The 52,650-nt window shown below is 33.8% G+C and overlaps 5 protein-coding genes across 10 annotated transcripts; 2 read left to right on the top strand and 3 right to left on the bottom strand.

Moving 5' to 3' along the window:
• The first annotated feature begins 5,475 nt into the window (after positions 1-5,475).
• LOC104894920 (uncharacterized) lies at positions 5,476-12,253 on the top strand. Of its 2 annotated transcripts, XM_057395450.1 has the most exons (9): positions 5,477-5,915; positions 6,017-6,161; positions 7,631-7,799; positions 8,073-8,328; positions 9,477-9,565; positions 9,872-10,054; positions 10,169-10,254; positions 10,853-10,937; positions 11,685-12,253. In XM_057395450.1, exons 1-9 carry the CDS (start codon positions 5,708-5,710, stop codon positions 11,817-11,819), a joined length of 1,356 nt encoding a protein of 451 aa, XP_057251433.1. In that variant the 5' UTR covers positions 5,477-5,707; the 3' UTR covers positions 11,820-12,253. The 2 variants fall into 2 exon arrangements, with proteins under 2 accessions (XP_057251434.1, XP_057251433.1); XM_057395451.1 differs by lacking the exons at positions 10,853-10,937; positions 11,685-12,253 and adding an exon at positions 10,637-10,846 and having other exon boundaries at positions 5,476-5,915.
• Positions 12,254-12,340: 87 nt separating this feature from the next.
• Positions 12,341-20,942, bottom strand: LOC104894919 (probable prolyl 4-hydroxylase 9). 4 transcript variants are annotated; one of them, XM_057395452.1, is made up of 9 exons: positions 20,454-20,937; positions 17,286-20,365; positions 17,073-17,198; positions 15,354-15,511; positions 15,030-15,132; positions 14,066-14,161; positions 13,649-13,714; positions 13,446-13,562; positions 12,341-12,570 (listed from the first exon to the last, which is right to left on the bottom strand). In XM_057395452.1, the coding sequence occupies exons 2-9, from the start codon at positions 17,403-17,405 to the stop codon at positions 12,484-12,486; spliced, it is 873 nt and encodes a 290-aa protein (XP_057251435.1). In that variant the 5' UTR covers positions 17,406-20,365; positions 20,454-20,937; the 3' UTR covers positions 12,341-12,483. The 4 variants fall into 4 exon arrangements, with proteins under 4 accessions (XP_057251435.1, XP_048502203.1, XP_010679584.1 ...); XM_048646246.2 differs by having other exon boundaries at positions 15,030-15,114; positions 17,286-20,940; XM_010681282.4 differs by having other exon boundaries at positions 17,286-20,937.
• A 4,392-nt stretch (positions 20,943-25,334) lies between these two features.
• Positions 25,335-28,427, top strand: LOC104894917 (hypothetical protein). Its single transcript, XM_010681279.4, has 7 exons — positions 25,335-25,763; positions 26,160-26,312; positions 27,179-27,256; positions 27,423-27,518; positions 27,614-27,649; positions 27,844-28,025; positions 28,121-28,427. The coding sequence occupies exons 1-7, from the start codon at positions 25,539-25,541 to the stop codon at positions 28,278-28,280; spliced, it is 930 nt and encodes a 309-aa protein (XP_010679581.2). The 5' UTR covers positions 25,335-25,538; the 3' UTR covers positions 28,281-28,427.
• On the bottom strand, positions 28,223-34,825 carry LOC104894918 (hypothetical protein). Of its 2 annotated transcripts, none has more exons than XM_048646250.2 (7): positions 33,618-34,825; positions 31,134-32,036; positions 30,566-30,651; positions 29,660-29,800; positions 29,114-29,514; positions 28,872-29,002; positions 28,223-28,753 (listed from the first exon to the last, which is right to left on the bottom strand). In XM_048646250.2, the coding sequence occupies exons 1-5, from the start codon at positions 33,945-33,947 to the stop codon at positions 29,370-29,372; spliced, it is 1,605 nt and encodes a 534-aa protein (XP_048502207.1). In that variant the 5' UTR covers positions 33,948-34,825; the 3' UTR covers positions 28,223-28,753; positions 28,872-29,002; positions 29,114-29,369. The 2 variants fall into 2 exon arrangements, with proteins under 2 accessions (XP_048502207.1, XP_019105584.2); XM_019250039.3 differs by having other exon boundaries at positions 28,872-28,996.
• A 1,822-nt stretch (positions 34,826-36,647) lies between these two features.
• Positions 36,648-37,494, bottom strand: LOC104895003 (translocator protein homolog). Its single transcript, XM_010681398.4, has one exon. The coding sequence runs from the start codon at positions 37,315-37,317 to the stop codon at positions 36,712-36,714; it is 606 nt and encodes a 201-aa protein (XP_010679700.2). The 5' UTR covers positions 37,318-37,494; the 3' UTR covers positions 36,648-36,711.
• Positions 37,495-52,650: the final 15,156 nt, after the last annotated feature.

Raw genomic sequence — 52,650 nt, 5'->3', positions numbered from 1 at the left:
TCTCTCTCATCCTCTCTTCTCTCTCATCCTCTCTTCTCTCTCAAAAACTCCCATAAACATTTGCGACAAAAACCTTGAAATGATTTGCACTAAACATGGCGACGGAGTCCGATTGCCTATTGTGATACCTTTTCGGAAGCGGAACGGGCCAACGAGTCAAACACATCGCTACGCCGTGACGTTTAGGCTTTTTAAGCCATCCGAGTTCGTTTAAGCCTCCAAATAGCCATTTTAAGTTTTTCCGAAATTTTTTTTTCCCTTAAATTATGTATTAGGGTTTTATTTTATGTATTTAAACATTATTAGGTTAATGTTTGGAGGTAGTTCTTGTATTTTCAGATCTATAATGTTCTTGTATACTTCTCTTTGTTTTGATTAATGTTCTTGTATACTTCTCTTTGTTTATTTTGATTAATGTTCTTGTATACTTCTCTTTGTTTATTTTGATTAATGTTCTTGTATACTTCTCTTTGTATATAATTTCTTGTTTTTTCATCTTTGTTTTGATTAATGTTCTTGTATACTTCTCTTTGTATATTAGTTTTTGTTCCTTTTTTTCATTTTCGTTTCGTTCTTTTTATTGTTTTGGGTTTAGTATTTTCGTTTCGTTTCTCTTCTCTTCTGTTTAATTTCAGAAAATGTGAGATTATGAGTAAAAAAATGTCAAAAAAAATTTTTTTTTTTTTTTGGTAGGAAGGGCTGCGCTAGTTAGGAAAAAGCGCAGCACTTCTGAGCTAGAAGGGCTGCGCTTTTTCCTAACTAGCGCAGCCCTTCTGGGCTAGAAGGGCTGCGCTTTTTCCTAACTAGCGCAGCCCTTCTAGCTTAAGGGTTGCGCTTTTCTAGCGCAGCCCTACTTAAAAAGTGAAGGGCTGCTACTGAAAGGGCTGCTGTCAAAAAGCGCAGCTCTACATGCCTTTTTTAGCGCAACCCTTCTTCATTTTTCCACTAGTGACCCTAATCAATAAAGTAGTATATTAAAATTAAAAACTTAATTCGTGAATTGTGATAATTAACTTATAATCAGGTGATATGTGAAGTTTTACATACTATTTCCTTCGTCCCAACAAATGTTCTTCTTGTTTCTATTTTGCAATGGTATTTTATTCTATAATGTCATCATCAAATAATTTTAATTCCTATTTTAACCTCACTCCACATGGAATTTTGTAGCCACATAACCCACTTTTAATATATATCCTTACTTTTTACATGGAAAGTAGTAACCATATTTTATATTTGTACTTTATAATGTAAATTTTTATCTTTCCAATGCAAATACTACATATAACTAAAACAAATAATAGTTTTCTTAATTCTTGTGCAAAATGAAAAACAAGCACTATAAATTTGGGACGAATGCATTATATACTATCTTTCATAATATATACTATTCTTGTTGGTAACATACCACCAAAAATTAATAAGAAGGATTATATTGTGATTGAAACATTTCCGTCTCATTATCTCTAAGTTCCTAATCCAAACACCACATAACCCTAGATCTTTCATTTCCCATTTCTTTTCCAAAACTTAATTAGGAACATATCATAATTACTTCAAGAGAATTTTGTTAAAAACAACCTTTTATCGGTAATTTTTTGTCATAAACAATTTTTTTAATTTTTTTTTGTCATGATAAATCTACACCTAAAACAATTTGTCAAAATAAACCTGATGACGTCATTCTAGCATTGACTTAGTTAAAGTTCGTCGAAAACAACCTTTTATAATGACTTTTTTTGCCAAAAACAATCTTTTATATATATTTCTTTTTACAAGTTAAAATCTTGTACTAAATTTATTTTGTGAGATGAAACCTAGCTGAACTATTTATGGTGTTCACTTAGCCATTTTCAATGTTGACTTGCGCATGTATTTGACATAACCTCCATAAATAAAAAAGTTGCTTCTCGCAAATTTTTTGGGTCATCAATTGAGTCGATGCCATCACGTTTATTCCGACAAAATACTTTAAATTTAAGGTTTTTCTTGATAAAAGAAATTAAAAGGTTATTTCTAGCAAAAAATTGTTTATAAAAGGTTGTTTTCGACAAATTTCTCTTACTTCAAACAAGAAGAAGGTACATATTATAATCATTCATGCATGTAAACGTTCTTAAAAAATTATTTATATTTAGATACTATATATATATGTTAGGTCAAACTTATAAATCTTTGATCATAATTATAAATATCAAATCATTATTTCATTCATTTTTTCTTAGTTGCAAAGCTTTAACTTTAACTTTCATGTATGCGTGTTTTAATTTTTGATATGGAGTATAAAAAAAGATGTACATGATAAAATAAATGCATATTACATGTAAAAAAATATGCAAATATATCTTTATCTTTATATGAATATTTTGTGAGTATATAGTTTGAAATTTAAAGTATTGGAATTAATAAAAAAAATGAAGTATATGAGCTCGTACTCTTTCATCTCAATGTACAAGTTCTTTTGGTAGAAAAACAAGATATCAACAAAAAAAAGTGCATTGAAAACTTTCCCTCAAAAAAAAAAAAAAATTTGCATTGAACAATACATGCTAATATTTGGACGAATGAAAAATGTTCTCTTCCCCTCTCAAAAGTCTTCTAATAACATTAAGTTCTATGAATAATTTGTCAAAAAAGATCTTTAATATATAACTTTTAGCGAGAAACGTTTTTGTATTTTTGTAGGCAATTTAATACTTTAAAATTTTATTTATTTTACAAGAGAGTGTAAAGACACGACAACGTGCACATCACATGGAGAATTTATATAGGTCAACACTGAAAACTAGTAGGTCAATTTCAAAAAATAGGATAATGATTATTTCTCTAAAAAATGGTATATAAAAAAATATTTTAACTATTATGGTTTGATTTAAAACTAGTTTTTAGATTTAGGATATCTACAGAGTAGTTGGACGGACATCAATATATTACCTTATGTTTTTATGAGTAAAATAAAAATTGAAAAGATTTAGATAGATGATTGAGTCCTTTGTTTAATTATTTCAGCTCTGAATATTTTGTTTTGATAAAAGAAATACTTACATTAGTGGTTAGTTAGCACATTGACGGTCAATACTTGATATATCCGTTTAAACACTTATCATTATCCTATTGTACCATATTGTACCGCCTTCGTGGTTCATATGGATAAAAATAAATAAATTATCTTTATCATATTTGTTTAATTTGATTAGATTTATCTCAATATTATCCTTTTAATAAGAAGAAAAAAAAGTCCTACTTATGTTCTCCATCACATCAAAGCAATACTTAAAAAGAAAATAAAGGTTCGCATATACTTTGCTGCTCCTCTGCTCTTCTCTTAATTCCCCTTTTCTTTAATCTATTTTTTTTGTTAACTCTTCAAAAGAAATCTGCATAAACTTTTAATAGTTGAGTTTTCTCTACTCCATATCTAACCTATGGAACTTTTTCTCGACTTACTTCTCACAGTTTCTCTCTCCTTAATATTCACCTCTCTTATAATCAAACTTATGTCATCCATGCAACCATTCATCGACATAGATAGATTGACAAAAGAATCACTTAATATTCATAAATTCCAACAATTACCCCTCAAAGAAGAGGTGATCAGGGTTGAAGAATGCGCAAGTGAAGGTAAATCTTCGGTAAAATTCTATAATGTAGTAGGGGTAAAAAAGGAAGATCAGTTTCAAGATGATGTTGATGATATGAAGGATGATGATCATGATGATGATCATGATGGTCATGTTGATGATTGTCATGGTGATGATGATGGCTACGAATCAGAGAAAGGAAATGGAGGAGAGAGAAAGTTTAGTGACATTGAGATTGAGGGTGTGGAAGAAAAAGAAGAAGTTGATGATGTGATAATGGATGATTGGGAAGAAATAGAAAGAAAGGATTTTGAGGAGATTCTTGGGAATTAACTACAACTCTACAAGGCAGGGTTATGTTAGGTTGGTATTTAATGTTGATTGTGAAAAATGAGAGCAAAAATGGATGGAAGTGATTAAGTGGGTGTGTTGCAATATTGTGGACTTCTATTTTTTATTTTTTATTTAAAGAAGATTTGGTATAGAATTAAATTTGATGAATAATGATTATGTGATTCTTTTTATTTGATTTGTTGGAGCTTTCTCTATTGTGAGTAGTATAGTCTCATCTTATTAGTACATACATTTGTTATTGGCTATGCGTGAAATAAATGTGTTAATTTTTTTGGGTTTTAATGATAATATGACATGTGAGTTACTACTAATACATGAAAACAATTTGTGAGTTTTTGTAAAGTAATGAATATAAAGTGATAATATAGTCCCGTTGTTATTTTACGTTGATAACAAGTTAAGTTAAATTGTACGAACAATATCTCGCATATGAGCTTGAGACCAATTAGAACTTGTTAAGCATAAGGATCCTATTCAAGCTAAGTCAAGCTCTATAACTAAAACTCGAATATAAAGTTGTAGTTAAAAGAATAATACTTCAACAACTTACATGTTCTTTTATAGCTTTTGAAATTTTAATACCTTTAAAAAATTACTAAAAGCATAAAGTCTCTTTTTCTTATGTTTGATGTATAACAATTTGACTAAATTTGAGCGTACCATACATGTATTCAGTCGAGTATTCTTCTAATAATTTTTAATGTTTATCATTATCTTAATTTTCAGATTATATGTATGATTTCCGTTCTATTCGAATTACAATTTCATATAGCAATTGTAGGGGTTTTTCCAACATTTCGTGTGTGTAGAGAGAGCTACAAGGACAAATGATGTACATAAAAGATCCCAAATACCACTTCCTAAAATTTTAACCAACTAAACTAGTTAAAAATATTAGGTCATCAAACTTTCCTTCATAATTGGGATGTTACTTTATAATTGGAGTATCACCAAAAGTGATCTTACATTCACTAAAGGGAAATATTTGTAATCATGTTTTAGATAATCTTTTGGTTAGCGGGCACAAACTATTGTATATAATCAATACATATTGAATTTCAAATGAGTACAAGTTATAATTCTTAGCTCAATTGTGTACGGTGCAATTTATTTCTGTTCGCCTCAATCAAGCAAAATTTAATGGTAAAACATAACTAGAGGTCTGTTCTCTCCAACTTATTTTCATTTCAGTTCAATTCAAATCAATTCAGTTCAATTCAATCAATTCAGTTCAGCTTTGGACAATACTTTTACTCTCACATATCAATATTCATTTCAGTTCAGTTCAATTCAATTCAATTCCGTTCAATTTAGTTCAGTTCAGTTCAATTCCGTTCAATTCAGTTAAATTTCGTTCAATTCAGTTAAATTTCGTTCAATTCAACTGTTTTATGCCGAATAGAGCAAACCCTTAATACTCAAACGAAAAAATAAGTCCAAAAGAACTTAACGTCGCCCAACAGGCCAACACCGACGGATCATTGGTTTTATAGTTTTTGGTTTTAAACTACTCCTAGTTAGGTCTGTGATTCTTGCTCAGTTGCTCACTATACCAAATTACCAATACGGAAATTATAACTCCACTACAAAAGGCGCTTGATCAATTTAGTTTTTGTTCTCCACTCTAGATCTCATCTTCAAAAATAAATTACACCAAACTGAAAATTTCCATTTCCTTCTCCATATTTCAACATCAATGGCGGACGAATAAACTCAATCTAAGCTCAAACTTTCTACTATTTATTCTGCAACTTCTTGAGAAATAGTCGAAAATGGGAGTAGTAATCGATAGCGAAGTATGGAAGCTAAATCCGTCAGTTTTTATCTTCATAATCGTCGCTTCATTCTTATCGATTTTCGTCTTACCTCACTTCTCTAATCGAACGACGTCGTCAATTTCCGACGTAAATGCGGTTTCATCTTCTTTCTCCTTCATCAGTTTCCAACGAAAATTCCTCTTCTTCTATTCTCTCTCCTCAGGTATATTGCTCTTAATTTTCTCATTGAGAGGTTTAATTTATCAATTTATTAGTTTCTAATCAAAATCACAGTGCTTAATTGTTGATAATTTTCGTGATCAGTGTTGGAAGGTTTATCATTGGTGTATGGAGAGTTTGAAATGGTAGATATTGGACTCACAAAGCAGCAGATGATAGTTTTGCTATCTGCTGGATGTTTAGCTTCGCTTATTTTTGGTACTTTCTTAGGCATGATTTCTGATGCTATGTAAGTTTTTTACTGTTTTTATGATTATTATCTTTTGAGGTTTATAATTGTATTCAGTTTTCATTTCTTGTGTTATGTTCTGTTTTTCTGCCTACATTCGCTTAGCTTGTGTTCAAGTAGGGAGAATTTTTTTTTGAAAATGAACATTATTCGGCGAATGTATGAAAACTATATGTTGTGTCTTGTGTGTTTTATCTGTTGTTATGTGGTGATTAGAGGTCCATTATTTGGTGATCAAAGTGCAGTGAATTTTATCACAAAATGTACTAGAATTTGGATTGGGCAAAGAAGAGAGAAAAACGAAAGATAGAAGAGGACTGACTTATTATTAGCTTGATCAAGGAGTTGCGGAAAGCAATGCCTCTTTTAACATTTATCTGTTGTTATGTCGTGATTAGAGGTCCATCATTTGGTGATCAGAGTGCACTGTGTTTCATCACAAAATGTACTAGAATTAGAGAATTGTGATCATCAAATTTTTCTGAGTGCTTAGATTTGGCAAAAAAGAGAGAAAAAGGAAAGAAAGAAGAGGAGTGACTTATAATTAGCTTGATCAAGGAGGTGCAGAAAGCAATGCCTCCTTTGCGGAGGACATTTATTCTGAAATGTGGACATGAAGTTAATTGGCTGATCAATAGAAAGTTACTCAGAGATCAAAATAGTAGTAATCACAATTTAGGTTCAGGAGTCAGGACCTGGATAATCCTATGAACGAACTTTTTTTTAGGAAAGTTGAACCGAATTAATTGGGAAGTCATGTCATATAAGGTTATTTAATGTTGGAAACAGGCTGGGTGAATGGTTCATCCCTCCCCCAATCTTCGTTTTACTTTTTTCGAAGCATGCTATACTGGACTAGTTTTATCTTTTCTCATGTTTATTCAAAATCTCTGGCTGTGGTCTGTGAAAGGGTTTCTACATCAAGTTGACCTTAGATTTAGTTTCCTTGCAGATCTTACTTCCTGGAAATGTACCTAAGTAACCCATCACCAAGAGCATCTATATCTAATAGTTGGAAAGGAAAAAGCTAATGTTTAAAGGTGATTTTCAAATTAATTGTGTGAAATCCGATTCTAGGTTAGAATGCCTGATTTGGATTAAAGATAAATTGCTGTTCAATTTTATAGCTAGGTTGAACCAGCTTTAATTGGTATTTTACTTTTACAAAGAACCTCGTGGTTTGAGTTATATGAAATACCTATGCTGCTGCTTCCAATCATACTAAACTCTGCAAGTTGATATGCCAAACTCCTTGTGCATAACCCTGTGCTATACATGTTATTGTGCCTAGTGCTTTAACCAACTTTTTTTTAAAGAATGTGCACAGTGTCAAGTAGTCTTTTTCTTACTAAATGCGGAATTTAGAATGATACCATGCTATAGGAAAATCTTGAAAATTGAGATTTCAGCTCTTGAATATCAATTTAAGTGCTTCTTTTTGAAAAATGTGATGCTTGTATGAGTTGCAGAGGCCACAAGAAATTTTGTCTTCTATTTTCCATCCTACATTTGATCATGGGTGTGTGGAAAACACTTGCAGCTCATCCTACTGTATGGATAGCCAACATCTGCTTGTCTCTTGCCAGCTCCATATTTTCGTTCAGTTTTGAAACTTGGATGGTGCTTGAACATGACAAGGTGTGTGCAGCTGTAATTCATTAGTGTATTCATGTTTGAACACTTGATTTATCTTGCTGCTTAGTGTTAATCGTGAATTCACGTGTCTTAATTTATGGAGCAGTCAATCATTCTCCATTTCCCTGGATTCTTTGTTAAATCATTGGTTTTCTTATGTTATATGCTTTGTAGTAAAACTTTACTTAATTCATCTACTTCTTTCTATCTTTCTCCTTTATCTTTCCTATTTTCTAAATAAATTTATCTAATAATCCTTTTACATCTTTGATGCAGCAAGGGTACAGGCAAGATGCATTGAATGATACATTTTGGTTAATGATTTTTTCTGAGTCAGCATCTTTAATTGCAAGCCAAGTTCTTGGAAATTGGGCACTTGGCTATGGTTCAAAGAGTTTAATTTCTCCGTCAGTCATAACAATGCTCTTGGCAACTATCAATCTTGCTTTGACCGCCAGAGGATGGTCAGAATCTCCAGCAAGGAGAAGACTTAAGGAGCACAGAGCAGAGTTTTTTGCATATATATTTGGTGGTAAGATTAATCATTCTTGATGATTGTGCGGCAAAACATGGCTGCTTCAAGTATTAGATGATTTAAAATTAATTAAGTTGTGAAAATCTATATAATGTTCTGATGTCTTGCTGTCTTGGCTTAAAAAAAGAGAGAGTAATCTAGGAGCATGGATTGAATGAAATTGTAGACTTTGTACTTTGTATGGAACAACTTATAAGGGCCAAAATCTGTGCATGCATTTGTTGATTTTGTGTTTGCAATGCTTAGTTTTTGGTAAACAGCAAAGATTTGCAATTAAATAGATGTTAGAGGCACTATGATGAAGAGAATTGAAAATATAAACAGTATGACTGAGACAAAATTGAAATTCTGCCCTATTCCAGGAGTAGCATATATATAAGAAATGGTAGTAGTATTTCTGACTAGTGACGATTCTAGTTGAGATTGGATCAACTATATGGTTTTATGCACTGTTGCTGTAGTATTGAACAAGGAAAGGTCCAGCTAGTTCTTTTGTGTCCCTCCTTAGTCCTTACCCTTTCTTATCTTCATCTCTCCGATTTGCTTTTCTGGTCATTTTGCAACTTTGGCTTTATCTAAGCTGTTTGAACATGGAGATCTTTTATTAAAAAGAAATGATGCAAATTAGACAGTGTGTCAGACTTGAATTGGAGACAGCATGCAATGGCTTCCTGTCTATTAGTTGTTTAGATAGTAATAGGATGCTGTGACATCATACTTATGTGACCGAAAAGTCGAGCATTATAGCTAGTGCTTTAGCGCCACTTGTGATCCAGTGTTGCTACCTCCGAGCCTTGTTTTGAAAGTTTAACATTCAAAAATCATCATGAAAATTAGGTGAAACAATCAACCAGGGGACGCATATATCACCATATATATTAACAGCTGCGTTATGGACTGGTGATCATGATATCTTCTGGCATTTAAAATAGACTTGCGTATGATATCTATCATATTTAAGGTAAGAGATTTGGCGTTTGAAAATAGATGGGCCTATCATGCTGATCTTTATGGCTGGGACATATTGGTCACTTAGTGATCTTATCATTATCTAGAGGGTCGCTGTTGTTGTACTTGAATTCATTTTCTAAATATATACTTTTAAGGGTATTTCTCATGGTTAATTCACTATAATTGATCTACAGATAAACGGATATGGCTTTTGGGATGTGCCCAAGCTTGTCTTCACTTCTCTGTTGCTGTATTCTGGATATTGTGGGCACCAACTATAGTGGTACATTTTTGCTGATTCTGTTTATGATATCTACTAGAGAATAGTGAATTATGTACCTGTTACTTCTCTTGTAAGGCTATATCAAATAAATGATTCATATGGCTAGAAAATATGTTCTATGAATGGGAAACTTTCCTTTGAGGGTTTGGGGCCAGCGTAGTACTGCTGGACCTGTTCAGCCTGGCTTTCCAGGGTTTAGTTACTCTTCCTCCCACCTCATGCAATATATATGTATCCCTTTTCTTTCTTTTGGGTCAATTTATTCGACTCTATGACATTAGCTTACTTACCTTTTTGTTTTTTTAGGCTGATGGGCGTGAAGTACAATTAGGGTTGATAATTCCATGTTTGCTGGGTGCAAGGATGCTAGGGAGCACAGTCCTTCCTTGGACCTTAAGTGGATTACTATCACTTCGCATTGAAGATTACCTGTTGTATGAATTCATCAGTGCTGGGATTCTCCTGTCTATTGTAGCTTATGATTACCAGGTATAGATTAATTTCTGCTACAAGAGGAATTAGAGGATAATTATGGATCTAGCTTTTGTGCTTTCTGATTCTAAAAAAGATGCTAAGACAACTTGCAATGTGTTTATTTTACAGGAAATAGGAGTTTTGGTTGCGCTTTTTTGCTTATTCCAGGCTGTTGCTGGCCTAATATTGCCATCACTTTCAAGGCTAAGGACCATGTATATCTCTTCCTCCCTTTCTCTCCTCAAACACATGGCATACTCTAGACTAGTACTTCATGTCACTTATATTTTGAATTTCTCTTAGGAACATCTCTATGTTTGGGAGATTTTGAAGTTGGTATATCTGCCTTTTTCGTTATGATGTCTTGTACTCTTAGTTTCTCAAAATTTCAATTTAGTGCCCCTATCCCAAACGTGTATTGGTTTTTGGCAACATAATATATCATGCTTTATGTTTTGAGATAATTTCGCCTTGCTTGTAACATGCTGACAAAATCATTAAAAAAAACAAATGAAGAAGGGAAAATTATGCTTCTCACGCACACATAGAACAAGCACAACCAAGACTCTGAGCTTATTCATTTAATGTTTTATGCAGATATAATATCAAACTAGTAGCAAATATCCTCTTTTGGAAGTCTTGACATTTGGTACTACTAGTTTTTATTTTACTTAAAAGACCATAGAGCAATCTAGGCGAGCAGTCTGAATTCTTGCGAAAATTAGTATTAGTCTCTAAGTGTGCTCATTTTCCTCCCAAATTATGATATTTGTCTATACTGGACGAGTTATCACAATGGTTTGAATGCCGCAGGTATGTTCCAAATGAGTTCCGAGCTGGGATGATAAGCTTGTCTCTGGCTCCAGCAAATGCTGCTATCCTGTGTGTTCTAATCCAGGTAAATGTTTTTAATAGTACTGAAAGCTGTTTCTGTCTTTCTGACATCAAGTCTCTTATACTTTTGCAAATTGAATATGTGGTGCTATGTTTTAATTTGTGATTTTCGGTCTTTGACATACTCAGTTCACATGCAGTGACATTGACAGTACAATTTAACATTCGTTAGCAGATGTTTAGTTGATTATTCATTTCATAAGTCGGGAACCCTACTTTTTTCATATTGGTTACACCTTTTTGAGTTGGGTGTGCTTAGCATGGAATTCACAAATAAGTATTTTCTTAAACTTAGAGGTTTTCCGATTTGTTGAACCCATTCAGTTGGCTCATTGTCGATGCAACTTGCCGTTAGGGATGTATGACACTATGAGTACCGAGTCCTATGGTAACAACTTTGTTTCTGTTAGAATTTCCAAGTTTCAGGGTCCTAAGTGGCTCTGCACATTGAAACCTTGTGCTCCGGATTGTACGAAGCTCTGTTTCCTAGATAATAACTATCTACTCATTTCCTATTTTCTTTTGTATTGGTAAACATGTAAAGTAAATAATGAGCTAGGAGTTCCATTTCATTAGATTTTTTTATTCTCTCTTTCTCTTTTCTGACGGGTGCAGCAGGACAAAGTATTCCTGTGGGTTTTCTTTATAAATTATGAAAACAAAGGTGTGCATTTAACATGATGTGCAAGCCAAGGCCAAGAGCAAGGCATGTTTAAGATTTCTTTGAAACTTATGCTTTGTTGTTATGCAGGGTGGTTATTACAAGAACATCTATAATTCTAGTATTGCAGCCTTTGCTGCTCTGGGCCTGTTCTTGGCAGCGGGTTGCATGCACCTGTTGAAGAATTTAGGCAAACAGCCTCACCAGAGTTGGCACAAACAATGATCCTAGCCTCGCCATTGAAGGTTGGTAATTGCACCGGAAAGACAATCTGGTTTTATGAAAACTTGATGCTGATTATAATGTAAAAATAGCCGAACATCCTGCAATTCTAGTACTCTCATCAAGTTCAGAAGTTAAAACATCATGAGGTGATGGAAATTCTAATTGAATTTTGCAGTTTGCACCCTGGAACAGGCATTCTGCTGGTTTAGCCAAAGTATGTGGCAACGAACTGGAACTACCAGCTCGTCAGGGGTTTACCAATTCTTTACAAAAGATAGGTGTTTACTGCTTATAGATAGTACTACGTAGGATGACCTTTTGTTTCTCCTTTTATTAACTTATATGAAGTATATATCTCCATTTTTGCTGTAGCTGGTGCACAACAATCATAATTTTAATCGAGATTATATGTACTAGTTGTTGATGTTTTGACATTTCGCCAATGGTTATCAGGAAGCTAAATGAAATTATCTGAAAGATACAGTTGTTTGCAGAATAAGAACGAAAAACTTTGTTGCAAATTACAGAAAATAAGTACATTCTTGTATAAATTGATCCAAGTATCCATTTGTATGAGTTCGTAAGTACAAAATTGAGTGTTGAATAAATACCTGTATGGGACAAATATCCCTCTACCTTCCTAACTACAAGTCTACAACATACTCTATTCTTGTTGTTCTTGATCTCTGATCCACTTCGTTGCCACCCATTTTTCGCCTTTGATGACCGGGCAACTTCCATGTAATGAAGTCTGTAAACCAACAACGACCATGTTAAAAGACGCCTAGCCAGAAACTGCAAGTTGGCAACTCATGCAGATTGAGGGGCACATGAAAATCAACGCTCCCACCATAACAAATTACTTGTTACATTAGCTTCATTGACATAAATTGGAAGAAAAAAAGTAAAACTAGAGAGACAAAAAGTGAGTGCATCGTGCATTGGTGAGGGGTCTCAACTTTAGAGAAAAATTAGAGAGAAAAACACTTGCCAAATATTCTATCTAACAAGTAAATTGAGATGGCGAAAAAGGAAGTAGCAACTAAATTGAGATCAAGTATATAATTGTTGCACTTACTCTTCTATTTGGCTGGATAGAAAATAATTTCATGAAAAAATATTAATAAATTTGGCATTGCACCATTGGGAGAACTATTTCCTACCTTCTAAAAAAAACCAATGTTTTTTACCATCTACCATTTTTTGAATTTTTGATAACAACCATAATTATCTCAACCCCCCCCCCCCCCCCACCCCCTATTCAGGGTGTTAACAAAATGTCCAAAAAAGCACTCTCATAGATGAACAAAGTGCCACGTGGCGAATAACTGTTCTCCATTGCATCTATCATATCCCTCATCTAGCAAATAATTTTTCATGCTAACAACAAAACCATGGTCACGGCAGGGGAAGTAAATGTCGCATCTTAATTCGCTGCACAATAAAGTTGATTGATGATCCGTCCTAAGGTGTATATAAACAAGGGCACTTTCAAGGTTTAGATCTACTTAAAGCTCATATGATTAGTTAAATGTCAATTAGGTATCTAAAATGCTAACTTCACATGCTTGTCGGTAATCTGGTGGTCAATTTCTCATAACAGTTATCATGTGAAAATAAACTTACAGGATCAATACTTCCATTTACGAACAATGAGTAAAACAGAAGTCCATCTCCTCTGCGTGGCTTCACTTTCAAACCAATGCACTCTTTAAAATCATAATTGAAATCTAAGTCGTCATTCTGCAGAAAATAAAAATGTAAGAAAAGCTAAAACTACAAGTCAGCAGAAAGCAAGAATGGAATAATATAGTACTTCCTCGTCCTACCTCGTAAGGAAACATAGTTTCTCCACCTTCTTCAACATCGGATAGATAAAGCAAGAAAGAAGCAACCTGCAGCAAGGCTAATAAATAAGTTAACTCCCAAGTACTCGCAAAAAAATAAGATGCAGTTGAAAACAAGGAAAATCAATGGGAATAGCATGATCACCACCCTTCCCTTGGATGCTTGGAGCTTCAAACAAGTCAACATGGCGATTTATGCAAGACTTGTCCTCTTGCTTTTAGCAATCAATCGATAAGGCAATAACTTGATTTCGCCTTTCTTGTTGAAGTAAAAGGGAAATCATATAGAATTCTACTAAAAAAATCTAGGCATGCTTGAGTTTACGTGGAGACACTGGTATAAAAAAATGCTAGTTAAGTTGTTGCTTGAGATGATCTACTCGATTGTCTTTGCCATACCCTTTGACTTCTCTGTGGACCATATTCAGAAGGATTGAATGCATCATAATGAGAATTATACTTTTGTCCAACCTCGTAATGTAGGACATTGTATGCCTGAAACATGGTGATATGGTTGGATTAGACAATAGCAGAGTTTACCTGAAACGAAAGATTAACTACCGTAATTATAAAAACAGCAATCAATTGCATACAACGACTATGTAGAAGCTGAAGGAGAGAAATGTTGACGGACTTTATCAACCGCAAATTATGGCAACGGACTACATGAGCAGGCAACAGTATCATAACTGAACAAGGCCACCTCTCACTCTAGCCCTTGTTTATATGGAGTAGATGATTTGATCGTCATAGGTCAATCAATATGTATTAAACAACATCATGTTCATTGGGCAATCATACTAGGTCTACAAGATATTCAACTCCGAAGGTAACCACTTATAGCATGAATGAAACACCAAGCTATGGTCCAGACATTGGAATAATTCAACAAATTAGACAGGTGTTTAGTTCACACCCTAAGCTACAGAACTCATAACCACTATCAAGTCAACCTGGCAATTACAAGTCATTTTGTGCAAAACTCTACATGTAAGGACTGCAAACATCAAAGCATTTAATATGATATTAAGACACAGCTTTCTCACATAGAAGGTGATGCAACAAAAACTTAAAAGCTTGCATCTTGTCTCTAACTGCTGGCTTTACTCCATTGGAGTTTGGGGCATTGGATTTTTTTTTCTATCCAATCAACTGATGCAGTTAAGATAGGCAGTCCTTTTCAATTTTCATTTCATATGCATTTGCTTTCTATAGTGTGCTTTGGAAGAGGTTATCTCAACCGCAGGAACAGGCAAAGCTAGGAGACATAATATTGAATAGCAATGAAAGGGAGCTACCAGGCTTAACTCAAGCAATATATTAATTTAGCCAGTAGAACTAAAGGATTGAATGCAAGGAATACCTCCCCATTTGCCCTGGGAATCATGGTGGCCCTTGCAATTTTCTCATCAATAAAATCCAAAATCCCAGTTTTGTCTTCATCCGCACTAATAAACATGCCAGAACTGGTAAGAAACATAGTACAGCACAAACTTGAGTATACATACAGTAAATTTAAATCCATTTACAAATACAAGCACTGCAGACACAAGCCATAGTATATTTGATCGATATACATGCAATCATAACTCAATGTAAAATTGCTTCCATTTTTGTTAAACAGAAAGCAAAGTATTGTGATCATAAACAACTATCCCAGATCACATATATGCATCTAGCATCAAACCTTGTTCTGACTCCCTGAGTACTCTCCATCGTTTCTCCCTTTCTTAAAGCCAACCTCGATGGTCGGAGTTGTGCCTTTGCTATATTAATAATACTTTCACATTGCTCTGCAGTAGCGAAGTTAGAAAAGTATAGTGCACGTGGCCTCCAACTCAAGACCTGCACAAGAAAGACGAATTACATAAACACACAGGTAAAGGGGTCCCAATTTGATTTCACCATACACAAACTTTTGTGTTGTGGTTTCTGTTGATAAAAAGGTCAGAGATCTAACAGGGTGCAGGGTAAAGCACTTTGATCACATAACATTAAGAAACAGGAGGCACAAGGACAGAGGATCAACGAAATTACTGGAGTATCTGATGTATCGTTGGAAAAAAAGAAGATATGGCATCAGAACTCAATCTATTACTATGATAATCTATGAGCCTCTTCCCAATAATGTATACTCCCTCTATCCACAAGCAACAACTTGCTACTATCTAAGAATTCCTCAAATTGTAAACTTAGCGCAGTGATCTTTCTTGTAGACCCTTCATATATTTCATAATTAAAACATCTTATTTCCATTCACTCATTCAAAATTTAGGAAAGACCATATTTAAATATTTTATACATATTCATTGCCAAAGAGAGAAACAAAAATCCTACACATACTCTCTCCTCCAAAACAAATTTTTAATTTCTTAGCAAAGAAATTGAGGGAGTATTTACTAATAAAAAGCACCACCTAAATTATTCATGCATTCAACATAATGGATCTTGACCTTTAATTCTAGATTCTAATCTTCTTTCCGTCTCCTGCATGGCTACATTCTAGTTCGTTGGATCACCTACAGAAGTTCCACTTTATTCAAGCATCTTAAACAACTAACAAATAGATTTGTTGACCCAATTTAACATCCAAGTTTCAACAAGTACATCAGGTTCCTCGCCGCTGAATCTTTGAAACAGAACTACTGAAACAAAAAACTACTGTAACACACAAAGCCTTGTGTCATGGAGTAAAGGCAAACTTGAATACGGATATAATCACAAGTTAATCCCTGGCATACATCAATTTGATCCAATACAGCTAGTTAAGCAAAACTATCGTATTACACCAACTTTGTGGATTCAATGAGTTAAAACTAAACTACTCACCCCTTCGCGAACTAATTAAGCAAAATTTTAATGATAATAGTTTCTCCAAATATCCTTATCATCTATCAAATCATCGATTAGTTAATTCACTGACTAAAGAATTCTTCAATTTAGATAGCTCGCATTAAAAAGCAAATCTCATATTAGAAAAAAAATCAAATATTTCAACATTCAGGTATCTTCAACGAGTCTCTCTTACTTCCAAAGACTGCTCGATGCTTCCGAATTCATAAATACATACATGCAGCACAGTATTCAACAAAAAATCAGGTTAAATTTAACATTAGAATTGTCTGTCAATTCGGAAGCTGAATCTTATTGTGCGTTTTCCTAATCACTTAAGAGCATCACAGAAACGAAAATTTCAGTAAAAGCAAATTAATTCCATTCATTTTTGCAATCTGACCTAGTTTTCCATTTCCTGTTCATCAAATAGAAAATAAAAAACTATAGTTTATCATTACATTATCTAACTCAACCTACAAAAAAATTATCATATATTTCCCGCCGTCTTCAATTCCACAATGATATTTGATCTAATTAGTGATAGATTGAAGATGAGAGAGAAAAAAAAAACCTGAAAAGGAATGGAAGTTATAGAATCGTCGCCGGACTCTCCAGAAGGCACAAGATCAAGTGCTGCTACATCTTCAACATCCGTCGATTCAAGCATCCTCTGTCTCAGTCCAGCACTCGATGAAACCTTCAATCAAATCAATTCATCAGAAACATATAAAAATCACTCAAAAAAACAGCGAAAATCAAAGAAGAGAGAGAAAATTACGATTACCTGAAAAATTAAAGTACAAGAGAAAAATCCGACGATGAAGAAGAAGAAACAGAGGAAAAATACAGCCGGTAACCCTAAATTTCGACCGGCGCTCCAATTTCCTCTTCCTTTAACTTTCATTTGATCAAATTGATCCACAAATCAACCGTTTTTTTCTTGTTTGCAGAAATTTGAACTTCGAAAATTGAAATCGAAATTCTTCTCTCTTTTGTGGTTGAAGTAGCTAAAAGTGATGAAATTTGAAAAATCTGTCAAGAAATGTTAGAGAGAGAGTGTAATTGCCAAGGCAGAGAACGCGGCAACATCGGTTGAGACTGGTGTGATTTAAAAACAGCAAGTTTGGGAGAAAATGGAATTGAAATTGGATTGCCTGAATATCATTTTATTACAAATTTACAAGTGTGATGTGTGAAGTGTGTAGACCAGTACGAGGCAAAGACGGTGTGTGTGTCTAAAACTCAATTATTATTTATTATCCGCAATACTGTTTTCTCCGTACTACTATTGACTCTTGTCTCACAAATCGATATATGCTCTTGCTAGTTAAATCAAGTTTAGCAAGATCTTCAGCTTTAATGATTCTACAGGAGTGTCTGATGTACAAGTTTTATCCTACATTGAGTACATTGAGATTTCGTTTGGTTTGACGTAAAATATTTTCAGTATAAAAATAATTTTCATAGAAAATAATTTATAATGAAAGATATATATCAAAATTAGTTTTTTGTTGTTTGGTTCCATATAAGAAAAATAATGAAATGAAAGGGAAAATAAGAAGATAGTGAGAGGCGTGTACAAAAGGGAAGAGGAAAAGGAAGGAAAACAGTCATCTGTCATTGGAGAGCAATTTTACTTTAAGGAAAAATGGTTTTACACTCATTTTCAAACGAAACAATGTAAAATTGCAAATAGAGGAAAACAGTTTTCCAGGAAAATGTATTATCCCCTATCGAACGGAGCTTCAGTAGACTTAGGTGTACTGTGAGTATCGTACATTTAAGACTATTTTTTTTTCTCATTGTTCTATGAATAAAAAAAAAATTTTAATGAGTAAATGAGCAAAAGCTTGTTTTAATCATACCACGCACATAATGTAGTAGATATGTGAGTGTATTTTCTTTTTAAAATAGACTGATTTTGAACTCAATTTTCTTAAAACCCACATTTTCCGATTTGTATTTAAATTAAGATGTATTCCTCAAACTTATAGCATTTTAAGATTAATTTTTTCAAACTTCTGTTAAAACTCATTACATGATTATGTTGACGACTTTGCATTTGATGCGCACAAAATTGTCAAGTTAACTTTGCTTGCGTATATGGTCTGTGATAGAATTTGCATATACCATATTTTAAACTTTTAGGATTTAATGTCATAATAATTAATAACTATGATGCCTGATATGGTTTATGAAATGTAGCCTTTACCAATGAAGGCTCTAGTTAATCCTCTATTTTATGCTCATTACATTATAAGCAAGAAGATTAAATAACAAATCATAGGCAACTAATTTTTTTATCACGAGTATATGGAGAACAATTTTTTTTGTATCTTTAGTTATTATTGGATTTGCTAACTCAATCCCTCTTTTATCTATTTAAGTAAATTTTAACGAACAACTTTTATACTTCCTCCGTACTATATACAATATAGGTGATACGTTGGTATTGCAAGGTGATGTTAAAGGATGGGAAGCTAGGATTTGGTGGGATTGTATGGGAAGCTAGGATTTGGTGGGATTGTTCGAGATGAAGTGGGTGAGGTGATGTTAGCCACCTGTGCCATGCATGAGGGAGAATGCGGAGTTGATATTGCGGAAGCTTTGGCGGCACGTCATGCTATGAAGACGGCAGTTGAAGCCGGACTATGTAATGTAGTGTTGTAAAGTACATGTTTGAAGCTTATCTCGCATCTGAAAAAAGGAGTGAAGGAAAACAATAGTTTCGGCTTTATTGTATCGGATATTTTATATTTTGGTAGTTTATGCTTATCTTTATCTTTTAATCATATTCGTAGGGATGGTAATAGGGTGGCTCATAAACTAGCCCAGTTGACTAAAGAGTCTATGGAAATGAGAGTGTGGATTGAGGAAGTTCCAAACGAGGTTTGGACCATTGTAAACTCTGATTTGACGTCTATGAATGAGTAGGTGTGTAGTGTTTCTCCGTAAAAAAAAAATTGATGTTAATTAAAGGAAAAATATGTCTTAAATAGCACATTTAGTAACAAATTATTTGGGCAATGGGGATACGATGCTTTTTCTATGGGATAAAAAAGCAATTCATACAAGACTAACAATTGGAGTGTTCTTACACCGCCACATTAAGGAGACAATATCTATTCAGTGGTGGGCATGGGGCAACCCTTTTGTCTCATCTCTTTTGACTTTTGAGTATCTAAAGCTATAAATATACAGTTTTTCACTTTCCCTATCACTAACTCTTGCATGTCATCAACTGTATCTATGATCTAGTCAATATCCTCTATGACCCAAATTATTCAATTTCAAGACAAACAAATTCTAATTATCAATTCGTTTTAGAATTTTATTACCAATTAATTTTAAACATCTTCGACTTATACTTTTAACGATAATTTTTTACTCAATTTATCATGGTGTCTTCGTGTCTATTACACTATAAAATAAATAGGTAGAAAATAATGCAAATATTTTAAGACGTTACTGCATATTCTATTAGATTTTTAAGAAAATTGGGAGTATATATTACTTTTAAATTGTATAACATCATTATTAATTTTAGAGAACGTATTGTGTCGGACTCGTCCGACCATAATCTTTGGTCGGACGATTTTCAGGTGGTTCCAATTTTTTTTCAGTTAGTCTTAATTTTTTTTTTCAGGTAGTCTTCATTTTTTTCAGGTAGTCTTCATTTTTTTTTCAGGTAGTCTTCATTTTGTTTTCAGTTAGTCTTCTTTTTTTTTCAGTTGGTTTTTCTACTTCAGTTAGACTTACTTTGGGTTTCAGTTGGTCTTTATTCTTTTTCAGGTAGTCTTCATTTTTTTTCAGGTAGTCTTCATTCTTTTTCAGGTAGTCTTCATTTTTTTTCAGGTAGTCCAACTGGAAAAAAAACAAAGTTTAACTGAAAGAAAACAAAGTCCAACTGAAAGAAAACAAAGTCCAACTGAAAAGAAAATAAAACACTAACCTCTGTTTTCTCTCACTTTCTCCTTCTTCTTCATTCCTCTTCTGCCGGCTTAACAAAATTGTACGTACAAGTAACCCACTGTATATTATTTTCGTTGCAAGTTTGCAATAGAAGACTTAGAAGTTTTGGTGCAAGCTGCACCTTACAGCAAAACGATGATGATGAATGATGATGTTTCAGGATTCTCTCTCTTAACAAACCCAAATCTCTGTCTTCTTCTCCTTTCTCTCTCCTCTCTTCTTCTTCTTCTTTCTTCGCTCGATCTTTGGTCACCTCTACCATGGATGACCTTACTGCTGATTCTCCATGGATGCTGTTCAAAGACGACTTATGTTTGAAGATGACCTTACTGCTGATTCTACCAAAAACATCACAATTTTGTTTTCAGCAAAGCAAGGGAAGTTTCAGTGAAGAAGAAGGAGAGAAAATGGATCTGTAGCTTTGGATATTTTGAACCTTCTTTTCCTTTTTCTTTTTAATCTTTCTTTTGTCCTTTGCTGTATATTATAGTACTGGGGCATTGGGCTCAGCCCGTCTGATGAGAATATTGGGTCAGACGGTCTGACCCAATACTTTCACTTAATTTTAAGAAAAAGATGGTTGATGTTTAAAAAGTTTACCCTGGAAAATTCACAATAGATGGTTGATGTTTGAAAAGTTTGCCTTGGAAAATTCACAATAGACCATTTGAGAAAGAACAAAGTCTGAATCCAATTGAGCACAATTAGGAAATGGCTAACGACATATCGCAAGAGTGTATAATATGCATAAACTTGAATTCAAAAGTTTTGAAAATTCTACTTGTAAAAGTTGAGAAATTAGAAAATTGATTTATAAAATTATTACTTCACACCAATAAAAACTAATTTACTTTGTTTTTGCCACTACCACGTATTTCTTCATAATTCATCTCTACTTATACCATCCTAAACAAATTATCATATTTTAGTTACTTCATTTTTAGTAAGTCAATTGATTATTTTCTCTACTTAAGGAGCTTTTTTGTAATTAAACATTGTTTCTTTGGACCGAATCAAACTAAAGTGAACCAAACTAGATTAAACAGCAACACAACCCACATAGTAATCATGTACTCCCTTCAGTCTTTATTAATAACCCTTTTTTTGCACAAAGTTTTAGGATAAACAATGTTATGGGACTTAGAAAGAAAGAGAAACTATTATTTTATATTAAAGTTGAATGTATCTGTGATGGAAAATTAGTGATCTCATTCCAAAAATAGAAACAAAAGAAATGAGTAAGCTAATAAGGGACGTCCCAAAAAAGAATACGAGTAAACTAATAAAGACGGGAGTCCGGAGGTAATAACCGTGTAAAGCTCATGCTAGTAAATGTGGCACTTTGAGCATATTCCAATTTTAGTCTATTTGACAGGATTGCATGTAAATTATTTTGCTATGCCTTGTAAAATTACGTACTATCTGCTGGGACTGGGAGGCCAACGTATTGTGCCGTGCCCAAAATGATGCTGGCAGGCTGGCAGCACAAAACGCTAACTTTAGCATAAGAAAGAAACATATTTACATATGGAGAAAATAAAGCTTCTTCAGTTCTACTCTTTCAAAAAGCTAGATATTCTAATGAAAGATGCACCAAAAAGAGTAAAATATTCCAACCTCGGAATAAAAAGTGATATGAACTGATGGAAGTGTTAATAAATTTGTGATGCTCCATCCTATCATTATCAGCAAAAGCACAAAGGCTTTGCAGCTAACGTATGATCGATGTGGCCACCAAATGCTAAAAGAAGAGGAATTCCCCATATATAATGATCGTAGTTGGTCACCACTTACAACTATTAATTTAACAATTTTAGAGGTTAAGGAAATGAAAGCCGACTTTGATGAATTTAATATAGTGGAAAGTTATGTCAATTTCAGTTTGTTGTTAGTTAAGTATGAATAATTGCTGTGGCGGAGGCAACTTCAGATGTTAAAAAAAAAAAGTAGATTATCCATAATAAAGAAGAATCAAAAGAGGCTTTGGATTATAGATATACTTCCTCCGTATCAAATTAATTACAACAAATCTTTCGACACGGACTCTTAGGCAAAATTTATTAAGATAAGATTAACAAAGGTAAACGCAAATGTTTAGTGTAATTAACCACCACCACCACACACTGCAGCCACCACTGAAACGCCACCACAACCACCGTCAAAAGCCAAAAAGCACCGAAAATAGAATCCATAATCCACGAAATTCGAATCCAAAAACCACCAACAAAATCCACTAAAATTCAAATCCGAAATCCACCGAAATTGGAATCCAAAAACCACCAACAAAATCCGCCAAAATTCGAATCCAATACCCACGGAAATTCGAATCCAAAACCCAGCGGAATTTGAAGAGAGAGAAGAACGAAGGTGGAGTAAGAACGCCGAAACGAAGGTGGAGAAAGAACGAAGGAACGAAAGTGCGAGATCTGGTGTGGATTTCAAGTGGAGAAAGAACGAAGGAAGATGGAGGTTGATTTCGGATTTGGGGGTGGATTTCGAGTGGATTTCGGTTGTTGGTGGTGGAGGAGATCGAAGATAGGAGGTGATGATGGTGGTGCTGGGTGGAGCGTATCGAAGGTGATGATGGTGGTGCTAGGGGACGCCGGCGAGATTTGTGATGGTGGTGGTGGTGGTGGTGGCACGAGGATGAAGATGGGAGAGGAGAGATAAATAGTGGTGGGTGGTGAAGTGAAGGTGGTATTGAAGGGAGGGAGGGGTTATATTTAGGTTGATTAATTGTGATTATGTTTGTAATTAATTTAATTTGGGTAGTATAATATGTGTTTTTGTTTTTTAATAAGGACATTTTGGTAATTTAAGGGGTAAAAAACTAAAAATCATACCAAAAATGAAAAGAAGAAAATTGTTGCAATTAATTTGAAACAACCATATTTGAAAACTGTTGCAATTAGCTTGACACGGAGGAAGTAATAGATTTCAGTACATGTGGCCCGGTTTTGCTACCACATTACTTGTCCAAATTACAATTGTAGTCCGTATTGATCAATACATTTTGAATTTTTTTGACCCGCTAGGGACCCCTTAGTAAGGACTAAGGAAAAAGACGCTACTGGATCAGCACCTTGCTCAGGTCAGTCTGCCCAGCTACATACATCGCTTAAGAGTAAGGGAGGATATAAGATAATTCTTATTCCTAAGCACAAGTAGGTAGTAGAGCTCCCCACCACTTCAACCAAACAAGCTTGGTTATCAATACATTTTGACTGATATAAAGTTTTAGGAGCTTTATTTGACTTCTAATATTATCATTTGGTAGTAGAATATTATTTTATCGAAGTTAGTACTCAATAGAGTATTATTAATAAATACATTCGAAGAATGAGTGTTAAAGTGTGTTAATTTATTATTGTCTAGATTCCCTTAAAAAAAATATTATAATATAGGAGAAACCTTGCCATTTTTAAAAGTGTATTGATTAATATGAGGACGAATAGAGTAGTAAAATTAGCACAATATTTATTAATTTTGACATCAGCGAAATTATAATGTTTTGATAAAAAAAAAATGCGAGATTTATATATTTATATGTATAAGATCGTAATTACACATACATACATCTAAAGGTGTTGCCAAATGAGTTTATCCTCATGTGGAAATCTAGTTCCATGCAAAAGGCTCATTTTCATAATGGCTTAATCAGTAGAATCCTTGAATATGTGTTGTTAAATGGGTTTATTATCCATCACTGCCACGGTATCCCTAACCCAATTAAGCCCTAGAGACCGAAAATCCACCCCAAAAGTGCTCATGCAAACCTTCGAAACCCATAATACGGGGAAAGTAAGATTAGTTATACTAATATTCTCTGCGTTCCATAATATAATGCTTGTTTCTTTCTCTTGAAGTTATATTTCAAAATCATTGACCAAATATTCTCATTTGTATATATATATAAAAAAAATATTCATATGTGATGTTATTAAATTTGCCTTAATATATAATTTCATAATATCAACTTTTTATATTTTTTAATAATAAGGAATTGAAGATATCGAATGTCAAATATCTTGGAGACCGTGTAAAAATGAAACAATCACTATATTATGAGACGGAGAAAGTACTACCAACTCATCTTCAGTTTGTTAGCATCTACTCCCTCCGTCCCAAAATATAGTTCTCATTTCCCTTTTTCCACGGTAATTTATGCACGTTAAAGATTTTTTGTTTATTTAAATAAATGTGGCATGGAAAAAGATGATTTCAGAAAAAAAAAAATGGAGAATAATTAGTAAAAGAGCATTAATTGTAACATTTTGGTTGAATAAACAAAGGAAAAAACAATATTCAAGAAGCAAATAAATGATGGGACACAGTGTTTCTAGACAAATTACAGAAAATTGTGGAACTAAATATGGAAATGGAAACCATATTTTGGGACAGCCAAAATGAAAATGGGAACTATATTTTGGGACGGAGAGAGTAATATTTTTTTCTTATTAGTGAAGAAGAAACTATACTAATTAAATAAAGTTGAACACTTCATAAACACACGTTTTACGAACTACCATGGTCATTAGCCACCATCTTCAAAGCTTCAGACAATGACATGCCTCAAGCTTGGATGTGGGTAAAATGAGAGAGACGCGAAAAGAAGCGTGTAAGCAAGAAACAACCACGTTGCAAGCTTACTCTCTTAATTTCTTTGTTCTTGCTGCTGCCTTAAACATATTCTACACCACAAGAAACTAATATAAACCACAAAAGTCTCAAGAGGATTAGGATAATTCACCTTCCAATGGTAGGACAGCAGAGTATAAACTTCCAAGTTGCATGGACCACATCATGAAGTGGCACTGCTATGCTTTTCAAACCAGGCAACTCTGTAGGTCCATGAAATTCACAAAATCTCACTCTTTTTCACAATATTGTTGGTTCTCCTCCACGTAAATAATGCACGGTGTTGAGCATATAACACCTGCTTTATCTAATCTAAAACTTTTAACCTATCAAAATTCCTTTTCTTCCCTCCAAATAAGATCAAATCTCATTTAATAAAGAATCGAATGAAGCAAAACCACATTTTCAGAAAATAGGGTGGTTACAAATGCTGAGACTCCATGTATACTGTACTCCAATTGTTGGATGCAAAGAAATTAAACTGGGAATTAGGCATGGGTCATGGCTTATTCAGAGTCATAAAGAGTGGAGAATCTTACGAAATGTTTCCGTCAAAGCTCTAAAAGAGGAACCAAATGAAGGTCAGAGAGGGTTACCGAGTCAGAGCTGGGACCCGGGTCTGGAGATCGAGGTTCCTTTTGAGCAGCGACCGGTATGTATGCCTCCATAAGTCATAACATTTGCATTATAGCTTTGAGAGTGTTTATAGCCTCCTCAATCCCTGAAATCCATGGAACCATAATTAGCTTTCACGTCAATTACCACCAAAAACAGCTAAATTCTAATTTAAAATCCAAATCTCAGATGTTGCACAGCAGAGAAATACAGATAGATCATGTAAAATAATTCAAGTTAGATTCATTATATTATATCATTTAATAGATTAACAGTTACTTCCTCCATTTTGAAATAAGTGAGATACTTATCTCACAAAGTTCTCACATAAAGCAAAGAAGCGTTGAACTTATTTCATAACGGAGGGAATATTTATTTCTCCTCTGGCAAATGCCATAGAAGGTATGGCTAACTAATAGCATTTGTTGTACAGGTCAATGAATACTCATCTTTGAAGGAAGCGACCTTGTATTCATGGGCTGAGCTGAGTCCACCTTCCTTTTTCGTGCGGCTTGGGGGTATGTGGTTAACAACTTTTATAGTTCTGGGAATCCCAATTGCGGCTGCTAGCTTCAACCCTTCAAAGGTATGCTAAGTCATTTCCCAGATAATAAATAAAGCAAATTGAAGAGCATATGATTAATAAATACAAGGAGCATATATAACCAAATTCTGCTGCTTGAACTTGTTTAAATTTTGCCAGTACAAAAAAGTTTCTTGGTCTCTATGAATTTCAAATCGTTATTTTCTTCGCCGGGGGGGGGGGGGGGGGGGGGGGGGCCTGAGCATATAAAACCTACCACCATGAAGTGATCTATTTTGGAAATCAGTGTATTAAGGTGCTTACAAAATATTATGACCGAATCTCTACAATGATTAAAGTCCTCAGGAGGATTCTAAAAAGGCTCTCCTTAAACCTCTAGAAAACCCTCGAGGGATTATTTATACAAGGGGTCAATAATAAATCCACATATTACCTTTCGCAGATACCCAAGCCCCTGGATGGGGATTTAATCATATACTCCACCTGAGATTTATGCTCCAGAACTTTGTATCGTGTACAGAATACCCGGTCTGGAGGAAAAACTCCCCAAGATTCTGACCCAAAAAAAGTTTGGGCACTTTGTTTAGCCCATCCGGGCTCCTCTGTTTCAGCAACTTCCACCTCTTGACACCCCAGTTCCTCTCAAACACAACACTTGAAATGTACCACAGTGGAATGTGAATCAGCCTCAACAATTCAATTCCACACTCTCTTTTGTGAGGCGGAGTCCAAAAACTAAGCGCTCAGAGGAGTTGAAGAGATCAACATTTGGAATGGAAAACTCAATACACGACATCAGCATTAGAGTAGCAACATTTAAATTCTGTTTCAAGAAACCACAAGATCATAAATACTAAAAATCTAAAGTAAAGAATGACATTAATCATTTGTCCTTCGTGGTGCTGCAGGAACCTCTAAAACTTCTATTAGCTGCGGGGACAGGAACCCTATTTCTGGTGTCACTGATCGTCCTGAGGATCTATCTGGTACTTCTTCATTATGTTTCGGACTGATCTTCATTATATTTGGGACTGATCAAAGTCTATAAATACACTTTCAAAAATCATGCATTCAATTACATACAAAATACAGAAGTGCACCTGCATTTCAAATCCAATATTTCAAATTTGATGGTGGCTTGGCACATTGTAGGGATGGAGCTATGTAGGTGATAGGCTTTTATCAGCAGTAGTACCCTATGAAGAGAGTGGATGGTATGACGGACAAATGTGGGTAAAGCCACCAGAGGTCAGAATTTATTCACTTCTGCAACTTGGCTTGGAAAACCCTCCAAATCTATTTTGCTGTGACTCATGCGTGTGGCAATTATTTCTTTCCTTCAGGTTCTTGCTCGTGACAGACTGCTAGGATCCTACAAGGTAAATGTTACAAATATGTTCCATTCTTATATTGCATGCAATAGTTATAGGAAACTCAGCTCTGTGGATATTGGATAAGCATATAAATAAGAGATAATGAAGGCATCTTGCCAAAAGCATGTGAATACACACAAAATGTAACTCTTAAACATATAACATTCCAAGGAACTAAAACTAGCTTGTGATACCTAAAGGTGAAACCAGTGATCAAAATGTTGAAGCAAACACTGGTCGGAACTGGGGCACTGCTTGTATCTGGAGTCCTGCTCTTCATCTTTGCTACACCTGTAGAAAATTTCATTCAGTCCACTTTCATCAGAAAAAACATCTCTCCGGATGTTCCAACCACAAATGTCGATACAAAGTTCAATATGAGGTACATAAGGAGACTGCTAAGTTCTAGAATCATATATAAATAGGCAAACCTAAAATAAGCTACATTATATCTTGTAATTTTATTTTGTCCAACAGAAAGGAGTTGCTGACATTGCCATTGGAAGTAAAGGAAGATGATGACCTAGCTGCAGCTGCTGCAGAGGCAGCTGATGGGAGGCCAGTTTACTGCAGAGATAGGTATTACCGAGCATTAGCAGGTGGGCAATATTGTAAATGGGAGGATCTACTAAGATAGAATGTAGACTACACATTTTTTTTTTTGGATAATTAATAGTCAATTTCTGTATCGGATTGGAACACTAAATCAAGCATCGCAAATTATACGGGTGTAAGAAATGAAGAATCTTTATCAAAGCACACCATGGTGTGCAGGATTTGTGTATCTAATATACATAAGGAAGAACAGAAGAATATGTCTCGAAGCATTACTGGACATTAATATTTTCAACTTTAGGAATTTATCTGATCCCACTTCAAATACCCCTCCCCCACCCTAAAGGAAAGGAAAGAGGACCAACTAAGAAAAAGAAGAAGCAAGTGACGCTGGAAAATCACCAATGACCATCTGCCTTCACTCACCCAGGGGTCCCAGAGGATCAAAACCGAACACTTCATATTTTTGAGAGCTCACTTTGAGAAATATGGAAGTGAGAAGAGTAAATGCCAGGCCTGATAGCCTGGGGACCTGTTGACTGTGTCCTTGCCTCCCTGGGTATAACAAAGTATGTTTGGTTAATTGGTCAGCTGTTCCACTAGGTGGACAAGTAATACAATATTAAAAACAAAATATAAAATGAAAAAGAAGGTGAGAAGCTGGAAATCGTACCAATAGCTACTGCTGTGCAGCCATGGTCTTTCTTGAAACTGTGGCATATCCAAATCCAGAGATCGGGGAAATAGGCTCGCTCTAAACAGGAAGCTTCACCAGACACCAATATTGAATACAAGGACCTAACACTCAAATATCATTTTAGCAATCAATTGATCATTTCTTCTCTAGCATGGTTTTCAAAATAGACTCAAAATATGACCATAAGTCCATAACAACTAACAAGAGCAAATGCTTACCTCCCTAGCAGAAACCAGCTGCGGAGCTGAAGAGCTAAACTAAATATAAGCATCACATTTCAATTTAGGATGCTGGAGCAGTCATAAGATTGTAGATCTTCAGATAAGATTTTAGAGCTAAAAACACTACGAGCAAGCCCCTCAAGAGCTGCTGAAAACCTCCTGCCAAACAATTCTTAAGACCGCCAAGCTTTCAAGAACATATTTGAAGTAGTGGAAAGAGACTGCAACCAAGAAGCTTAAATTCTTATCACCCCTAAACAAATCTCTTGCACCAGTGAAGCATGTTGAATAGTTTTCCACCAGCATTATCCCAGAAAGTTTGCTTTGTTCTCCTCGCATTTTCTATATCAAGAGTCCTATATGCAAGAGCAAGCAAATAAACAGCAGGGTGGAGTCTCCTGCAAGCAGCAGATGAATGGTAAGAGTTTTAATATGGTGCCATTCCATTTTAATACCTACATATAGAGATCATGGGAATGCGGGATATATATCCTAAATCTGAAAACACAAATAATTGTAAGAGAATAACAAAACTTCACTTACTTTTCAAAATCTTGATAAGCGTTGCAGCCATCCCAACACCTTTGTGATGGAACAGTTTGGTTTTTCCTATCCCGTCCATAAGTTTCCACATACCAACCACCAATATCATGCATGCTACAGCGTGGCTCAAACAGCCAAAACCTGCAAGGGTAAAGAAATGTGGGATTTCAACAACCAAATAACCATCGAAAATAAACTAGAACTCATTGCACACATCATTAAAATATGTAGCCTTGTTGGAAACTGATAAGCCTACCAATAGAATCTTTCCTAACATGAAATTTTTCACTAGAACCTGCATATTGTAAAAGTCAAATGAGAAAGCTCCATATACCCCTCTACGAACTATTGTGCTATTGCTATACATGTCAAAAGCAAGCTGCTCCCAAAAGATAGATTACATAATCACGCTCTCTTGGTTCTAAAAAATTGTGGTTTCCATCTAAAGAGAGTATAATTGATACTGGCACTACTTGCTTTTGTGTTGACGGAAGGGGATTAGAGGAGCAGCAAATCTTCAAGTAACTTGCAAGTCAACTCACAATTTCCAACTTCATAGAAAGTGGGAAGGATAGCATTTTGTCTTATGACAGTCAACAAGAACTACCAGTGGTGATTACATATTTGGTTTCTGGACGTCATGTACTCATGTACTCACAATTGAACATCATTTGTATATGTAAAAACCTAACCATGCCACCATCAATCTTGACAGTTAATTGAGCAGGGAGGGAGGTAAAAAACAAGAATTATCCCTGGAGCGCTAACTGAATAAAGTGGGAAGTCTGTATTCCCTACTTTCCGTACACCCTCATATCTAGAGTGAAAAATACTTTAGGAGATAAAGTGACCATGAAATTGAGATTCTTCTGCATCCATGACCTTCTTGTAGATGATGAAACTTACTTGCTAGGTGGCAACCGAGCCCTGGTGCATCTACATTCACACGTAGATACTTCATCTGCCAGCTGAAACCAGTGCATGTGTTTCACCTAAAACAAACACAATAAGTTATCAAACACTCTTTGCAAGTCAAGATTTCCCATAAAGTCCTCAAACAGTTATAATGATCAGGGAAAGACAAGACCAATGAGCAAACTTGTAAGACAGTAGAACAAAAATGCATTCTAGAGTACGAACACAAGATTAGCAATTAGTTTGCTCAACAATCAAATATTCCTTCTGTGTAGATAATCGGAGATCGACCAAACTCTTCAATTAGCAAAATATGACTTTATGACTAACTCATTAACTTCAACTAATATAAGTACAAACATACATATAATGGGGTGAAGCAGAGAGAATAGCCATTTAAAGAAGGGAGACACATCGAGAACCTCCACATTTGAGAGTACAGGGTAAAGAAGCCTCAACAACTTTTAAGTGCATATAAGTTACACACATATGCATCAATCCAGAGATGAAAAAGGAATGCATAGTTAAGAAAGAGCAAAGGGAAAATAGTCAGGCAAACCAGTGGTGTCCTGTGCTTGAGAATCACATGAGTTTTTGAGCCACTGCTATCGTATACATAGCAAGAGCTCTCATCAGGGTTAGTCCCTAGCCCAGTTATTGTACCCAAGAGGACCTCTGAAACTGAACCATGTGAGATTCTTTTCTTGGACTGACGGTTGACATGCATTGGTTCTTCATGTGAGCTAAGAAAAACATGTATTTTATCTTGGCAAGTTTCCTCGTCAATCTGGCCAGAAGAATCTTTCTCAACAGAAGAGTCGTTTGGAGGAACTCTAGTTGCAAGAGCTACTAGCCTCCCACATACATGCAACTCCAAGTCCTTGTATGCATCTAAAACATGGTATCTCATACCATTCATATTTTGTTGAGACAAATCAGCAGCTGCTTTGTTGGCAAAATCTGTTCGACAGCCTGAATTATTACCAGGTTTAGAGAAATTTAGATACACTTCAGAAGTGGTCAAATATTTATAAGAAACATCAGATAATTCAAGAACATCATCAGCAATGCGGACAATCCCGAAAAGATCACGCCCTGAAACCAAGTGCAGCACCTCTGGTGTTTCACATACAGACCTCTCCTCAGCTTCAAATCTATCAGGAAGAAGGTCCACAGATTGTATTTCAGGACCAAAATATGCCGAATGTACGGCTGAATAAAATTCTCTTTGAAGCACATCAAAATAACCAGCCCCCGCAGGCAAACTTCGCTCTGATAATATATCTTTCACGGCATATCTATACCACCTCAACCATTCAACGACCTCCATTTGCTTTGTTGTGGTTGTGTATGTAGCATACATATGATAACTTGAATCATCCCTTGAATGTTTCTGTGCAATGTGCCTTGTACTCAGCAGATACTGATCATAAAGGGCTCTCTTAGTGGGCTCTGACAGAATCTACAACAAATAAGTATTTACAAGTCACGTATCTGGTTTAGCTGATGACAGAATCGGCAACATACTAACAACAGAACCTATGAGGTTTGACCAAGTTAGCATAAGTACCACCATATATACCATTGCCACCACTTAACAGACCGAGTAGGAAAATCACGTGTTTCCACAAAAGTAAATACCAGATATGACAATGCACAAACTTCGACTCGTATAACTCATCCTAGCAAAATTTTGGTTTTTAGAGGAAGAAAAACCATACAGCAATTGAGGTTGCAGACTTGCAGGTGATAATCTGCAAATTGAAGCCATATGATTGCGAAGAAATGGGGCTACAAGCCTAAGATCCATCCAAGTTCTTCAAATCAAATAAAAGAAACTCTTTACAAAGTGAAGGAACTTGGTGAAAACCTTTGCATAGCCAAAAGAAACCAATAAATCAAATTGAAGGGTACAATGCTGGAGGAATCAAAATCTGGCAGGCGGCAGCATTTCAGATAGGATAAATCTCCTCAAGCCAAAGCAGTTGCAACCTCTAATAGCTAAAAGCCTAAAATATATCCCCGTATCACTTCAAGAAAAAAACTTATATACCCCTAAACCATATAACTGAAAATGCAATAAAATCCTCCTGAAAAATGGACTCACTAATAATCACTCCCTTCAAGCCATTATAAACTTCTTTTACCCATATTCTAAGCAACGGGAATCAAAATGCCAGATCAATCAACCATCTCTACCTACTAATCTCCATCTATATATTGAGCCCCTATATCCGAAATGGACTACAACATAAGTATAGTTGCCAAATCATTGCCAATTAGTCCAATCAACTAATCATTCTTGAACTAAAAGTACGAAAACCTTGAGACATTTCCATTCCATATCCTAGTTGTTCCGTGCTTATGAAACCCGAAAATGGATGGAATATGAGGTTAACCCATTTGGAAACACTTTCCATCTGCAAAAAGTCCAACCATCCACATAGTTCTTGAACACTATGGGCACCAATACAAATCCGTGTACATGTACTAGAAGTTGCTGAATCTTTTAATTCAACAGTATAATACAATTTTGCACTCTTAGTCAACATTTAAGTACCTCCAACTACAAACATTTGCGCTAACAAAAAAAAACTTGCAGCTAAACACGGATATTATCAAAATTTAAACCATTAAATTCAACTAAACAAGGAAGTAACCACAATTCAGGCAATCAAATTTGTCGCTAATACATTCAAACATGCACATTAACTAGTAACGTGGAGCTCACATATATACTACCTCCATTATAAAATACTACTAAATGGAATACTTACCATTTTAGACCGCTCTAAAACGTTACTTTATTTGGTATTTACGAAGGCGGTACAAATTACAGAGGACAAGAAGTGCGATTCGAAACATGTGACTTATCGTTCACATCACCTCGTTAAGCATTAGCCCAAAACATCCTTACTACTATATTTTATTTATTTTAGATCGGAGAAACTATATATAATTCTAAATTGGACTAATTATTAATTAAAATGACATACAAACAGCTAAAATTAATTAGTAAAAGAATCCACAAACAAAAGAGAACCTCATAAGCAGCGAGAATTTGGACGAAACGTTTCGAATCGGCAGCATCAGTGTCCGAGGAAGAAACGAGGTCAGGGTGCGTTTCTTTAGCCAACTTCCTAAATGACGCCTTAATTTCATCAAACGAACTATTCTCAGGAACTCCGAGAACCTCGTACGCATTCTCGGAAGCGGAGAACTCGGGGTGAGTCGACTCGGCGCTGGTACCGAGCCACCGAGTTCTTTGACTCGGGTAGATGAATTGCATAACATATCTTGACTTGTCTTTGGGGGTGAATTCGAGTAGAGGAGAGAGAAAATTCAATCGGTGGAATTCAGCGGTGAACGTCATTGTTAATTTCCGGTGATCGAAATTTTGCGGGAAGAAATCAGAACTAATAATAACAGTTGAAAAGAATGAATACTACTATACTAGCTAAGATTATCGGTAGATTTAATGGTAACTCAATTTATGAGATCAGGCCCAAGATTTAATTGCTTGATATTTACCGAATGTAGACGGCCCATGGACCTATGATGTTTTAAAAAAAAAAAAAAAATTTCATTAATTGAAGGTCAATGTAGACGGCCCAAGATTTAATTGCTTGATATTTACCGAATGTAGACGGCCCGCGGTGAACGTAAATTAAATATTAAAAAAAAAAAGTTAAAATTAAATAAGATTAAATTAAATTCGTTTTTGAAAAAACTACAATCAATCTGATTAAACAATATAGTGCATTCTCCTTGTATTTGTCGAACCAAGCAGTTATTGATGAGTAATTCTATCATTTTGATGTAGTTTAGGAAGATTGTTCTTGATCGAGTCATGTTGACCGCATCCGAATTTCTAATACATTTGTGATGATAGTTTTGAACTTCAACTAATGAGAATAATTTTTCATACCTAAAGACAAACAAACAATACTCACAAAACCTATAGGGAAGTAAGGAGATTTCCAAAACAATGATTAAAATATGTCGTACTAGCCAGTAGGGTCTCAAGAAACTCTTATAAAGAGAGACTAATTTATTCAACAAAACAAGAAAATAAACAAAAAAAAAAATGAAAACAAAAAAGGAATCGGGGATAAATGACATGGCTGAAATCACCTATAACAAGTCCTAACTGATCAATAAGGAGAAGGAGATAAGAGAAGGTATCAATTCAGTAGAATCCTTCATCTTACATACCAAAAAAATATTATTCTTCCACTCCACTTTTTTAGAATATACTCTCTCGTTTTTTAAAATTCTATTCACTTTCATATTTCATCGATTTTTAAAAAAATTACTCACTAGGCATTATCCCTCATTTAGCACAAAAAATACAATTATATAATCACCCTTGGCTTTCACTATATCTCTTCTACGCTTTTTATTCCCTTAAATATAAGAAACCCCTACTCTCTCTAATTATCAAAAAAAAAAAAATGAACCTACTTTCTACGACTCCCCAATTTTACTAATTTGTCTTTTAAGAGACCGCCTACTTTAAAATTAAACAATAATAAACCTATTTAAAAAAATTAATTTAATAATAATTTATTTCAATGACTAATTTAATCCATTTAATGACTAAACCTGTTTTTACATTAAAATTAAACCGCCTTTTTCAATAATTTTTGTTTTACTTCACATATATATCTACTATAATTTTTTGCACGCGATGCGTGCTTGAATTTTTTTCGAAACAGAAACTCGATTTTCTTCGGCATAAGAGTCAAAATTTGAACATTAGACATACGAAGTATAATTGCTTTTAGTTGCAAAATTTGATTGGTTTAGTTTCTATCACTTAAGTCTCTCACCATTCTTTTTGTTTTTTTTTTTTTACTTTTCAAAGTTAAATTCTATGAAGAAAATAGAAATTTTATTGAATTTATTTATGATTTCTAATATTATAATTTTTTAGTTGATTTTTTAATTAAGTACAGTACTTTAAAAATTGTAAAGAAAGTGGACGTTTTGATTTCAAGTCAATTTGTTTTCTCATTTTAATGATATTCATAATGTAAATTATGCAATTTTGTGATTTTAGTTTTTGTAAAGTTTCCTCATTTTAGGGATTTGGTATTTTTATTTAAAGTCCCCTTTGATTTGTAAATGAATCTGTAATTTTGAATGGGAAGGAGGTAACATAATCTCTTCATTCAGGGACATCATAGCTCCTCCCTTCCCTTATATAATAGAGATCCCTTATATAATAGAGATATGTTGTACGTTAATTCTTGTATGATATTTTACATACTTTTTTACCTTGATAATTAATCGCTATTATATAATAAAAAAAGATAGGTCCAAATATATGTAAAAGTTTCATTGTATATAGAAAACAGTATAAAAAATTGTATATAGAAAACAGTATAAAAAAGTAAATAATTTTTTTCCTTATCTAACTTTTAAATCCTGATTTCACTACAATTACACCTCTATTTTTTATCATCATCCACCATTAATTTGAATAATTCTTGAGAATAGTTATTTGCAAGTAAATTTTTGTAAATATTTTTATATTTATTGACGTGTTAGGTTATTAGTTTTAATTTGTATGTTAATTTTGAATTTTAATAAAATTTCTTGATTATTTGAGTGCTTTACGAGATTTTTATAACGAGATTTTCTCAATTGTATGAGTTATTTGTAAAATTTCCTCTTTTAAAAGATTTATGAGTGAGTATTGTAAATAATTTTTGTAATTTTCTTTGAGTGTCAATTTTGCTCCCCCTTCTCTTATATAATGAAATAATAACCGAATAGAACTTTTAGATAACAGAAAAAATATTTAATTATTAATATAGCTAATTAATCAGTAAGCATTTAATAGGAAAAATTGATATATCTAACATAGTTTTATTTCTTATGTTCCTCTGTAATATTTGATGATACTGTCTGTGTACATCATTTTCTTCGGCCCTAAAAGAGTGAAGTTTTTGGTAAATCAATATTTTAATAATGATGTAAATCAGGCATGAATTAGCAAGACATAAATCTAAAACATTAACATTAAGAGCTTCATAATTTATACAGTACACTGTACACACATATGACATATTCAAACATCATAGTAGTATATTCATATCCCATTATCTTAACTGTTAACTCCAACAAAGATTTTAGGCCAACAAAAACTTGAGATTTACAAAAGCAAGAAGACCAGCCCAACCCAAACAAGGCAAAACTAAATCTGCGGCCATTTCATTCACTTGTTTAAACACCTTATAACAACGAAACAAAGCCCAACAAAGTCCAACTGCAACTAGCAGCCCAGCCCAGTTAGCACCCATCTTGAACACAATGGGGTCCCAAAGGAGACTCAACCCAAACTGGCCCAAATACAATCCAAGTGCATTGGGCTTTTTATGGAACCCACCTTCAGCCCAAACAATCCATCCGCAGAGGCCCAATAGAAAAGCAGAGCCCAAACAAGTCATATGCAAAGCCCATATTGGAGGTACCCAATTTGGCCGGTTTGACAACTTGTAAGTGTCACTTGTGCCAAACATATAGATGTTGGTAAGGGTGAAAATTATTGGTATTGACACTGCTACACCAAGGGACTTAAGACCACGTTTGGCCATAGTGATCCTCTTTTGCCTTGCCCCTTTGTCGCTTTTGTCGTCGTCGCCGTTCCGTCGCGAGGTGTTATCCACGACGGTGGTGTTGGTGGTGGTTGGAGGTTCATCTCTAGTAGTCCTTTGCTTGAGGTTTTGTGTTTCCATTTGGAGTACTGTTTTTGTGGTTTGTTAATTGTGATTATGTGGTAAATTGGTAATATATGAATAGTGAAGCGAAGAAAGGGTCATAAGTGACAAGTTTTATTGTGGGAGGGAACTAACCTAAGAATGACAACGGAGCCAAAAAATAATACACGTTGGGAGTTATAGAAGTGCCAGCAATTAAAGAATTATAGAGATAAGTACTTGTTTATATATTATGTTATGTGACATCAACTTCCTGAAGTTCCTAAATCTTAAGGGCTTGTCATGCACATGCACGTGGCTCTTCATGACATGTGATAATGCCGCATTGCACATTTGCTTTAGCCAACTTCCTAAATGACGCCTTATTTGGGCTCCTGATTTTGCCGAATGTAGACGGCCCATGGACCTATGATTTTTTAAGTTTCCATTTTGTTTAGATGTTATATCTCATTGGAAAAGTATAGGGAAGAAAAGTAGTATTTAGGTCTGAATTATGGGGTGTTTGGCAATTAAAGTTTTGAAGAAAAAAAAATTTTGGACAATTTTTAGAGTTTTGATTAGTCAAAAATTATAAAAGGAGTGTTTGATAAAAGAGGATTTTGGCATAAAAACTCTCAAAAGGAAAAAGCTCCTGATAGGAGTTTTTTCTTCAGAAGATTAGGTAAAAATATATTCAATGATTTTTTTGCCTCTAAATTATACATATGTATTAAAATGTCTATAAATGTAATTTTACACAAACAAATGGCAATAAACTTTTAGCAATTAGTTAATTGTTACCAAACACATGTATAAAGATATGTTGGCAAATCAGCAATCAGATATGCTGAACAAAAAGTTAAACCTCTAGTAGCAAACTCTAAACTCTAACAGCTAAACTCTAAACTCTAAGCACAAACAGTACATATGCGATTATTATACATTTAAGTTTAAAAGTATATTAAAGACAATTATAATTTGGTTTTGTGATTAAGATTTTAATATATAAGCTTGAAGTCAGAGGACACTTTCATGGAGTAAGAATCCATTAAGGGAGAGCGTCATGTGGCACCATTCAATGCTCTTTATCTCACACTATCTTTACTCATTTTAAAAAAAATAAAGAAACGAAGTGGACCCACTTTTTACACACTTTCTCTAATCTATACAAATATATTAAAAGGCGTGCGTGACAATGTATACACGCCACATGACACCTCTGATACTCCAATAGAATTGTCCAATGTGTACATAACTGTGTCAATTAACAAAAGTAAAATTAGCTTGCAACAAGATTTAAACCTGTGACCTCTTGCTATTGTACATGACAAAATTACCATCTCAATCAACTTTTAATCATGTTTTAAGTGGCCACATTATTATATTTGTACCTTTTAAATGTTGAGTTTTCCAATATATTTTAGTGGGAATAATGCAAAAAGCAACATATCAAGTTCGAAAATACAATACCAACCCGAGGTGCATGTATTTATTGTGTATGTGCGTTTATTTATAGTAACCAAATAGAACATTAAAAAATGAAAAAATATTTAACTAATTAATCTGTAAGCATTAAATAAGGACAGTTGATATATCTAACATAGTGCTACTTCTTATAAACTTTCTCCGTTTTTAATATTTAGAGATACTACCTCTAGGCTCTATGTAATAGTTGTACCATATTTGTTGTTGGAGAGTTTTAAATCATCTGTATCATTCCTTTTTGGGAAATTATTTTCTCTTTACATGTGATTTGTGTTAGATTTTCATCATATCTTTATACAATAACTAACTATAATACGTGTGTTATTTATTTTTTATTTTTTTGAGGGGAATAATACGCGTGTTATTTCTTTTGGGTATAACTATTGATAAACATATAAAGGAAATCTGATTATAGTATATTCTAACCATTAAAGGAATCCCAGGCAATAGCAGTTTGGTGGGATTGCTCATGCGGCGAGGTACGATACTCGCCTTTCGTTGTTCGTTGTCCGAATTGTGAACGACAATCGTTCCTCTCACCACTTTCATCAGCGACCCAAGTTTTCACTCCACCATCACTAGTTTTGACCAGCGATACCCTCCGTCATTTGCGATTCTGTATTAGTTTTTGTTGGTGTTTGTTTTTATGTATTCTACAAGCTTTTAAAGTTTCTTTAAGTTTGTTTGGTTGTATTAGATGTGGTTGTATTAGCTTTAGGCTGTACTTCCTCTTCTAATTAATGTACGATTTTCCGATGTCAAAAAAAAAAACCATTATTTAGCCACACAGAATTAGAATTACTTTAAGGATTATTGGATATTCTAACCATTAATTAGTCACACAGAATTAGAAATACTTTTACTCACCTCATTAAAGTTGCTTCGTATACAAGGGGAAAAAAAACTAGTAGTAGATGTTAATAGGTTGTTCCTTTTTCACTTTATAGATTAATTATTTCCCTCTTTTCCAAACAAGAAAACAGGGATGGATTTCAAGTTCGTTTATGACTTATGTAGTTAGTAAAAGTCTGTTTTCTATGTTTATTCTAGAAGATCATGAGAAATAGTAACCGATTGCTTTAGTAGGCTTTATATATAAGCTTTATTATATGTAGGTTTTGTAGCATGCATGTAAAAAGCCTTTAACTACAATGTGGGAAGGCTTTTTTCTTCTTTTCTTTTGAGGTGAATATTAAACAAGCTAAGTAAACCCTTTATATCTAGTTTAGTTATGAGAACATAAAACCTTGTTGTATTGGAATAAGGATGAGTTAGGTTATTTCTTTGTTAGAAAACTAAATAACCTAGATTTATTTCCTCATAAGGAAAAAATGAAAACATAAAACCTTATCTAAGCTTTTTACACGACTCTTTTATCCTCTTTTGTTTATGCTTAAATGTACGATATAATTTGTACATTATTATTCTAACAAGGTGATATAATATACTTATGTTGTTGTATGCCACATATTAATTGAAAATTAGAATATATTCTTTCACTTCATGGCATGCAATTGATTTCTTTCTTAAACTAAGTGTCATCCTCATGTAAAATATTTCATTGATGATCTAGTATGAAACTTCTTCTTATTACCAAAATAAATAAATATATCATGGAGCAAAAATTTCTCGAATTCCAAGTATTAAGTCAAGGTTGGATTCTTGTTAGCCCTAAATTTTCCAAAGTTAGCCATAATTATTCATACACGGACATAGTAATAAAGAAAAGGACCTCAACTATGTACTTATAACCAAAACCTACAATACTAATTTAGGTTGTTTTTTTTTTCTTTACTTTTTTTGAACTTTTTTCTTTGATGACTATCTAACTTCTCAAATACGTAACTATGTAGTTTTGATTATTTCTTGCAAGTTTTTTTTTTAACCTTTTGCTTAATAAATTGAAACTCGAAAGTGTAACCGTAAAGCCATCTTTTATAAAAGTTTGCTCTAAGTAGACTAGTATTGAGCAACTTGTGAGTATTTTAAATGTTTTAACCTGATCATCAACCTCGAACCACCCCCTATACCTTTATCATCATCAATTATATTGCCATATTTTCTAGTTTTCTGGATCTAAATTCTGAAATGTGTATTGTATGGGAGATTGCTACATGTATCCACTGGGTAGACTACCCATCAGAAATAAATAATTAAAAAATAAATAATTATGCTGAGTTGGACTCTGCTTATTATTAATGTCTATCTCTAGTGGGTAGATTACCCAATAAGTAGACAAAGTTTTTTCCGTACCATATGTATGAACACACTGAAACTATAGTGTGTGAACACCTTATTTTAGCTCTCGCACTAGTCACTCAGTGCTCCCCAACACCCCCTATTAATGATGGTCACAACGACTGATAACTCATTCTACATGCTGCATGCATGCTAACATCTTACCATAAAACTGTAGTAGTTCCGTGATCATCTCATCTGTAGGTCCTACAGAAAAGAAATTTACTCCACTAAAGCCTAACATAGTAACATTAGTTAATGAAGACAAACTTTGAAGTTGGAAGGGTACGGCGCTACGCTTGGAAATTTATTGGTTATTTGTTGGAAGGATATATGTTTACAGGCTACAGCTTTGAAATACAGCGTCTTGATTTCTGGAATTCTCATTTTCCTCCACTAATTCAGAACTACCTCTCGTGATCTTCGATGGAGATGCTTGCGCTTTTCTCTTTATTGATTTCCTTAAAAAAAAATATTACCTTCGTCTCGTATTAATACCAACACCAACCATCTAACTTTTACGTTATTATTCATATGTCTCACTTTGAACATAATTTTCAGGGTATATTTGACAAAACCAGCGGTTTTAGTAGTTGTTAGCTGTTACAGTAGTTGTAACTGTTGGGGTAGTTGCGAGCTATCTACTACTAAGGCTATGTTCAGTTCACCTTATTTTTGCTTATTTCAGATCTAATCAGATCAGACCAGATCAGATCAGAAAAAATAAGTTCAGATCAGATCAGATCTGTCAGTTTTAAAACTTATTTTTACTATTAAATATCTTTCATTACATATTAGTAAAAATTATAATAATTGAATATTAATAAAGTACTCATTGAGACGAATCAAACAAGATCCCACATGACTATATTTTTTCTTATATATTGAGAGAAATCTAAAAGATAAGATCTTGTAATCAGATCAGTTCAGAAAAAATAAGTTCAGATCAGATCAGATCAGAAAAAATAAGTTCAGATCAGATCAGATAAGTTCAGATCAGAAAATTTCAGGTGAACTAAACATAGCCTAACTGTTAGAAATTAGCGTTTAAAGTAATTGTTTAATGAGGAGTGTTTGACAAAAATAGCTATTGAGATTGTAAAATGTACAATAAATGACATTCATTATATAGTGTTTATTCACTAACCACTACCTATAAACCTCAAACGTTATTTGTATTGACGTTCTACAACCGCTACCCATAACCTACTTCAACCGCTACCCGCTAATACAACCAATATTTCACCAAACACTCATATTTTTCTTAAGTAGCGTTTTGACCTTGTTCAACCGCTACACGGTACCTAAAACGCTATTGCCAAACAGACCCTTAACCTATATATATATAGTACTTCCCCCGTCTCAAAATATAGTTCATGTTTCTATTTTGAGAGTCAAACCATAAAAACTTTAACCAAATATTCTCATTAATATACACAAAAAAAAACATATTCATGTAGGGGTATTGTTAGATTCGTTTCAATGTGTATATTCATAATATCAACTTTATATATTTTTTGCTAATGCGAAATTGATGATATCCTTGGTCAAAAGTGCATCTTGAAGATTGTGCAAAAAAATCAGGAACTATATTTTGGGATGGAGGGAGTATAATATATATAAGCACAATTGTACAATATTATTCTATAAGATGCTCTAAGATTAATGTTTATAATTGTCTTAAGATAAAATTTATAAAAGTTTTATATCTTAAAAATAATATTGAAACGAATCTAATAAAAATTTACGTGATAAGTGTTTTCTTATAAATAAATCACTTAAATTAGTCGAAGCGGCCTATGTGAATAGCGCAAATAACATATTATTGCAACTAAATGAAAACAGATGAAATACAAATATATTTTAATTATGGTTTTATTATATACTTTTCTTGTAAATTGAGCGTATATCAACATACAAATGGGAATCACACTTAGCCACTTACTAGTCTTATACTATTTGCTTTTATCTTTGGTAGTGGATGAATTATTGAGAGCACTAGGTCAGTGCGTTGTTTGAGCTTTATCCTCTCATTTTCACTATACATACATATCCTCAGAAGGGTAGATGAGAGTGTGCAAGGAGCCCAACAGCACAGGGCTCCCAAAATTATAAAGGCCCAAAATATATTATTTTGAAAATTTTACTTTATATTTGAAAAAATCACCCTTGTTTTCCAGCCTTAATAAATTTGTCAACGATTTATCTTTAGATTTTCAACTTTCCATCTTTCGAACTCTAACCTTTCATCTTTATTTTCTATAGATTTAGGGGTCCAATTTTCATGTTAGAACCGGGACCCCAAAATCTTCGAAACGGCCCTGCATATCCTTTTTGAAATAAACAGTCAATTGAATGTTCAATAGCTACAACTAACTGAACATATGCCTGACAAAGGTGTAGAGAAAATTGATCCTAAATCATAACCCTACTTGGGTAAATTTGCAAAATTTTGATGAAAATTGGGTAACGTAACTAAGTTATTAAACTCGTGCATGGCCTCAAATGAATATATTATCGTTGGAGTAAACTTTACTAACCCGATTAGTCCTTCTCTTGTTATGATTTTCTTGGTGTATAAGTCCTATAGAATTAGCTAGACATGAAGTAATTACACAAGTGAACCCGTGGACATATACTCGATGACAACCAACTTTTTTCATAATTGCATATTTGCGTTCAAAACCACCCAAAATAAAGTTTAGGTAGTGGAGTGTAACTTTTTTTTTTAAGGAGAGTATAAGGATAAATGATTTAGATGTGATTTGATCATAAGTTTGTACACTATTTTAAGAGTTTAACCAATTAAATTAGTTGTTATTTACAATGGCTAATGGGAATTGACCAACGAGATCTCATCGCTATATATATTATATATTGTGCCATTCCTTGCGGACCTTACTATCATGATTCATCGGCTCCGTTGTTACGAGATAAAAAAGGACTAATTATCCTATTAACTAATTATAATGACTACTTTTTTTGTGTATACACAAAAAAATACATTTGCGTAAATAATAACATAACAAAATCCTAGTTGAGACCATTTAGTCAAGCGAATGACTGAGACGGTCAACCACAACCGTCGAACTTTGTGGATGGAAACGAAGTTACCGTCAACCAACTCTGTCAAATATTACATTGAGTTTAGATGTCAAGGTCGGTAGAGTAGGCACCGATCTTTTTCTTTTCCTCTTATTTTATATTCTCTTCCTCCCTTTTTCTTCACTCTGTTTTACTTGCCAGGTTTTCGGAGCAAGGGCGGGAAAAATATGGGCAAAAATAACGGGGACCTCTACAATTTTCATAATAAGGCCCTTCATTTGTAGTTCAAAAAAGATAGAAGTAATATATTTGTATTTACAGTTGACTAATGAGACTATCTTTAAACGTTTAAACAACAAAACTTTGATGAATTTCATGTTCTCATTTCCTTCTCTTACACTTTTACTATTGATTCAAATGTTTTCTTTTGTCTAATCTTCAAACAATTAAAAATAAAAATATTTTGGGGCCCTTAAATTTTGGAAGCTCTATTCCATCGTTGTGATTGTATAGGCCAAGAACCACCCCTGTTTCGGAGTTAGAATTTGGAGTATTATTGATGGTTCATAGATGATTGGTGGTACAAAGATTATCGGTGGTGAGAGAATGAGACTCTTAAAGACATAATTGATGCTCTTGCTATCGATTGTTTATTGATAGTTGGTCGTTATTCAAGTCTTGAAGTAAATGCATTTAGATTCTTTTTTTTTTACAGAACAACGAACATAGATTCATAGTTCATGTTATGTAAAGAGTTTGTTGCCACTGTATGTCATGCCAGACTTTCATAAGGGAAAACGTACATCGAGGACCAAACTGGATTTCAAATTCAAGGTATGTGTTGGAGTACAAGGTAACACTCAAGAAGGGGGGAGGGGTGAATTGAATGACTAAATCTAATCGTTTTTTGCAAAAACTTCGTTATGGCACTGTGCCTAAACAGCGTTATTCGCTTGTAATTCTTCGATTCGTATTTTTACGAAAACTAAAATGTAATTCAATATGAAAATAAATATTAAAAACCAAAAATAACGTGGTTCAATCTCACGTCTGAGATATACGTCCACACAAACCAAACTCTTTTATTATTTGAATCCTAAAATATCAAACTCTTGATACAATAAGATTCCCCCACTACTAACCCTAGTAGTGCTCCCACTCTAAGTGTTGTCACTCTCTATAATAATGAATTTACATAAAGAAAAGATCCTCAAAAGCGTGCTTCTTATTCAAGCAAATTAGAAGACAATTACAAACTTCGAATAGTTACTCAATTTGACTAGAACTCTGTGCTATACTCTGTGCCTTAGGAACAGTTTTAAGCTCTCGAAATCTCCGATATTTTTGTCTGAAAATGTGAGTTATGAAACTGAGTTATAATCCTTTTTATAGCTTATGGACTGATCGAAAATCCTTCTCAAAGATATGTTTATCTTTTACTCCTTAATTAAGAGATAAAACTTTTCCTTTTTAAAAATAAACTTTATCTTTTACTCCTAGGATTAAGGGATAAAACTTTTCTTTTTAAAAACAAATTTTATCTTTTATAAAAGCTAATTTTTCTTTTCAATCCTTATAAGATAAGAATTCTCCAAAGTCAACTAGTAATCACCTTTTATCTAAAAAAACGTTTAATCAAAAATCAGTTTCCTTTTTTTTTTCTTTTTCTTTATTTTATTTATTAAAAATCCTTTTCTTTTCCGAATTCTTTTATAAAATATTTTTCTTTAAATCGGTTTTACAAAATCCTTTTTTAAATCAGTTTTTACAAAATCCTTTTTCAAATTGGTTTTTATAAAATCTTTTTTTCTAAAAAATGTTTTCTAAAATAAACTCAATTTTGAAACTAAACTTCCGTTTTTATATAGATAAATGAAATTAATATGATTATCTGTTTTTTAAACTCTAAGAAAATAATAACCATTCTAATTTCACATTTCTATTTCTAGCACAAAGTTTATCACACAGTTCTAATACTTTACAATTGCATAATTACCACGAAGCATATAACAATGTCTAAACTTCCATTTCTTCAAAGTATTGAATCTTTCATGAACTTCTAATCTTAGCTTGATAGCTTTCTTAGATCACTGTTACATACATACATATTATAGCATAAAGTGTTAATCATCATCAAAATAACATCGACTTAGAGTCATAATAGTATGTTTCTTACTAATATACTCCCTCCGTTTCCTAAAGATCTTCCCACTTACTGTTACTACAGATACCAAGGAAAATCAAGTTGTGTGGGGCATGATGTAAGTAAAGTAGGAGAGAGAAAGGGATTAAGATAAATAAACAAATAAAAAGGGGTTAAAGTAGGAGAGAGAAATGGAGTAAATTGAATTAATAATGTAATGGTGGACCATATGATAGTGACATGAGAGGGTAAATAGGGAAATTTGTTTTGCCAAATAAGGAATAAAGCAAAAGAGGGAAGATCTTTTGGAAACACCCCTAAACGGAAAGAGGGAAGATCTTTAGGAAACGGAGGGAGTATATATTGGTAAGGAACATACTATTTTGACTCTAAGTCAATGTTATTGTAATGATGATAAATAATTCCCTTAAAGTGATACATTGTTTATGTCGTAATTAATAAGTTATGCCTATATACTGATAAGTTTTTATCAAACTGATAAGTTTATAACCATATATATATGTATTTGTCTTATAAAAGACCGTCTACTTTTAAATTATAATTAGACAACGGTAAGCCAAATATTAAAAAGAGAATTAACCCAATAGTGACTAGATTTACTTCTTTCAGTGACTAGTTTAATCCATTTAGTGACTATGTCTATTTTTATATTAAAATTAGACCGTCTCTTTTAATATATATATATATATATATATTACTTGAATTGATAAAAAAAAGTTATAAATCGGGAGGTGTTTCAGCTAAAATATTTAAACTTATTACACCTTATTGGACCTGATTGAAACTTATTAGACCTTATTGGACCTAATTGTAACTTATTTGACCTTATTAGACAAAATTATTGATGAGTTATAACATAAATATTACCCCTAACGTACTACCCCTCAAAAGTTATCATGAAACAATAATTATTGAGTAAAATTTACCCTTTTAAAAAATATTTATTATTAATTATCTCTTACGAATATATAATTTAACAAAAAAAAATACTATTTATATACTTGCCTATCTAAACTTTCACCACTAATATATCTATTAGTCTTGTTAATAGTAATATGAATAATAAAATAATAGACAATAATACAAGTATAATACTATAGATTGTGCTACTTTAATTCAAATTTTTTGATAATAACATAGTCAGCTAATAGTAATATGAATAATAAAATAATACTGTGAAAATAAATATAAATAACAAAATAATAGATTATAATACAAACATTTAATAAAATAATAGATAATAATACAAGTATAATATGATATAATCATTGTTGTACTTTAATTAAAATTTTAATAATAACATACTCAACTAATAGTGATATAAATAATAAATAATGGACAATAATATAATACAAATATTTATTGATCATTGATTATTTGGACCTTATTGAAACTTATTGGACCTGATTAGACCTAATTGAAACTAATTGGACCTTATTAGACTTGATTGGAACTTATTGCACCTGATTGAAACTTATTGGACCTTATTAGACCTTGGAATTTATTTCCTTGATTGGACCTGATTGAAACTTAAATTTATCTGAACTTTTCTGGTGAAGAGAACGCGCCCTAAATAAGGTAATTGATACTTTTCATCCTTTGCTAGCAATTAACGTGTTTCCCTTACCAAAAAGAAAATATTAATATACTCCCTCCGTTTCCTAAAGATCTTCCCTCTTTCCGTTTAAGGGTGTTTCCAAAAGATCTTCCCTCTTTTGCTTTATTCCTTATTTGGCAAAATAAATTTCCCTATTTACCTTCTCATGTCACTATCATATGGTCCACCATTACATTATTAATTCAATTTTACTCCCTTTCTCTCTCCTACTTTAACCCCTTTTATTTGTTTATTTAACTTAACCCCTTTCTCTCTCCTACTTTACTCACACCATACCCCACACAACTTGATTTTCCTTGGTATCTGTAGGAACAGTAAGTGAGAAGATCTTTAGGAAACGGAGGGAGTAGAAAATAATTGTTGATGCAGAAAGAATAAAGTGCTTTTTATCATTCATCATTAACGAGGAAGATAGAAGTAAGTGTTTTGATATAGTCAGCAAAACAGACATGCGCCGGTGATCGAAACCGAATATCCGACTCGAAACACGTTTTTTTTCCACATGCAAGCGACTACATGAAATAGAAATGGAACCCGAAACAGCCCGATCACGAAACAAACAGGTTTGAAGACAACCCGCTAATAATGATCCGAACCCAAAATAATAATGAATTTTTTTTCACAATCATTAATTTATTTGGTATAAAAGAAATGCGTAGCTCGAATTGACCCAACCTAAACCACTGTACGTGAACCCGATCGGGTGCTCATCAAACTGGAACATGGCCCGATATTTTATGGACCCGAGATGGATTCGTACAGACCCGATCGAAATGCAAACTTAAACTGAATATGACTCAATCCATAATGACCCTACTTATACCCAACCCATATGACCCGATTGTCACCTTTATGGTTTGAGAATTCTAACTATGATTTTTCTAAATTCACCACTCAACAATTCTCTGCTTAATTCACGTTTCTTTTTAACAAGAGTCATTTTTCTTTAATATTCATCAAGATTTCGCCTAAAGATTATCCGGTAATATAAAATTTCACGTACAAAATTGTGCACTCTGACAAGGATTAATTGTTGAAGATAATAGAATATTGCGTAATACCTAACAATTACCAATCTTTTAAGCCAACCCCTTATTTGGAGGGTTAGCCTTTTCCTCTCTTTCTCAATTGTATTATTTTTTGTCATTTGATTAGAAAGCAAACACTTAGTGTTGGTGATCATGATACTCATGATCATCCTGCTGCTGATGCTGATGTGTAACATTCTGTTATTTTTGTTATTAGTTTGTTACAGCAAAGTTAGTTAAAGAAACAAAGTTGTTAGAGAGCAATGTAAAAAGGCACTATATAAAGTGACCTCATTCTAGCTTTGTAATTCATTCTCTTACATAATAAAATTCTCTCATCCTCTCTTTATCTCTCTATACAAAACTCTCTGATCTCTTAGATATCTTCAATATGGTATCAGAGCAGGAAGTTATCCTGCCTAAAACAGCTTGAATTATTCATCAAGCTGAAGAACAAAATGAATTCTGGAGATTAATTCTGATGATTCCGCAATTACGTAAACTCTGATTCTTCTTTTCTTGGCATTTTTATGTGCAAATTCTACAATTCTTTACAAATCAAATTTCTGTCATCTGAAATTTGAATAATTCTGTTCAAAGTTCTGAGGTTGATTGTGCAAACTTTGAACATTTTTTGTGATTTGTTATCACAATTTTTCGAATCTTTTAGATTCTTTGTTTCTTTCTTGAAAATTCAGCTGAAATTTTCTTCAAATTGAAAATGCCTGAAACTGAAATTCCAGTAACTCAGGATCCTTCTAGTCCATACTTCATAAATCTTCTGAAAATACATCTTTACCTATTGTTTCTGAGAAATTCAATGGTGAAGCTTTTGGTGAATGGAAAAGAAGCATGATGATTGTTCTTGCTACTAAGAATAAACTAGGATTTGTAGATGGAACTATTGTTCCACCTCCATTAACTGATCCTAAGTTTGATGCCTGGAAAAGATGTGATGCAATTATCATTTCCTATATACTCAGATCTCTTGAACCTTCTATAGCTAGGAGTGTTCTGTTTCTTACAACTGCAAGAGAAATATGGCAAGATCTTGAGGAAAGATATTCTCAAACTTCTGGTCCACAGTTGTATACATTGCAGCAAGCATTGGCAGATTTAAAGCAAGATGATAATACTTCCATTACTGAGTTCTTCACTCAGATTAAGGCTATCTGGGACCAAATTAGTCAAATGAATCCTCTTCCTACTTGTACAAGTACTGGTTGTACTTGTATTAAAACCTTCTTGCAGCAGCAACAAGAAGAAAGACTTGTTTTCCTTCTCATGAAGATACATAACAAGTTTGCTAATGTCAGAACTAATATTCTGATGATGCAACCTTTACCAACTATTTCTCTTGCTTATAAGTTGTTAATTCAAGAAGAGAAACAAAGACAATCTTCAATGATTGATGAAGACAGCAAGAATAAGCTCATGGCATTTGCTGTAGACAACAAAAGACTGGTCATTTTGGAGGTTTCAAGCAGCAAGGACATGGTTCTCAAATAACTTTGCAATCTGGTTCACAAAGAATGGTCATAACTGGGAAGAAACCATTAGTTTGTGATCATTGCAAGTATACTGGTCATACTACGGACAAGTGCTTTAGGCTTCATGGATATCCACCTAATTTTGTTCATAAAGGGAAGGGTAAGAAAGTAGCTGTTATGGCACAAGGAACTGATGATGATGTTGATGCTTCTCAGATTACTCATCTATCTGAAGACCAGTATAATAATTTGTTGCAACTTCTTCAAGCTCAGAATCTTGACTCAGACACAGCAACAAATTCTTCCTTACCATCTCCTAATGCTCATGTGGCAGGGACAGGTACTTGTTTATTATCTTGTTCCAATTCTAACTGGATAATAGACAGCGGGGCTACTGATCATATATGTTCAAATGTTGCTTTATTTGATAACATTACAGAGCTTAAAACTACACCTAATACCATTACAATAGCTGATGGTAAACAAGTAGTGGTAAAAAGCACAGGGACAGTAAAATTTGATAATGGGATAATTCTGAAGAATGTGCTATATGTTCCTGGTTTTAAGTTCAATTTGATTTCCACTCACAAGCTGTGTAAGGATTTGAATTGTGAAATTACTTTCACTCATGACAAGTGCTTGCTTCAGGGTCCAACTTTACCTCATTCCTTGGTTCTTGGTAGCCTGTGTTCTGGACTCTATGCTGTTGGTGATCATGATGTGAAATTACAGCAAGTTGCAGTAGCAAATACTTCTCAAAATAATACTGAAGATGCAAAACTTTGGCACTTGAGATTAGGCCATTTCCCCTTTAATAAGTTGCACCTCCTTCATAACTGTTTCTCTGGTTCTATATGCTGTGATACAGTTTGCCAAATCTGCCATAAAGCTAAACAACCTAGATTGTCTTTTCCTAAAAGTCTATCTAGAGCTTCTAAATGTTTTGAATTGTTACACATTGACACTTGGGGACCCTATAGCCTTAAGACACATGATGGTTTTAGCTACTTTCTTACCGTTGTAGATGATTTTTCCAGAAATACATGGATATTTTTGATGAAGAATAAATCTGATGCTGTTACTATTCTCATGATTTCTTTGCTATGGTTGAGACTCAATACAACAGCAGGGTTATGAGTGTGAGGACAGATAATGCTAAAGAGCTTTGTGAAGGAAATCTGATGTATTTTTTTAATAACAAAGGTGTTTTACACCAGAAAACTTGTGCAGACACACCACAACAGAATGGTGTTGTGGAGAGAAAGCATAGGCACCTCTTAGAAACTGCAAGGGCCCTATACTTTCACTCTAGAGTTCCTGTGAGATTTTGGGGTGAATGTTTGTTGTGTGCCACTCACCTCATCAACAGAATGCCTCTGAAAAGTGCTCATTATTCTACTCCTTATGAATTATTAAATGGTTCTAAACCTAGTTTGGATCATTTAAGGGTCTTTGGCTCCCTTTGTTACATATCCACTTTGAAAGTAGATAGGCACAAATTTGATCCCAGAGCTAAAGCTTGTGTGCTGTTGGGGTATCCTTCTCATCAGAAGGCTTACAGAGTTCTCGATTTGGAAACAAATAAAATTGTCATCTCTAGGGATGTTCAATTTTATGAGAAACACCTCCCATTTCATTATACTTCCACCACAACTCACCCTAAAAATCCTATTTTCTTACCTGTTGATACCCCATTTGATCTGGATACTTCATTTGATATTCCTGAACCTTTCATTTTTTCCTCAGCAAACCCTTCTCACACTTATACTAACCCACCTTCTTCTGATATTTCTCATTCAGCACCACAACCATCATCTACACCAGACCTTATCCCACTTTCTTCTACCCCTAACATCCCAACTTCTTCTTCTATCCCCCCTAGACAATCTGCTAGGCCTCACATCAAGCCCTCTTACCTTACTGATTATGTATGTGTTGCTGATACTATTCCTCATCACTGGTGCAATATGGTCAGTTTTAATGACCTTCCCACTACATTGAAAGCTCTTATCACACATACTTCTCAGATTTCTGAACCAGTCAGTTATTTTGAAGCTTCTCAACACCCTAGTTGGATTGAAGCTATGCAGAAGGAGTTAGATGCTTTGCAAGCCAATAATACTTGGGAACTAGTATCACTACCTAAGGGAAAGAAAGCAATCGGGTGCAAGTGGGTTTACAAGGTGAAACTGAAAGCAGATGGTTCTATAGAAAGGTTGAAGGCCAGGTTGGTTGCAAAGGGTTTCACACAGAAGTATGGTATTGACTATCTGGAAACCTTTTCTCCTGTTGTTAAAATGGCAA

The sequence above is a fragment of the Beta vulgaris genome, chromosome 6 (assembly GCF_026745355.1).
Source record: "Beta vulgaris subsp. vulgaris cultivar EL10 chromosome 6, EL10.2, whole genome shotgun sequence".
In the NCBI taxonomy this organism is placed as follows: Eukaryota; Viridiplantae; Streptophyta; class Magnoliopsida; order Caryophyllales; family Amaranthaceae; genus Beta; species Beta vulgaris.
This window is presented reverse-complemented; position numbering and strand designations above follow the sequence as displayed.

Coding starts and splice junctions, on each gene's coding strand:
- LOC104895003 (XM_010681398.4), bottom strand. CDS start 37,317: ATGGAAACACAAAACCTCAAGCAAAGGACTACTAGAGATGAACCTCCA.
- LOC104894919 (XM_010681282.4), bottom strand. CDS start 17,405: ATGAAAGTTAAAGGAAGAGGAAATTGGAGCGCCGGTCGAAATTTAGGG. Junction 17,199..17,285: donor CTTGTACTTTAATTTTTCAG/GTAATCGTAATT, acceptor ATTTGATTGAAG/GTTTCATCGAGTGCTGGACT. Junction 12,571..13,445: donor TAAATGGAAGTATTGATCCT/GTAAGTTTATTT, acceptor GTTGGTTTACAG/ACTTCATTACATGGAAGTTG.
- LOC104894920 (XM_057395450.1), top strand. CDS start 5,708: ATGGGAGTAGTAATCGATAGCGAAGTATGGAAGCTAAATCCGTCAGTT. Junction 6,162..7,630: donor GGCATGATTTCTGATGCTAT/GTAAGTTTTTTA, acceptor TATGAGTTGCAG/AGGCCACAAGAAATTTTGTC. Junction 10,255..10,852: donor CTTTCAAGGCTAAGGACCAT/GTATATCTCTTC, acceptor TGAATGCCGCAG/GTATGTTCCAAATGAGTTCC.
- LOC104894917 (XM_010681279.4), top strand. CDS start 25,539: ATGCTGAGACTCCATGTATACTGTACTCCAATTGTTGGATGCAAAGAA. Junction 27,257..27,422: donor TCGTCCTGAGGATCTATCTG/GTACTTCTTCAT, acceptor GGCACATTGTAG/GGATGGAGCTATGTAGGTGA. Junction 28,026..28,120: donor GATACAAAGTTCAATATGAG/GTACATAAGGAG, acceptor TTTGTCCAACAG/AAAGGAGTTGCTGACATTGC.
- LOC104894918 (XM_048646250.2), bottom strand. CDS start 33,947: ATGACGTTCACCGCTGAATTCCACCGATTGAATTTTCTCTCTCCTCTA. Junction 32,037..33,617: donor AAATTCTCGCTGCTTATGAG/GTTCTCTTTTGT, acceptor TATTTGTTGTAG/ATTCTGTCAGAGCCCACTAA. Junction 30,652..31,133: donor TCAAGCACAGGACACCACTG/GTTTGCCTGACT, acceptor TGTTTGTTTTAG/GTGAAACACATGCACTGGTT.